Raw genomic sequence first — 72,089 nt, 5'->3', positions numbered from 1 at the left:
TGTAGCAAAATGTTCAGATGTGGCAAAAAAAAAAAAAAAAAAAAGAAAGTATTGGATACATGAGTGTTGGCTCTAATATTCTCTTTTGTAATGTTTTAAATATTCTTCACTTAAGTTTTAAAAATTTTAATTTCATGATTCATAATATATTCACACAGCTTAAAATTTAAAAAGATGCACTAAGATATACGGTAAAAATTTTGTCTTCCTTCTCTGGCCCCTGGTAACTCATTTCCTCTTCAATTTTTAAATAATGGCTTCGTTGAGCTATGGCTGAAATTAAAATTCACCTTCTAAAATTGAAATTGAGCGGTTTTTGGTATACTAACAGAGCGGAGCAACCATCACCCTAGATTATTCTAGAACATTCTCATTACCCCCAAAAGGAACCCGACACGTACCTATCAGCAGTTACTCCCCATTTACCCCCACCGCTCGAACCCCCAACCACTAATTTACTTTTTGTCTCTGTAGGTTCGCTTCTGGACATTTCATATAAATGGAATTATAGGCTACATGGTCTTTAATGAATAGTTTCTTTTACTTTGCAGCATGTGTTCAAGGATCATCTGTTGTAAGATATATCATGTATCGGCACTTCATTCCTTTTTAAAAAATGTTTATTTGTTTGTTTGTTTATATTGAGAGACTGAGAGAGAGAGAAACTCACAAATCATAAGATCGTGACCTGAACTGAAATACAGTCAGATGCTTAACCTACTGAGCCACCCAGGTGCCCCAGTACCTTACTCCTTTCTATAGATGAATAATATCCCAGTGTACAGATATACCATATTTTATTTATCCATTCATTAGTTGATAGACATTTGAGTTGTTTCCACTTTTTGGATACATGAACAATGTGGCTATGAACATTTATGTACATGTTTTTGTTTACGGACATATGTTTGCCTTAATATTTTAATCAGTATAGTTGACCCTTGAACACCATTGGGGTTAGGAACACTGCCCCCCCCCCCAAGGTTGAAAATCCATGTGTAACTTTTGATTCCCCCAAAACTTAATTACTAACAGCCTACTGTTTACCAATAACTAATGACTGATAACATAAACTGCTAGTTAACACACATTTTGTATCTTATATGTATCGTATACTATATTCTTACAGTAAAGTAAGCTAGAGAAAAGAAAATGTTATTATAGAAATCACGAGGAAGGGGAAAGACATCTACAGTATAGTACTGTATTTTTAAAAATCCACGTACAAGTAGAGCCATGCAGTTCAAACCCGTGTTGCCCAAAGGTCAACCACATACGGTTTTAGAAGTCACTGGGGCACCTGGGTGGCTCAGGTAGTTAAGTGTCCAACTTCGCTCAGGTCACGATCTCAAGTTCATGAGTTCTAGTCCCACGCTGGGCTCTGTGCTGACAGCTCAGAGCCTGGAGCCTGCTTCAAATTGTGTGTCTCACTCTCTCTCTCTGCCCCTCACCCGCTCTCTCTCTCTCTCTCTCTCTCTCTCTCTCTCTCAAAAATAAAAACATTTTTTAAAAATTTAAAAAAAAGAAATCAAACATTACCCTTGGGCTTATGAAGAAACACCAGTCTCCTGACACACTCCTTCTTTACCTCCAATTTCCATTCCCCAGAAACAATGATTTTCAACAGTCTATTTCTTCTGCTACTCCTTATTTCTTTTAAATTTTGTTTTTTTTAAATTTATCTTAAGTTTACTTATTTTGAGAGGGAGAGAGAGAGAGGGGAGAGAGCAAATCCCAAGCAGGCTCCACAGTGTCCGCGCAGAGCCCAATGCAGGCCTTGAACTTGCTACTCCCTATTTCTAAGATGCTATGTTCATGCTGGGTCTGGATGTCCACGTTCAGTCTTTGGGTTTTTTTGTTCGTTCGTTTGTTTTACATCTTACATGGGAGACGGAGATCTGACCCTCTCACTTCCCCCAGTGTGTAGACACGAGCTCCCCCACCATCCTCTAACACAGGCATAACACCTCTTAGTGAAATCAACATTCCGTGTTGACAGTGACGGCATAAATATTCACAGCTCAGTTATGTCGGGCACAATGTTTACATCTCCCTTTTGTTTCTACCCTTCTTCCGAGGGTCCTTTGTCCTCCTCTCTGGCCCTGCTGCCCAGCTGCCATCCAGAAGCTTCCCTCTGCCATCATCCCGGGATTCCCCTTCTTCCCCCTCTGGGTTGAAGCTCCTGTTTCTCTGCACCTTCCATTTCTCCATCTCCTTCCTTGTTTTGCTAAGCACATCCTCTAGTAGATTCCTGAGAAAGATGGCATGGGACATAAATTTCTCGAGACTTTCTTTTTTTTAATTTTTTTTAACGTTTATTTATTTTTGACAGAGAGAGAGAGAGAGAGAGAGAGAGAGAGAGAGAGAGCGCTTGAGCAGAGGAGGGGTAGAGAGAGAGGGAGACCCAGAATTCAAAGCAGGCGCCAGGTTCTGAGCTGTCAGCACAGAGCCCGACGCGGGGCTCGAACTCACAGACCGCGAGATCATGACCTGAGCTGAAGTGGGTCGCTCAACCAACTGAGCCACCCAAGCACCCCTCTCGAGATGTTTTATAGCTGGAAATATGTATAGTCTAGTCTCATTCTTGGAAGTCCACACTGGAAATCATTTTTTGTCAAAATTCTGGAGGGATTGTTTCAGTGTCTCATACTATCCTGATGTATGATCCCTTACGTGTCATTTTTTTTCTTCCTGGAAATACTTAGGATTTTTATTTTGTGCCAGGCATTCTGAAATGTTACGATATGCCTTACAGTGGATATGTTTTCATCCACTGTGTGCTAGGGATTCTGTGATCACTTAATCTGGAAAATTCAAATATTTCAGTTCTGGGGAGTTCTCTCTCTCTCTTTCTCTCTCATTTCCTCTGTTTTCTGTGTTCTCTTTCATTGGGATTGGATTTGATTGTTGGCTACCTGGCTTGACCTTCTAATTTTATTTTTCCTTCTGTTTTCTGTATCTTGGCTTGCTTGCTTAGTTAGTTAGTTAGTTAGGAGAGAGAGAGTGCGAGCAGGGGAGGGACAGAGAGAGGGGGAGACACAGAATCCGAAGCAGGCTCCAGGCTCTGAGCATCAGCACAGAGCCTGGTGCAGGGCTTGAACTCATGAACAGCGAGATCATGACCCGAGCCAAAGTTGGACGCTTAATCGACTGAGCCACCCAGGCGCCCCTGTCATTTGGCCTATTTCTACTGTCACGAAAGTATGTCAACTTTTTCTTCAAGATTTCCATTGAACATTTCCTTTCCTTCTTCTTTTTAATAGCCAAAGCCTCCTTCTTTTTCTCTGAATATTCCTTTTTAACATATAATAGCAATGGTGGGGGGGAGGTCAGGACAGAGTGAGGACGGTCTTACTGCTCCTCGTATAACCTGTCTACCAATCCTCGTGTTTCCCAGCTCCGTCTTGCACAACAACCTTCAAAAGTATGTGGTGCCTCAGAGTTTTGAGCTTTGCTGAGTCCATGGTGGGATTTGAGTTGTTTCTTCTTGGTGTCTCTCATTCCAGGCTCGGGGGCCAGCTGCTGTGTGTGTGCTTAAGCACTTTCTGCAATCCATCTATTCTATGGCCTCCAACATTCTGCTCACATCTCTTAGCGACTATTACCTCATTTGATATTGGGCTCTCCTACTAGACTGGAAAGCCCATGAAACCAAGGGCTGTGCATGTTTTGTTAGCTTCTAAACACTCTATCTGGCATTTCAACAATATTTGTTGAATAAAACGAATGCAGAGGACTCTGCTGACTGGAAGGAGATAGAAAGGAAAGGCAGAAAATGTACTTTGGCCACAAAGGAATGTCATGGGGGAGCTAAGTACTCCTGCTGTGATGAGTGCAAAGGTGTAGCTTCGGAAGGGGGGTGGGGTGCCAAGAAAGAGAAAAGGCTGCGGAATCCAGCAGAGACCAGATCGTGGTGGGTCTTTCAAGATGTGTTAGGGAGTTTGGTCTTCACTCTGAAAAGAATGGGGAACTATTTTAAAGTCTGTACTAGTTTCCTAGGGAAGCTGTAACAAAGTACCACAAATCGGGTGGTTTACCCATGGCTCTTCCAGTTTCTGGTGGTCTGTTGACAATTCTTTCTGATAGAGGCATCCCCCAGATCTCTGTGGTAGCACATTTCCCCTTTTTATAAGGAGACGGCCATCCCGGATTAAAACCTACCCTTCTGACCTCATCTTGATGTCATCTTCTACAAATACCCTATATCCAAATAAGGTCACATTCATAGGCACTTGGGGTTAGGACTTCAATATTTTTAGGGGAGGACACAATTCTTAACGGTGTCTTAACAGGAAGTGACACCTTATACCCTTACTACCGTCTCTTAGAAAAACCTCCCCACCTCCAACGAGAAAGAGTGGGCGTGGAGAGGATAAAGATCAGACCATTCCGGAGACCTGTGGCTTCAGGTGGGTGGAAGGCGAGGGCACGCAGTGGTGGGACAAAGACAGGTGGGCAGATGCAAGGGACGCTTGGTGGCTTGGTAAACAGAAAGGACAAGAAGGAACTGATTGAATACAGAGGAAGAAAGAGACTGAACAGATGATAAAAAGCAGTCAAGGATGACCCCATCTCTTAACTCCCACACTGTCTTTACTGGGCTGCTCATCTCACCCCTCTTCTAAAACTGATCTAAAGGACTTTACGTAGCGTTAATGTGTTCGCTGTTAATGTCCTGTCTTTAAGTGACATTTGATGCGTTAAGCATCTTCTCCACGAACGATTATTTACACGTAATTGCAAAACGAGCAATTCTATTTTGAAATCCCGCTGTCATTGCAAATATCTAAAGCTCAACTCCTTCTTCCTCTGACAAAGAAGCTCCCGGGCACCCCGTCCTTAGTTCAGCCAGGAGTGCATCACTGACCCAGGGCGGTCCAGAGTACTTTTTGACTCCTCCTTTTTCCTGTGGCCAAAGTTGCATTTATTTTTCCCTGATAGTCTTTCCCAATTTTGTGCTTTCTATGCCTCTTCTACCATATACCCTTACTACCATAGCCCTGGGCTTCGGGTCAACTTCCTGATTCACTACTTCCCACCTCACCGACCCTTAATACATCCTGCACATCACCACCATACTCCTCTTCATCAAGCTACACCTCCCTCCCCTCATTCTCCTGCTCATTAATCATCGGAGATCACCCACCACTTGCAGGATAATGTCTAAATGCTGCCTCGATCTATCTTTCAGGCCTCGTACTGACGGCATAAGCCCTCTGGTGCTCCTGAGCAGGTCTGTTAGCCATCTGACAAAACTGGAACATTTCTCATACGCCTATCAGATTCCTGCGCGCTCTCCCTGCCTGCTCCTTCACTCCCCATTTCTATAAATCTGAACCATTCTCCCGGTCCCACGAACGAGACTGGCTACGTCATTTGTGGGCCCCGGTACAAAACGAAAACGTGGGGCTCTGTGTTCAAAAATGATCAAGGATGTTTAGACGCGGACAGAACATTAAGCCAAGGGTGGAGCCCTTCTGAGCAGAGGGCCCTGTGTGACACGCGTCACAGGTCCACAAAGCAGTCCCTGCTCCTTGACCACCAATTTACCTTTTGTTCTCTTCCTAGCACCTACAGTACTTGTAAGTCATCCTTGACATTTACTGCACGCGACCTTTCTTGGTCCATTAAGCTCCGTGTCCATCTGCATGTCCGTATGTGTTTGTAACATCTTGATTCATTCATCAAGCTCTTAGGAGGAACATCCTCCGTGCCAGGCCCTTAGGAGACAACACCAGAAGACTCCTCTCACACACTCAAGGATTTCACAATGTGGAAGGTTACTAAATATCCCAACAATTAGAACGCCCTTTGATCAACACGGTGAGAGACAGATGCCAAAGGTACCGGTGACATGATGGGGGTGGCGCGGCGGGCAGGAAGGCATTTTAGAAGATGTGGAGCTGGGCCCCCAAGAGTCTATGGAAGCTGGCCAGGCGAAGCAGGAGAAAGAGAGTGATGAAGGGCATTTCAGAGGGACCGGCACATACATACAGTGTGGGACTGTTACGTGCCCCACCCGGCCGAAACGTCAGCTTCTGGAGTACGGGAATTGCACCCTCACCTAGCACCTAATCCAATTCATTGCTCATAGTACAAATGCAATAAATATTGGATGAGCTGAGAAGGCAAACTGATTCCATAAACAATGTGGGACTGAAAAGTTAAACTAAAGAACAAAAGGATAAATTTTCCATACATATCTAAAATTTACAAAGCATGAGAGGTCTTCCGGAGAATTTATATATATGCAGCTGCCATTTAAAGACTGATTTTACATCTGGCTAGTGCTAATTTTACTACCCCTTTCTGATAACAGTACAACAAAAGCTAATTATAGCTATTATTGCCAGGTAGAGTATAAACGGAAGAGGGCTGTTCACAGCTGCGAATTTTATTTTCATAAAATGTCAAGTGCAATAAAATGTTAGCCCTGCCATACTTTTAAGTATTGAAAAGTTAAATCTAGCAAACGATGCAGGCTCTGACCATTTCCAAGGTAGAGAATTTGCGTAACTTGAGTTTATAACAACTCCATAGATACTCACTGGCATTTTACAACCCATTTGCACTGAGTCATTAAAACAGATGCGGGCCGAAGTGAAGGTAGGCCACTTACCTTCGGCTTCCCATGCTGGAAATACAGTATTTCCTCAACTTTTGTGAACACATATGCTGCTGTTGCTGAGACAATATTTGATATCCTCCCAACCACCAAGAATACAAATACACGGACCGAGATTTTAAAATAAGCACATAGAAAACAATACAAGAAAAAGGGTGTGTGCATCAAGTCTTAAGATGCAAAGTCATGAGCCTTTTAACAATGCAAAGCTAAAAATAAAAATGAAAAAGCTACTAAGAAAAATATTTGGGGAACATGGTGTGCAGGAAAAGCAAAAGACCTGAAATTAGAAATCTTAGAGATAACTCCCGATTCCAGCATATGCACCAGATCTTGGGTAAGGAGTTTCCCCTTTACTCAGCTGAACTTATAGGTAAATTGGAGACACTCCCACCTATGTCACAGGGTTACCCTGAAGAATAAAGGAGATTATTCCTAGCACAGCTAACACAGTAGTCCTAGCTAGTGCCAAATTTTAGCTGAATCTGAGTTGCTTACTTGTGGTCTACATAAAATACCTAAACATTTCATTACGCCAAGTCCGATTCATTCATTCATTCATTCATTCATTCATTCATCCATTCAATCTTTTCTTTAAAATTCAACTGGAATTTATTGTGCATTTACTAGTGCCCTGTGCTGAGGGCCTTAACACCATCACCTTTAAGACTTCCAGCAACCCCATGATGTAAGTGGCATCTATTTCCATCCGAAGGTAAGGACACTGAGGCCCAGATGAAAAGTTGTTGTTTTTACTGTGTATCTGCAGCAGCAAAATGAAAATATTTCTGGTCAAGTTCTCCATTCCTTAAATAGGAATATGAATCAGCTGCTAATTCTTTGCAGAGTCGGCCAAAACATAGTCAGTGCAGCTTCAGTCGGTTCATATGACACAGCTTCCTTATTTCAATCACTCCTTTATTAAACAAGCATTTACTTCATGGGTCTCATGAAGAATTTATTGTGTAGAAGACACAAAAAAAACAAAGGTACAGAGGATCAGAGGAAACATACGCAGTAGAGAGGAAAACAATGAAATAGATTAGTCTGGTGGCAGAGAAATGGAATGGAGCGGGCAGTGACTGGAAGTAAGGAGAAGGGTAGGAGGCCATGGCCACTAGGTACTAGGTACCTAGGTACTAGGTACCTGGGTACTAGGTACTACCTCATACTAACGTATGAGGCGGGAACTGTCAGCCTGGGATCGTGGCAGTGAGCGACAGAAGCAAGAGGCACACAGACTATCTCTGAGACTACGTGTAGAGGATAAATGAGATGAATGAGTCAAGGATGACTGAGGTCAATCAGCTAAGGAACTGAGGGGAGAGTGACAATGTCCTGGATAGATATGTGACATTTCAGGGGGGCCAAGAAGGAAATCCATTGGATCACACTGACGTTAAGGCAACACTGAAAATGCTCAGGAGAACCCACTGGTGCAAAACGGAAGCCACGTCACTGAGGCTGGGGGGCTAGGTCAAGGCGGAAGACACAGATTTGCGCCTCATCAGCATGGAGGTCATCAAAACCATGCAACAAGGTGAGCTCTCTAGGAGGAAGCACGTAGGAGCAAATCAGCAGAAGTTCAAGGACTGACATCTAACATCAAGAGAGGGAGAGAGAAGAAAGGCCAAATTTTGATCAATTTTTGGCATGTAATGGAATATACTAATATTATATTAGATTTCAGATTATTTTAGATTGTATTAGACAATAAAGGACTACATTTTACTTTTGTTTTTCTGTCCCAATAAAGGTTAAGTGTCAACAAAGGACGAGGCATGCGCACTGCACTTTAAATTCTGTCCATTTTGAGAAGCTTCCTATTCAGGGAAAGGAAATGGCTCAAAATGAAGTCTCTTAGACCAAACAAGAAGATTAACAATCCATTTCCATTTCCAATAATGTGTAAGATCTGCTTCCATCGGCGAGACCCTGGAAGTGCCCAGAAAATCTCAAAACTTGTTTTTGCCTGCAGTGACCACAATGTCCAAGTTCATTCACCGTTTTCCTCAGTCAGCCTACTTTTGGCGGGACATTGAGTATACAGCGGTGGATTAGACAGACACATTCTCCGTTCCCATAGACTGCAGAGCCGAAATCCTGACAATTTGCATCCTTCCTTCTTGCTTCCAATCCAAAGTAAACAGGATTGGACCTCAGTGACATTTAATGAGTTCTACTTGCTTTTCCCATTGTCCTTTGGCTACGAACATTTTACAGATGAAGGCTGAGTGTTTGCTAACCAGCCGATGGAGGTCTTCTTTCAGATGGACTATTTTAGATGTGACTGTTCTACGTGCCCGAGTGGTCACACATTTTAACGGCAGTAGTTGAGTGGCCCTCTCCAGCGGGCTCTGTCTGCTGTCTACACAGTGAAGGTTTTGGCCTTCACAGGCCCCCTAGTCTTTTACAAACTCCAGCCAGAGGAATGAGAACATGGGAAGAAGGGGCCTCTGTCGTCTCATCTCCCTCCTCACTGTCCTTTCCTCTTCAAATCTGCAGAAATGAAGGGTAAGTGGAAGATGAACAAAAAATATGTATTTTTGTTTAATTAAGAATTTTAAAAAAGCCCCTGAATGAAGGAAGCATGAACTCTCCCAAACTGCTGGTGGGAGCACATTTACTGGAGCTACTGAGTTTATAGACTTTTCGTTTTGTTAAGTGTTCAGGACAGAAGACAAAACTTCAGAATAAGTGGGCCAATTCAGCCAACCCTAGCAGGTGGCTCTGCTGGGCGCACAGGGTTGTCTTCATCTCTAAGTCATTTCCCTGCCTGTGGTATGAGTCCCTGTCAAACACCCACAGGGACCATGCAGGTAGTTAAACTGGGTGACACGGGCTGAGTATAAGTGGCAGAAACTGACACGCACTGGAAAATGTACGTCTTGCCCAAAGGTAGTAGCACAAGGAATGCCAGTTGGATCGCACGGGAGAAACCAGAAGTCTAGATTTTTATGTGAGATCATCTAATTTTTAAAATATTGTCAAGGAGTTAAAAAAAAAAATTAAATGTCCTGTCACTAATTTGCAGTCTCTGGTCTACAGAGAGTTCGTTATGCTTGTAGAGAACACGGAAGGCATTTGCAGATTTACAAACATCATTAACCTTATCATGTGTAACCAGGGCAAAAGACTCAAGAACACTGAGATAACCTGACAGCAGAGGCACCCATTTATTTATAATCAAAAGACTTAGTAACGGTGGTAACATAGTGACTACCACTGTACATATGGGGTGAGTGGTTTGGCCGTTAAAAACGACACTGAAAGATGAGAACGAATCACGCAAAATGTTGACATGAGCTTGACCTATTATCCTCATTGTTGTTATCCTCATCAGCTGGAATGAGGGGAAAATCTTCGGTGTTACGTGTAAATACTGGGTGCCTGAGGTCAGTCCGAAGAAGGCTCGGCATCTGAGCAATTAACATACCGTGGCAAACTGCTTCTGAAAGTTGTTGCCGGGCATGGAACCATTCCATGGGTTCAAAGCCCATTTCACCAAAATTTGAGGCTCCAGTGCAACTTCATGCATCCACCCATTCATTCATTCATTCAACAAATACTTACTGAGCACTTACTATGAGCCAGGTACGATCAGAGGCACTGGAGATACAGTCGTGCATGAATCACACAAAAGCTCCTGACCTGCTGGAGTCCACATTCTAACTGTCTACATACATAGAACAAAGTATGTGATATATTAGCGATAAATCTTAGGAAGAAAAAATCAGGGAAAGGGAATAGTTGTGTGTGTCCTTCTGGGGAGAGAATTTTGAGGTGAAACGTGAGGGAAATGGGTGCTGACAGCGAGAAGGAGAAGTGGAGTAAGCCCTGCAGATTCCGGAGGAAGAAGATTCCAGACAGAAGCAACAGGGGCAAAAGCCTTGAGGGAAAGGGGCATCTGCCGTTTGCAAGGCCCACGTGATGAGGCATAGATGGAGGGGTAGAGTAGCCGCAGATGAGGTCAGAGGGGCCTGACTGCACAGGGTGTTGGCTTTCACAAGAAGTCGCATAAGAAGCCATCGTAGGGAAGGAAGTCTCCTGACTAAACCAAGGGAGAGAAAGCCGGGTACAGTAAGACCAGCGGGGGCTGCTGCAGTAATCCAGGAGAGACGGTGCTGGCTTGGACTAAGCCCTTAGCAGTGGAGATGGCAAGAAGTCATCAGATTCTGTGTATTATTTTGCCAGTAGAGCTGAAACAGGTTCCTGACAGATTCCGTGCAGCATATAAGAAAGTGAAGAGTCGAGGATGAATTCGAGGCCTTTAGCCTGAGCCATTGGGAAGATGACGTTTCCATTGATGTGGAAAGACTAGAGGAGAGTCGGCTTGGGGCTGGAGAACAGCACAAGCTCAGTTTTAGACCAGTCGTATATGAGGGACCCAGTTAGGAGATCTGCTCAGGCAGTGGGCTGTAGGGTCCAGAGGCCCACACTGAAGTCACTGGCATATAGACGGTATTTCAAGCTCTGAGACCAGATGAGATCACCTAGAGAACAAATACAGATAAGGGAGAGAAGAGGTCCACGCTCTGAGCTTTGAGGCACTCCAACACAAAAGGTTGGAAAAATGAAGAGGGACCAGCAAAGTATACTAAGAAGGAACACTCAGAGAGACAGGAAATGAATCAGGTGACCATAATGAGCTGGAGGCCTGGTAAAGATAAATCTCAAGTTAGGGAGTGGGATCGGTCTCTGAAAGGCTGCTGTTAGTTATACAAGATAAGGATAGAGGACTGACCACTGGGCACAGAAATACGGAGGCCATTAGTAATCACACAAGAAGAGTTTGGTGGAGGGGCGCCTGGGTGGCGCAGTCGGTTAAGCGTCCGACTTCAGCCAGGTCACGATCTCGCGGTCCGTGAGTTCGAGCCCCGCGTCAGGCTCTGGGCTGATGGCTCAGAGCCTGGAGCCTGTTTCTGATTCTGTGTCTCCCTCTCTCTCTGCCCCTCCCCCGTTCATGCTCTGTCTCTCTCTGTCCCAAAAATAAATAAAAAACATTGAAAAAAAAATTAAAAAAAAAAAAAAAAGAGTTTGGTGGAGAGGAGGGGCCAAAGTCCCATTGGAGTACTTTCCCAAAAGAATGGGAGAGAAGAAATTGGAGACAGAAACTATACACAAACTTCAAAAGCTTTACTGTGAAAGGAAGAAAAGAAAGGTTGTGGAAGCTGGCTCAAGGGGGGAAGTGGGCCCAAGTGTCTTTTTTTAAGATGGGAGAAGTTAACAGTAAGTTTCTATGATTCTAGGGATTACCCATCAAAGAGAGGGGGAGGGGAATAATGCAAGAGACAGAGGGACGGTCTGCTGGAGCAAATTTCTTGAATAGGTAAGAAAGGATGAGCTCTAGCAAACAAGTGAAGGGCTACACTCCTTCCAGAGCCCATCCACAAAGACAGGAGAGAAAGCAGAATAGATAGTCCCAGGCGCCGGGCGGTGGGCCTGCACAAATTGTTCTGACTGCCTTTACTTCCACAATGAATGAGTTTGGGGAAGGAGCTATGGAAGGGTTGTACAGAAAGGAGAGGGTACAAAAGGGCTGACTAGGAGTTCGGGAGCGGATGCTTTAGGGGCATATTGGTAAGCCGCCTGAGCAACATTCAAGGCTAGTGATGACACTTTAAAAATAGTTTTCTCTTAATGACTTAACGTTTCCTTTTGAAATCATTCCAGAATTACAAAAAAAGGTGCAAAAACAGTTCAAAGAAGTCCCATATGCCCGTCACCCAACTTCCTTAAATGTTCCCATCTCACATAACCACAGTACAGCTGGCAATATCGGGACGTTATCGTCGACCCGCCACTATTAAGCAAAGTACAGACCTTTTTCAAATTTAGCATATTGTCCTACTGTTCTTTTCCTGGAGTAGGACCCAATCCGTGATCCCATTTTCCATGCGGTTGTGGGGTCTCCTTAGTCTTCTGTAACCTGGGACACTTCTTTAGTCTGTCTGTCGTCACCTTGACACTTTGGAAAAAGCTAGTCATAGAATGCCACTCAGTTTGGGCTTGTCTGTTTCCTCACAATTTAAGTCAGGCATGTATTTTTGGCAGTAAATACCACATAAGTGACATGTCCTGTTTAGCGCATGATATCTCGGAGCCCCTGATGTCTGCCACGGTCCTCCACTGGAAAGTTTGTTTTTTTCTCTTTGTAGTTAATAATTAGGTGATCGCGAATTCATAACACAAGCATTCTGCATGGTTTTTCTCCTCACCCTATTCATCTCCACGGGGGCAGGTACTGAGTAGGTAGAGAACTGATTTAATAATGTGGTTTATCAAGTGAGCACCTTAGCTAAGGTTTAACCTAAAACAGTTGCCGATATCATCAAATACAAAGGTTAACTGCTTCAAAAGATTTTCCATGTAGACCAAGATAATCAATTATAGAAGAGGAAGTGTGATGGATTGTATGATTTCAAAGAAGAAAAATAGCCCTGATTTTCAAGTTTTGTGACACTGATTAATTTATACCCAGCTTTTGTGGAAAGACTTCCGCGTACTTCTGGAAAATACTTCTTAAATCAATTTTTGTCACTACGGACTTACATACATTTGCATTTGAAAGCAGCCTATTGAAATATAAGTTATTTGTAAGCAGAAAGAGGTTCTAGATTTTTATTCGTCCATCCAACAGATACTTATTGGGCCAATATCTGGTCCAAAACCTGAACAACTGGTGTGTGCTACAGGTGATAGGGAAAATCAAATATGTATCAAATAACTAATTACAACATTCTGAAAGACTCCATGAAAAGTCAGAGTTTTTAATATTCCAAAGCTCTGACAGTGTAGATGTGCCTAATTAAACATTTTTCTTACGATGGGATCTTGAACTACTCTGCGGTTTCAGCCATCTATATTCAAAGCCATGGAGGCCTGGGGTGAGGTGGAAAATGTAGAACACAAATCCCGAGATCTGGAATCTAAAGTCGCCTGAGTGTCAACTTGTGTGGCCAGCTCAAGCCAGTATAGCAAAGTAGCTAAGAGCACGTGTTCCGGAGTTTACCAAGGCTTGGCTTCCGAACCCGGGTCCTGCGTGTATGGTCTTTGTGAGTTTGGATACGCTTCTTAATTCCTCTAAGCCTGTTTCTTCATCAAAACAAGAAAAGTAAAGTAAACAGCACTCACGTCCCAGCATAGTTACAAGGCATTCGTGAGAAGATGCATGGGCACAAGAAGCGCCAGTCTTCATAATTTCGATTATGGCTGCTCTTATTATTAGTCACCTTTTGTGCTTCATTTTACATCTTACTTTCTTTAAATGCTTATTTAGAGAGAGAGTGAGTGAGAGCAGGGGAGGAGCAGAAAGAGAGAGAGAATCCGAAGTAGGCTCCCCGCTCCGTGTGGAGCACGACGCGGGGCTCGATCGCAACAACCGTGAGAACCCGCCCTGCGCCGAAATCAAGAGTCGGATGCTTAACCGACTGAGCCACCCAGGTGCCTCTCATTGTACATTTTAACTGTAACTGTAAAATAAGGGCAGTCGGCTAGACCGGAACGTCTCTAGCATCTGGAAATAAACGTCTGGAAAAATTACCCGACTTCCGCAGTTGTCTTTAACGACTGCTATTACACAAGCAAACATAAAACTTGGTATAAACTGTTAATGCAATTAGATCCTAGCTATGGATCCAAAATTAGCTTAAAAATTAAATTCAAAGCAATAACAACAAAATCGAATTACATCTGTTAATGAGGAGAGTGGTGACTTCCTGGAATTAAGTCACCCTCTGCCCTGTGAGTGGGTGCCGATCCCCATGGGCACAGGGCACAGGTTATTCTGTGCTCACCGCCCACACCATCTACTGTGTTCTTCCGGGAGATCAATTCTCTACTTCACTTGCTTTGAACTACTGCAGCCTTCAGTGACATCATTTGGCCTTCACTTTGCACAAACTCATGACTTATTTGGATCTGGTTCTTTGCTCACTAGCCCTTGGAAATTAAAGGAGTAACTTGGCATCAATTCGAGATTCATTTCTTAATGCGGACCTCGTTTTGCCAAAGATTTGCCCAGCTCCAAATCTTTCAGTGACTCTCTGTTTCAAAATCCTGACATCTAAGTCCCTCTCAGACGTACGTTGGCAGTCATCCCTAACCAGCTTCTTCCCTTGTCAAACTAGGACACCTGCTGCCATAGACTGAAATGTCTATTTCCCCTCAGATCTCATATGTACAAACCTAGTCCCCAGAGGGATGATATTGGGAGGTGGGGGCTTTGGAAGGTGATTGGGTCACGAACGTGGAACCCTCATGAAAGAGATTAGTGCTCTTGTAAAAAAAAAAAAAAAAGGTCCCGGAGAGCTCCCTTGCCCCCATTTTCCTGGCTAGGGCGTGGGTTTTCTCGTTTCAGGGACAGGAAGCAGGGTATTTTGTTTCAGTTCTCTGCCTGCTGCTGACCAGAGACCTCTTGCCTACACCACACGTACGTGCTACCATCCAGTGCCTGGCCCCTAAAAGCCCATGTCCTAATCGGATACCTCGGTGGATTGTCACAGCTTCACCTCAAGCTTGGTTCACTGCCACTGACTTCTTTTTATTTCCAACGCCAGGATTTCTCTTTCTGTTCATCTCACCTACATATTTTATCTGACGTTTCTATGTATTTGGGTAGGAGGTCGTCCACCTCAGCACTGGCGGCCATGTAAACTGAAATTCCTAGCATCGATTTCTAACCAATTAAACTACACATCCTCATAAAATAACTTTATGACTGTTCATAGAAAATATATAAAGATATACACATATATACATGTGTAAATACATATGTACTTCATAACTTTATGTCTGCTCATATAAGTATAGATATATAAATGCATATGTACATGTATACATATGTATTTGTATTTATACATATATATTTTTTTGAAGAAGAGCACAAGTTCCATTTTAGTATAAGTTAGCAACAAAATCACTGTTAGATGCAATTATAATAATAATGGTCATGGTGTGACATTTCCTTTATACGATTAGGTTCTGAGTTGCCACTGAGAAAAATAATAGTTGACATTTAGTGAGCATTTTCAATACTCCAGGCACCATTTAAAGCACTTCAAGGATCTTCTCATTTAATTTTCACAGCTCTTTATGGGGCAGGTGCCATTACTGTCCCAATTTGACAGATGTAGATATTAAGGCTTAAAGCGTTGAGTAATTTGACCAAAGTCATACAACTAGGAAATGGTGGGACCAGCAATCGAACCATGTCTGTTTGGCTTTAGGGTCCCAATAGATCATCACATTACATCTCATCTTAAATGGCTGAGGTAGACAAACTGAGTAGAGTAGGTATCCGTAATACACAGAGATCCCTTAAAAATCACTGGGGGTAAAGATAAACACCATGATGTAAAAACAGGCAAGAGACTAGGATAAGTCCTTTATAATAGATAATATTCAGTAATAAACAGAGGGAAAAGATGTTCAAGCTCATTAATAATCAAATACAAATTAAAATAAGATGCTATTTTCTACCTATAAGAATAATGAAGATTAAAAAAATGACGAATTCCCAGGACCAGTTAGCTCCCATGAAGGAAAATAAACACTTGCACACAGCTGGTGGGAATTAAATCAGGACTCCAGAAGACAAATAGGGAATATTTTGTGAAAAAGCTTTTAAATGTTTATGCCATATGGAAAAAAATTCTTCCATTTTTGAAAGAAACAATAAGGTTATAAAATAACAATGAAACTATTTTTAAATTAAAATACAGATATATATACATATATATGTTTATATGTATATACAATGCTTTTAATTATATATATTATAGCAAAATATTAACGATAACTATCTCTATATGAAAAGGATTACAGGAAATTTTTCTTTTTTTTTGTTTATTTGTATAATTGATTTTCTTATAGTAAACACGTTGCTAGTTTCATCACCCCTAGATTAGTATTTCTTAACAATACCTGGGCAGGTTGAAAAAGCAAGGTTCTGAACCTGTAAAATCAAAGGCTGGACTGGGAAGAATGAAGTGGGTCTATAAATCTGGTCCCATAGGATGTGAAGATAAAATAAATGAAAAAATTGAGTCACCAAGTAATGCAATGTAATCTCTTTACTTAAATATTATATATTATAAATTAGTAAATATGAGATTGTATATATTGTTTATATATTATGTATTAATTGTATTATATAATAAATATAACGGTTTGGGGAAAAGACAGAGAGAACACATTTACTTTCTGTACATTTCTATTATTTTTTCCCAACAAGCATTAATTACTTTGATATTAAAACACTCAATTAGTGGCTCCTGGGTGGCTGAGTCGATTAAGGTTATGATCTCAGGGTTTGTGAGACTGGACCCCGCTAGGAGCCCTGTGCTGACAGCACAGAGTCTGCTTGGGATTCTCTCTCTCCATCTCTCACTTCCCCTCCTCCACACACCCCTCCCCTGCTCACACACGCTCTCTCTCAAATAAACGTTAAAAAATAAATAACACAAAAATACAAAAGTTGAGGGAGGAGCTGATCAAAATTCATAAAGTGCACACATTTTTGTTCATTAAGTTACGGAAATACCAAACTCAGTGTTAACATCCACCAAGCTTAACGGATATTATTTAATAGCAAACAAATTACCCCTAGTTACAAGTCTAGTACTTGAAAATCAAATAGACTTACAGACATTTTTACTCCAAGATTGGTCTATGTGGGAAATGTCAAGATATTCAATAATTACTTCGCTACGCTTAACGGTTATTGATCAATTGTTCACGAATGGAAACTGGTAATAGAACCAGAGGGCATGAGTATGTAAAGACCCTTAAAGGTGAGGAAACAGGCTTCACAGAAGTTCACCACCTGAGACAACACGGTCCCTGAGTGCCACCAAGTTTAGCTGTAGAAACTTTTTAGGTTGAAAACACACACAGCAATCCCAACAACTCTCTTGGATCTTCCTTTGGAGACTTAGGCTAGAGCTGTCCTGAAGTGACTCAGTAATGATACAACTCATACAAACTTCACGGTCACACTCTCAGGAAACGTGCCCACTGTCTAACAACAAATGGCATACAACTGCCATAAAAGTCGTTCACGGTCTCAGGAGACAGGATCTTGAGCTTACCTCTCATCAGGGCTGTGCGCCCTCCCGGGTGCCAGCTTCCTGTGCTTCACCCTGACCCCATCAGAAGTCCTGTCCCTTGGACTTCAGAGAGGCGCTATGCGGTACCAGGAAGAAAGGTGCCTGTCAGCTGGACGTGGTGACCTCGTGCTCTCCTGGGAGGGCCACAGCCCAGGTTGCCCAAAGCACTCCTGGGGAATGGGACCACTCTTCTCCCCGTGCCCGTGGCCACCCTTCTCCTCCCTGCTGGTGGGCAGTGTGTGCAGGAAGGCGTGGAGGACTCCCTCCCATCCTCTGCCTCTCGGTGGTGCTGACAGGCCTGGGTTCTCGGACACAGCAGATGCTCTCTGGCCTCTTGTCTGTGAGTCACCAGGGGCTCTCCCGAGGCAGGTGGCTGAACCATCACCGTGCTTCTCCAGCCATGGGGCCGGAGCAGGCTGAACCTGGCCCCCGGTTCCCCTGGTGCCTGAGGCCCAGGGTAGCCTCGCTTCCCGTTCCCAGCCACCCCCTTGGATCACCACTGCTGGTGGAGCATCTGGGGAGCCGGGGTGGGGGTGGGGAAGGTCTTGTTGGAAAGGTAACACACCCCTTCCCTCTTGGGGTCAGGTGCCTCCTTGTCCCATTGTGTGCTAGGTGGACTGGCCTGGCGAGCCAGCCAGGTTGCAAGCCGGGGACTGAGCGATGGTGGAGGGCTTGGCCCTCCGGTGCTTGGCCCTCCGGTGCTTGGCCCTCTGGTGCTTGGCCATCCGGTGCTTGGCCCTCCGGTGCTTGGCCATCTGAGGGCTACCATTGTGCCCATACATGGGTGCCATGGTTCCCTTACCTGTTCTTACTAGAAAGGTGCTGATTTGTGCGGATGTTTTAAGAGGGCAGAGGTCATTTGGGGGAGGTCTAGAGGTCAAGCAGGAGAGAAGATCCTTGCTTCCATTTCAGCCAGAGCCCCTCCCTTCTGTGATTCCTGTATTCTCCAGCCAGCTCATGTCAATAACTCATACGGAAAATTCTGGCTTCTTAAAATCCACCCCTCCACGACTAAGGGATGTTCTTGCAGCATTTGATGCTCTAATACTTCTACACCTTATGGAAAACATTTCTTTCTCAAAATGACTCTCTCCTCTTGAAAATAAGGATGAATGAGATGAATGTATTAATAAACACTCTGGGCCAGGTCTAGTTCTCAGGTGTGGGTCTGAAAAGCACACTGCTCTAATTCATCACAGCTTATTTTACAGCAGATTAGCAAAACCGGCCCTTCCGGTTCCTAGCTAATCTCTACTGAGCAAGAAACGGTGGCAAGGCAGATTTGTTATATTAATGGATCCACTTTCAGTCACCGTGGCCAATTGCTTCGGCTCCTCAAGGACCCCATTAGTGCCACCTTCCTCTTACCTTTACTGGGGACACACCAAGTGTCTCACGACTATGCACTGAGAATAACCAGAGTGAGTGTGCAGGAGGAGATGCCTTTTCACCTCCCAAGTAGGATCACTTGGGTAAAGTGATACACCAAGTTACAAACCCACTGGAAGCAATCCTTTTTAATGCCATGAGTCTGGGTTTGGGAGATGGGGTGGGGCTGGGTGGGGGAGCAGGGAAGAGGGAATGCTCTGGTTTTCTTAGCTCCTGCTGAAAGGAGTGGTGACTACAGGCATCTCCTTATGGGTCTGCTTCTGGGTAGGTTGGTTAGTGAAGGGGTGTGTGGGGCTCCTGAGCACAAGGAAGGGACCTCACCAGCAGTGACATATAGGAGTTCCATGGCTCAGAGCAAGGGACCATCCAGTGAGAAGGGACCATCTAGTGAGAAGGGACCATCCAATGAGAAGCAGGATGGCAAGGGACCATCCAATGAGAAGGTACCATCCAATGAGAAGGTACCGTCCAAGGAGAAGCAGGATGGCAAGGGACCATCCAATGAGAAGGTACCATCCAATGAGAAGGTACCATCCAATGAGAAGGTACCGTCCAAGGAGAAGCAGGATGGCAAGGGACCATCCAATGAGAAGGTACCATCCAGTGAGAAGCAGGATGGCAAGGAACCGTCCAATGAGAAGCAGGAGCACAAAGGCTCATCTTATTTGGTCGTCTGCACGCAAACCTCTTGTAGTTACAGAACCTTTTCTTTAAAGCAAATCGTAAGCAGAGCCATATTAATATGTCAAACAGATGAAAGCGTAGGTGTTCTGCTCGTAAAGGTGTCCCATCCATCTTTACTCGTGGATGGAAGAGTAAAGAACTATAGTCTGTCTTCCCCATGACTCCTGATAGGAGCTGGACACCATATCTCCTTCCGTTGGAGGATATCACATCACCTGGAAAACCTGGCAGAAGAAATAAAAGCAACGTTCTCCATGCCACCGAGGCAGGTCACTACGTGGGACAGGGTGAGGAGACAAGCAGTGTCCTGGAACTTCCCCTTTTCAACCCGGATAAAGTCTCTTTATCACCAAAACATGAGGGTGGGGGATCGAGATTGTTGTAAATCCCATGGGACTGTCAAGAACACGCTAATCTCACTGTGCGATTCAGAAACAGTCGGCCGCCCTTCTACTTGTCCAGCTGTCGTGTAAGAAATGCAAGTTCCTTGTCAACACAGACAGCACGACGCACCATCACCTGTCCAGGCAACCTGTGTCCTTCCCTACCCGAGTCCCCACATGCAATTTTAGCCTCGTTACACGGAAGAATAAAACATACGCTTAGTCAGGGTTGTGAGCATAAAGCAGAATGATAGGTTTGAAGCGCAAATCCATTGTATTTACTGTTTAAGGTCATAAACTGCTACTGGTCTTAGAATGAAGAGTGTCATCACAAAGCATTTCTGCTCGCCTGTGGTTCGAAATGCTACATGTCATTTTGGAGGACTGAGAGAGCACGCAGCTCATATACCTTATGCCTGTGGCACATGTTTGTTATAAATTTAGGATTGAATCCCAGCTGGTTCCAAGGACGCAGCACATTAGAAAAAACCTGGGAAGGGTTATGTGCTCTTGGAATACGTTTCCCTCCAGCCATTCAAAGGGGAGTCACACTGCAGCCCCTCTCGCCTTTTCCACCTTTGTTAGGCTCCCCAGCTGGCCCGGAGGATGTTGACAACAAGGTGACTTTCACCCTTGGGTTACTGGTTGAGATTCATCATGGATTCAGTCCAGTTCAATCAATCCTGACAGCAGCTCGCGGACCCAACTCACGCGAAGGATGAATCAAGGTCTCCCTACTTACGTCACCTACTTGGACTCTTTTGGGTACAAGCTGTCCCACATCCTCTGAGCTGTCCCTCCTCGGCAGCCCGGAGGGGCATAAGGATCGGAAACCTGTCTACAGCACGCATTTGTTTCACAATCTGAGATCGGGAGGCTAGGTTTTCTGTCATGACGGAGACATTAGCAAACTAAGTGCGATATTTCATGGACAAATAAATGCCCAGGATTCACCCCCCAATGCTCTGAATACTTTGGTTTACGTCAACTATCATCACATAAAGCAGGGACAACGGGGATAGGACACCTGTACCATTTGTCTTCTAACAATTAGCATCCAGGGAGCACTCATCTGTACCCAGCACAAAACTAAGTCCTTGACGCTGATTATTGCTTTAAATCCTCCCAATACCCTGAGTTTGGTACCATTTTACCCCAATTTCACAGGTGAGGAAACTACTGCGGCTTAGAGAGGTTAAGCAATTCAGGAGCTGGTCCAAAGGCGGAGAGCTAAGAAGGGGCAGGCAGGGATTTGAACCCAGCTGAGCTATGTTATGCAGCCTTTGACTGAAACTTGACGCAGACACTAGAATTTTCAATTAACATGATTAACTGTGGGGTAAAATAAAACAAAATCAACACTTAGAACAGTGCCTTCCAGGGGCGCCTGGGTGGCGCAGTCGGTTAAGCGTCCGACTTCAGCCAGGTCACGATCTCGCGGTCCGTGAGTTCGAGCCCCGCGTCGGGCTCTGGGCTGATCTGGAGCCTGTTTCCGATTCTGTGTCTCCCTCTCTCTCTGCCCCTCCCCCGTTCATGCTCTGTCTCTCGCTGTCCCAAAAAAATAAAAATAAACGTTGAAAAAAAAAAAAAAAAGAACAGTGCCTTCCACATAGTAAGTAACGCGCATGGACATTTCACCATTCACAGCACTAAAGGCAATGTTGCTTAGTCAACCTAACATTAAGGAAACAAATATTATTTACCTTTCTTTGGGGAAGGACACAGTCACACAATATACACAGATATCTAATATCCGCTGGGTACAGATGAACAGTCTAAAACCATCACTGAAGCAAAGGAAGTACAAAATCATTTCCAAGTATTCAGGGTGGTGTGAATAAATAACACTATTCTACCCGAACAACATAACACAAAAAAAGATTTAAAAATGTAAAGACCTCAAGTAGTTGTAATTATAGATAAATAAAATCATTGAGGGGCACCTGGGTGGCTCGGTCAGTTGAGCGGCCAACTCTTGATTTCAGCTCAGATCACAATCTTAGGGGTTCCGTTCGGGAGTTCCAGCCCAGGATCCGGGGCTCACAGCTTAGAGCCTGCTGGGATCCTCTGTCTTCCTCTCTCTGCCCCTCCCTTACCCTCCCCTCTCTTAAAAATAAGTAAATGTTAAAAAGAAAAATAAGATAAAGGCTTTGAAAATGATTTAAATTTTCATTTCAATGTACAAAATTATAAAGCTTCAAACGAAGCATTGTTAAGTTTTCATAAAGTTTAAAGTTCAGCACCTACAAAAGACCTTATGCATAGTAGGTTTCCAATAAATCGCTATCCTTTCATTATGTCTAGGGTTTTTAAAACCTCTATGATGCAGGTTGCATGATATTTTCTTATTAATGATTTTTAAATCATTTCCTTAGTAATGATTTTCTGGGGGCGAAATCTCAGGATCAATCTCTACTTCAAACAAAGATAAGGAAATAACTGTCATCCTGAAAGACAAAAAGAAAGAACTAAATAACTGGCCAAAAATAGTTAAAATAATTAAGAACAGAAGTGAAATGTTTAGATATGAGAGGTAAAAAGAAAAGCAGCTTCAAAATATCTTTATTAACATTTAAGAAAATATAAAACTGTATGCAGTAGCATGGAAACACAAGAAATATATGTATACATTTAAGCCACCATGACGGGTGACTAGAATAAAGACATTTTGCAGTACTGGCTACATAATTAAACAGGTAAATTCAGACCAAGAAAATACCTCTTTCTCAAAAGCATTTTGAGAAATGCCCTGGGTTACCATGGGGACTCAATAGCTTAACCAATGTGCACTCAAAAATAACTCTTCATTTTCTAAAAGAACTTCTAAAAACTACTGAGCATAAAAATACAAATTACTCCAGTTATTTCCATAGGGCAAACGGTAGATTAAATCTGCACTGACCAAAATGGTTAGTAAACCTCTGTTCTGTTTAAAAGGAAAATAAATAAACGAGAGAGCTATTGGGAAAATGGTAAAGATTTCTAGCAACAATCGCTACACCTTTCCAGCAGACCACGCAGCCCTTTCACCAATAGCAAATCTGAGATTCCCCAAGTGTTCCCCACCATTAGGAAAATCAAGAGCATTACCTGTGGGGTGCCTAGGGTTTCTTTTGCATAAGCTTTTATCTCAGTTTAGCAACATAAAAAAAAAAAAGGCACAAAACACAGGATGTATATAACCTTGGCTCACCATTACTCTGGCCTCCTTAATACAATCTGCTAAAAGAGAGAAGTGTTGTGGTTCAGTTTTTTCTCATCACGTGTTTCTGTCTAATTGCAAAGCTAATGGGACAAGTAAACAGGCTGGCTGTACTGTACAACAGGTAAAATAAATCCTTCAAATCAACGACGGAGCTACCGTATTTAAAGAGACATGATTTTTTTGAAAGGGGAAAAAATGGAGGTAGTAACATTTTCAAAAATAGTAAAAAAAAAAAATTGATAAAAATAAAATAATCCAAATTGAATGTGATTTGTACTTTCTAAATCCAGCCTGTATTTGTACATCATTTCCACATTTAAAGCCCTGGGTTCTACCTGGTACTTGCTAGAAGGAATCTGCAGGGAATGAAGCCTGGTGCCTGATTCCATATATGACAAAGCATTTTTAAAAAAACTATTGATAAGCACATTGCCTTGATTTTGACCATGCAACACGAAGCATAAATTTTAAAGGCCAAGCATTGGTCAGTAAAACTGAATCTCAGTAGTTGGCACGGTTCAAACAACTTTTAAGAGCATAGGAACCTGACTCAATTTAAATACTGGAACACACATTTATATGAGAAACACATTTTTAGGCCTAAAAATATAAACATTTTTCACACTTACACACTATGCACAACAAATACTACTTGAGACAAAATTGAGCAATCAGATCTGCCTAATGCTGCCAATTTTCTTGTCTTTCTGAGAGGCTTATCAATCCGCGGAGCAAAATCTATAGGCAAAAACGGAATAAATTCATGGTCTGTGGCCGCGGCCTCATTGGGACACATTAATCTTACAAGGAAAAGAAACCACATGCTAATACTGTAAAGAAAAACAAGGTGCCTATTTCCCAGAGTCTGATGAAATACTTTTTTCCTTTTCCACTTTTTTCATGGACTATGCTTGCTTCTAAGGAGAAGAAGGAAGACTTGGTTAGGGAGTAAATCTTAAAGGATCCCCAAAGCTAGACAGATTTATAACGAAGTCTCTCACCTTCCAACATCTGTTACTGAAGTTCCTACACTCGTACTTAAGAAAAAAAATTAGACTGCGAGGAAGTTCCATCTGCATTGCTTTCTGAGTTGGGATTTACACACCTACCTGATGAGTTTTCCCTCATACTCTTTCTCCCTCAAATCTTCAAAGAAACATGCACATACATGCAAACACAGACGATGTACCGAGCCCTGCACGTACAGGATCGTCAACACCGAGAGAGAGGAGACAAGCCATACTATGATCAAAACAAATGACTGTAACCGTGAGAAACGGGTGGGTTTCTTTTAAAGCCCGCTTGGACCCTTAATGCCCCTCTTCCTACTCCAGGAACTTTATAGGCTCAGAAAGGCAAAACAGTTTGCATTCAAGTAAGAGAAAGAAAACAGAATGTTCGCTTTTCGGGGGCACTACAAAATCAGCCACGGGACCCCGCTGCACCCAAGTGCAGCATTAAGGAACGCCAGCCCAGACCCTAGATACATCGTGTAATCAAGGAGAGTAAATAAATAATAGTGGTCAATGTCATTAAAAGGAGAAAAGTAATAACGATTGTCACCACGGGCTTCCGTACAGCAGCGACACACGGAGCGGGCTTCTCCTCCAGCCCCCACCGCCCGCAACCTCCCGGCAGCAGGACACCGCGGCGGAGAGAGAGGCCCGTGGGCGCCGCGCGCGCCGAGCCGTGGGGCGGGGCCGGTTCCGCGGGGCTCGGCGGGCACGCGCCCCGCCCGGCCCCGCCCTCCTCTCCAGCGCCGGCGAGTCCCGCGGGCTGGGCGGGTTTATCGGCCTCCGGTTGCTAGGGCCCGTGCCCTTGGCCTCAGGCCAGGCCTTGCGGCGGGGGTGGGGGTCGAGGGTAGTTAATCTAGGTGCTTTCCCGGCGGACTGCTTCTCGCGGGAGACTCGCAACCTGCCTTGACCTTTACCTCGCTGCCTCAATTCCGAGGAAAAGATGAAAGAGCAAAAGCCGGTCGTTTTGAGAAGCAGCTGATTGCCTTGAAGGATAGTGTAGGGGTCCAGCGCATCTTCTCCAATAATACGGAAGGAAAATTACCGGCATCAAGGGGGACGTACTAACAGGGACCATACCTTGAGCGCTTGTGTGCAAAGTTATCTTTGGGGGATAAAACGGCCCATTTATGCAGCTCCGGAGCATTCCCTTCCCAACTGTCAATGGAATCCTGATGTGCCAGGCACTTTGATGTTGCCTTGAGAACTTAGCGCATGTTTTGAGCTTCTGGCATTATTTCTAAATTGTACCAATTGGAACAGAGATCCTGGAAAATCTGATTATATTGAAGACCATCTTAGTTTTGGGTTAAAGAGTATGACCCAACTAGTCGTGGTTGAAACTTAAAACAAGTCCTTTTGCAGAACGAAAACAAGTTACCTGTGAACTGTAAACAGATATGTCGAGTCTTAAGAGGCTATCATGGAGGGATTGCCTTAATCTTTTTGACCAAATCTTTTCCCAAATATGTAAAGCAATAACAGTTTGAAGGTAGAGGTGAAAAAATGAGTGTTATTTTTACTTTTCGGGAAAATCAGTATCTACTAGATGATATGGCATGGGCAGATTGAACATTTTGCTAATATGAGAAATTTTAGAATGATCCTGATTGGTAACAGTGTATATATTTTAAAATTGTGTTAGTCATAAACCTAAATTTTATCTAGATTCTTTCTAGAAGTTTTAAAGAATTTTTTTTTCCTTATCCTCTTTTGCTTTTATAGGAATTCTGCTTGGACTCAGCACAGTATTAGCAAAGAATGATTTTCACTAAAACGTAGATTCTAATGAATTACTTTTCAGCAACAATTCAAACATATTGAAAACCTTTTCAATTCCCGATTAACCAATAGCTGTGAAAAACAGTGTTCATTGTTAGTTACAATGCAAAACCACCCACAACTACTTCGAAGACCTTTACCTCCAAAACTCCCTAAGCTGCCTTTACCTAAGAAGAGAGTCTATGCAGGTATGTGTATTCATCAGATATGTTATTAAGTTTATTTATTTTTCGTAGAAATTTCTCAGGCTGCACGGTTCAGAATCACAATAGTAAAAAAGACACTCACTAGTAACCAGTAACTTCCAAATGTTTGTTGTGAGAGGATAACATCCAATTCAATTCTACAGTTACAGTTGACCTTCATTATTTGTGGACTCTATGGGTGCAAAGTTACCTAACTGCTACAATTATTTCTAACGCCCAAACCAGTACCTTGTGCTGTATGTTATCTTTTTAACTCAACGATATGTCAATGAAGAAGACTTCAGAGCAGTAGAGACAGCTCTTTTTCCTTTTATCATAGGTGAAACTGTATGCAGGAGAGTAGTATATATGGTAACTCTCAGTCATTAATGGATGGATATGAGGCAGGCAGTGAAAACATACATGTTCCCAGCTGACGTCCAATAAGGAAAATGCTCTGCCTTCTTGTTTCAGCTCTCGTACTGTAAACAACTGCCCTTTTCTCACTCTGTTTTCAGTCTTTTTCCTCTGCCATGTTTTTAAAATTTTTGTGCCTTTTGTTGGTGCTTTTGCCATCACCCCCAGGAATAGTGTTCAAGTGCTGTCGGGTGTTCCTGAGCACAAGAAGGCTGCGATGTGCCTTTACAGAGAAAAGCATGCGTTAGTCAAGCTTCCTTCAGGCATGAGTTGCAGTGTTGCTGGCTGTTTGTTCAATGTTAACGCATCAACAATATATGTTAAGTGTCTTTAAATAGAAACACGGGTAAAACAAGATTATGTATTGATTGGTTGCTGATAATGTTGAGACCAGAAGTTTAGAGGAACCTAACCCTATATTTTCCTTAGAAGCAATGGCTCAGTATTGGATAATTCAGTGTTGACTGAGATTTTATACAACAGAACGGCCACCAATAACAAGAACTGACTGTACTTCTTAGCACAGCGCTAGGAATTGGGGATGTAATAATGAGCAAAAGAGACCTTGTCCATCTTCTTCATTGGTTGCCCTCTGTTTGGATCAAATAATCACATAAGTAATTGTCAAATTACACTGCAGTAAAGTGAAGATGAGTCCCTCGGATAACCAGAACTTTATATAATACCCTTAATCCTCTATTTCTGTATGTGGTATCTTTTGACTCTGTACAGCAATGATAAAAGCATATTTCCACTTCTTTCCCCTTTTCAGTCTCCTCAGTCACCTGATTTTAGTCCATTGTGTTCATTATTTTATAATGTATTTCATTATTTTCATGTCAACATTTATACTGTTAACATATGCCTAGTCCATCAGTTGATTTCCAATGCTAAATTATTACCTTTGATTCCTGGCTATTAAAGATGTAGAAATCAACATGCCCATACTACCTCCAATTTCCTATCCCACTTTCCCTTCAGCTTTTGTTATATCATTTCTACATGGTCATTTCTAGAATGTTCTATGTTTCTACATTTACAACCTGTTGTGTAACAATAATGCCCACAGTTATGTGGATTTACTGCTCACTACCAGTTCTTTTGTTGTAGTTTTTTCATTCATCTCTTGGTTGAAGTCTATCCTCTAGTACACAGTTCTTGCTATTGACATTTTGGGCTGGAAAATTCTTTTTGGGGGGAGGGGGCTCTCTTGCTTTTTTGGCACCTTGGAGGTTCTATGACCTTGACTGTTAATAATCCTATGTTTCCAAAGGCTCTTGGTGGAGTACTTTGCATATAGTAGGTGTTCAAAATATTTGTTGTTGAAATCCATTAATACTTAAAATGACTGAAGTACAGTTTATAAACATGAACAAACACTGAAATAAAACCCTGAAATGAATATCTATAATTTGCATAAGATGCTAGATGCCATAGGGAGTTAATGACGTGAGTGATCTGGTCCCTGCCCTTCAGGACATTTTAAGACCTTTAATCAAGTTCTGGAGATGAGATACACATAAAATAAGAACCTTAACAGTATAAAGCAGCATAGAATTTTGTCCAATTAATGGTATAGGCAATAGTAGTTCATACATGTGAGTGAGCACTGGGGCAGGAATGGGGCTTGAACGAAGACTTAAGGAATTAGGAAAAGTGGAGTGAAATATGTTTTACAGAGGAGACTTGTGTACTTTTTTGATGGCAGCGAAGAGTCTCTTGGAAAAGTAGAAATTTAATATACTAGAAAAAAAAAACCATGGAGAAATGTGTCAAGAAATAGAGAAGCATGGAATTGAGAAAACAGATACCATCTCCATTGGGAAGATATCCCTAAACACCACTTCCCCTTTCACCTAGTCAGGGTACCTTCCTTTATGCTCCCATAGTATTCCATGTTTACCCCTACCAAGCATTTGTCCTTCTCTAGTTTAACTGTTTACCTGCCTAGTGTCTACACTTAATGGGGAGATGTTTGATGGCAGTAAGGTTTGTGCTGTGTGACTGTCCCCTCAGCACTGTGGGTACAGCTGGCACGTGATACATGTTAAATGTTTAGTGAATTAATGAGAACGGCAAGTATGGGCTACGTTAATCAGGAAAAATGGATTGAGTAAGGTTTTTAGGTAGACTTGGAAAGAAGAAAATGATTTCAACTGGCTAGTGGGAGGTATTCCACGCAGTGTGGTCAACGTAGGAAATGAAATTACAAATGAGCAGTATGGGCTTTGGGATTGTCAGTAATAAATTAGAGTATCTGGGGGTTTCTCCTGGAAACTGACGAATCGTTACACAGCAAGATTAGGTGAAGTGGGTCCAGTTTGCGTAGATTTTTTTTTTAATGTTCATTTATTTATTTTTGAGAGGGAGAGAGAGAGAGGGAAAGCCCACGTTTAGGGAACAGGGAAAGAGAGGGAGAGAGAGACTCCCAAGCAGGCTCCATGCTTAGTTCAGAGCCCAACATGGGGCTGGATCTCACAACTTTGAGATCATGTCCTGAGCCAAATTCAAGAGTCAGAGGCTTAACCGACTGAGCCACCCAGGTGCCCTGGTTTTTTAAAAATGTTTACAGTTCACATAGATAAGTTATTCACCAAACTAAGAAGTCTGAATTATCACTGCTAAGATTCAGATAATTTGATGAAAACTTTATAAGGCTGCATCAGACAATCAAGGGTGAAGTTAAATTGATGTAGACTAGGATGATGGCAGTGAAAGTTAGAAGAGAAAATCTGGTTTTTTAAAAATGTCACTTAACTAAGAGAGAAGGAGGTTAAAATGCAATAGCCTGTGTGAAAGCACATTATAAGCTATAAAGTCACTGTGTGGTTGTAAGATGTTACAGTACTTGTCATACTTTTCACTTGGTCTGAACTTACTGGCTTGCAGCAACCTGGAACAGTGCCGAATGCCCTAGAATGGGAATCCAAGGATCTGAATTCTGGTCTTAGCTTCAACACTAATATGATGTGTGGCTTTAGGAAGTCAATGGGTCTTACCTTTCTATTCTGAAACAGCAGAACTTAATTAGGTCACTGGTTTTCGATCCTAATCTCCACTGTAAACCAAATGAAGAGGGGACATGAATCCATGAGAACAATAGCTCACTTCTTCTGTGATTCTCATGGTAGAAAAGGAAAGGGGAGTGGGATGGGGGACGAAAGGGGTAGGGAATTAGAAACTTTAGAGTTGACATATCTAATTTGAATATAGCCTGGGGTGATTAATTGCATGTGTTAAATGTGAGGAATTAGAAGTATGGCAGACGGAAAAATAACCCCACAAAAGATATCAGCATCCTAACTTCTCGAACCTGTAAGGTTATCTTCTATGGCAAAAAAAAAAAAAAAAGAAAAAAGAAAGAAAGAAAAGAAAATGTTATATGGGGTTCCAAATATGATCAAGTTAAGGCTCTTGTGATGAAAGATTATTTTGGATTATTCGGGTGGGCCCAAAATGCAGTCACATGTATCCTTATAAGACAGAAGCAGAGATTACACACACACACACACACACACACACACAGGCAGAGAGAAGACTAGGATACGAAGATGGATCAAAGAGAGATTTGAAGGTGCTGGCCTTGAAGATAGGAGTGATGTGGCCACAAGCCATGGAGTGCTGGCAGCCACCAGAAGCTGCAAGAAGCAAGGAATGGATTCTCTACAGGGGAGTCCAGACAGAACAGGGCCCTGCTGATACCTTGATTTTTGGCTCAGTTATATAACTTTGGACTTCTGGCCTCCAGAGCTGTGAGAGAATAAATTTGTTGTTTTATGCCATGAAGTTTGTGGTTATTTGTTACAGCAGCTAGAGGAAACTAATACAGGAGGAATCTAGGATTCCAGTGTGTGTGTGTGTGTGTGTGTGTGTGTGTGTGACTAAATAACAGATGTATCTCTATGAGATAAAGGAGGACAGAAAGTGCTGATGACTTTGGTGTAGACATGACAAGTTTGAGGTGCTTAGGGCTTCCAGACCCAGATTTAGGATTATTACTGTAGATGGAAAATTAGTTACAATTGGGGGAGGGATAATGATAGAATCTTTGGAAGTACTAAGTGGTAAGTTGAGAAAGAGAAAGGTTTGCGTAGAGAAGATAAATGGGCAGGGGTAGGAATGAAAAAATGGCTCTCATGAGAGCCAAGGAAAGAGTGATTTCATGGAGGATAGGGTGGATTAAAGTATCGAATGCCAAGAGGAGGTCACATAAAGGTAAACAATAATGTATACCCATCAGGTTTAGCAACAAGATGTCAACGATCACTTTGTGATAACAGCTTTGGTAGTAGAGGTGGAAAATTCCAGGTCATAACGGTTTGAAACGTAAATAGGAGGAAACTTTCAGTGTCAGCCTCAAAATGTAAAGAGATTGAAAGTGATCACTCATATCCTCATAAGGGGGAAAAGTAAATAAACTGATAATCGGTGACTTTCTTAGATCCATCAGAAAATTCGAGTCACAGAGCAAACCAGCATCCTGAAATCTGGAGAGACAGGCAGCTATAGAGAATCTCAGCTGAGATTGGTTTATTGGGATCAGAAGATACTTAAGCCAGTAAGTGGTAGGAACAGTTAAATGCTAATTTTGACAAATTGCTGGAGGTTGAGTGTGGACTAGCTTAAGAGTTAAAAACTCCTAGGGTCTGGTCTTAGGGGAGCCTCCACACTGCCATGGGTTTTAACTCCAGGAGCCCCACAAGATTCTCATGAAGAGCAGAGAAAAATTTGTTCATCTTTTCCCCAGTATGAGGGAGAAAGTAACCACTGAAACACTCCCAGAGCATGCTTCTGCCCTCTAAAGAAAACTACATCACCAGACCCTTATCTGACCTGGGGTAAGGTCAAATTAGATAACCCTCTCCCCCTGTAGCTTTTCTGTGTCATGTAAGGGGAAGAAAAAGCTAAGGGTTGTGAAAGCCACAACCCAGGGATTCAGGCCCACTAAAACCCCGAGATTTTTATATAATAAATATATATATGAGGGGCGCCTGGGTGGCTCAGTCTGTTAAGTGTCTGACTTTGGCTCGGGTCATGCGCTCACAGTTAGTGAGTTCGAGCCTCATGTCGGGCTCTGTGCTGACAGCTCAGAGCCTGCAGCCTGCTTTGGATTCTGTGTCTCCCTCTCTTTCTCTGCCCCTCCCCCACTATCACTCTGTCTCTCTCAAAAATAAATAAACATTAAAATAAATAAAAATAAATGGGGCGCCTGGGTGGCTCAGTCAGTTAAGCGTCCAACTTTGGCTCAGGTCATGCTCTTGCCGTTTGTGAGTTTGAGCTCCACATCGGGCTCTGTGCTGACAGCTCAGAGCCTGGAGCCTGCTTTGGATTCTTTGTCTCCCCCTCTCTCTGACCCTCCTTTGCTTGAGTTCTGTCTTTCTCTGTCTCTCAATAATGAATAAGCATTTAAAAAATAATAATAATAAATAAATAAATAAATAAAAATAAATACATGAGATTTTTTATAATAAGAATATACAATAATTCCTTTCCCTAATACCTTATCACCACATCAGTAGGGTTCTAACATAAAAAGAGGGGATTACAACTGAAAGAGCTTTAAGATGCAGACTTTATTTAAGAAGGCATCTGTAGGGAAGCACAGAGACAAAAAAGGAGGAAAAAAGAAAAACAAGAAAGCTAGAAGAAGCTTAAATGTCTGACACCAACAGCTACAGTCACCTCCATTCCCATTCCTCAGTGCATCGTGCTCAGCTTTTGGCAAAAGAATTACAACTCATGCTTAAAGATTAGAAAAGAACACAGTCTGAAGAGAAAAAGGAAGCATTTAGAACCATACTCAGATAGGACACAGTAACTGAAATTATCAGACAGCAAATTGAAAATAACTGATTGATATATTAAGAACCTTGATGGAAAAAGTAGACAGCATGCAAGAACAGAATAATGTAAGCAGGGATATGGAAACTACGGAAAAATCAAGGGAAATGCTAGAAGTAAAAATTACCGCAATGGAAATAAACAGTGCCTTTAATGGGCTCATCAGTAGCCTGGACACGACTGAGAAAAGGATCTGTGAGTTTGACAATAGGCCAGGTGAAAATTCTCAAACTCAAATGCGAGGAGTAAAAAGAATAAACAACAAAACAGAATACCAAAAAACCTGTGGGAAAATAACAAAAGACAGGACATACGGGTAATGGAAATACGAGAGGAGACAAAACAGCCATGAGAGCAGAAGCAATGTTTGAAGTAATAGTGGCTGAGAATTTGCCAAAATTAATGACAGACCAAACCACAAATCCGGGAAGCTCAGGGAGCATCTACCAGGATACATATATTTTAAAAATGCACTTAGTCATATCTTATTTAAACTGCAGAACACTAAAGACAGAGGGAAACTCTTGAAAGGAGGTGGGGCAGGGGGAGAGGGGAGAAATCCCTACAGAGAAAAAAGATTCAGAATCAAACTGGATTTCTTGTCAGAAACCATGCAAGCAAGAAAAGAATAAAATGAAAAAGTTAAAAGTGTTGAAAGAAAAAAAAACTCCACCAAAGTAGAATCTGTATTCAAGTGAAATTATCCTTCAAAAACGAAGGAGAGGGGCACCTGGGTGACTTGGTTGAACGCTGACTCTTGATTTCAGTTCAGGTCACGATCCCACTGGGACCGTGGGACCCAGCCCTGCATGGGGGCTCCATGCTCAGCATGAAGTGTGCTTGATATTCTCTCTCTCTCTCTCTCTCTCTCTCTCTCTCTCTCTCTCCCTCCCTCCCCCTCTGCTCCTCTTCCCACCTCATGCTCTCTCTCTCTCTCTTAAAAAAAAAAAAAATGAAGGAGAAATATAGACTTCCTCAGACAAAAACTGTGGGTATTTGTGGCCAGTAGAACTTTTTAGAAGTTCTTTTGTGTTAAAAGAAGAAAAATGATATTGGTCCAAAACTCAGATCTACCTAAAGAAAGGAGGAGTATCAGAGAAGGAAAACTGGAGTGAAATAAAAATTTATTTTTCTTATTCTTCCTTGATCTAATAACTATTTGAATGAATAATAGCCACAGTGTATTAGGTGATTACAGCATAAGGATAAATGAAATGAAAAGCAGCAACACTATAAAGAATGGGAGAGAGGTCTTGGGAATTCTCTGTTAAAAGACACCCACAATACCTGTTAAGTGGCATCCTATTATTTGAAAGCAGACTTAAGGTATGGAAGTGTTGAATTACTACATTGCACACCTGAAACTATTATAACACTGTAGGTTAAATGACTGGAATTAAAGTTAAAAAAAAAGAAAAGAAAAGAAAGTAGACTTCGATTATTGATAAAAGAAACTTTTTATTATGAATTAAATATCCTTTCTAAATGCCGCACATCAGACTTGAGTTGTCTTGGTTTTTTGCATAGCAAGATAGTTGTAATTTACAGTTTTGATTCCAATCAATAAAGTACATGCCAATTAAAAAAAAAGAAAATAGACTTAGGTTAACTGTAAATGTATACTATAAACTTCAGGGAAACCACTTAACATTTTTTGTAAAAGAAGCATAATTGATATGCTAAGGAGAGAAGCTGAGAAACTGAAGGAGAGAAACTGAATGCTTGTAAAATGCTCAACTAAAACCAGAAAAAGAAAAAAAGGAAGGGAATATTAAAAAAAAAAAAAGCAGCAGTGCAGTATACATATTTTGCATATAACAAAACAAACTATTATAGAGAGAGAGGCAAACCAGAGGAGACTCTTAAATACAGAGAACGAACTGAGGGTTGATGGGGGGATGGGGCAGTAGGGAAGATGGGTGATGGGCACTGAGGAGGGCACTTGCTGGGATGAGCACTGGGTGTTGTATGTGAGCGATGAATCACGGGAATCTACTCCCAAAACCAAAAGCACGCTGTATACCCTGTATGTTACCCAACTTGACAATAAATTATATAAATAAATAAATACATACATAAATACATCAAATAAATAAATAAATAAATAAATAAATAAATAAAAATAAAACAGTTACAGCAGATAAAAAACAAGACCCAACTATATGTTGTCTACGAGAGACTTACTTTTTAATAAATTATTTGTTTATTTTGAGAGAGAGAGAGTGCATGCAAGTGGGTGAGGGGCAGAGAGAGAGAGAGAGAGAGAGAGAGAGAGAGAATTCGAAGCAGGCTCCATGCTCTCAGTGCAGAGTCTGACTTGGGGCTCAGACTCACGAACCATGAGATCATGAACTGAGTCAAAACCAAGAGTCGGACACTTAACCAAATGAGCCACCCAGGCACCCCTATAAGAAACTTACTTGAAATATAAAAACACAGAGAGGTTAAAAGTAAAGGTGTAGAGAAAGACATACCACACTAACACTAATCAAAAAAATATATAGTAGCTATATTAATTTCAGACAGAGCAGATTTCAGAACAAGAAAAGTTATTAGGGGAAAATAGGAGCAATATTTACTTATAAAGGAGTCAATTCTTTAAGAAGACAACAGTCTTTAACTGACAGGCACCTAAAAGAGAGAGAGGCAAAATATTTCAGGCAAAAACTGCTAGAGTTGTTAGGAGAAATAGATAAATCCATTGTTACAGTTGGAGAGTTCCACACCCCTTATCAGTAATTAACAGATCTAGCAGGCAGAAAATTAGTAAGGATATAGTTGAACCAAATAGTACCAACAATTGACAGGATCTAATTGACATTTATAGAGCACTTCATCCAACCACAGCAGAAAATATTCTTCTCCCTCACATAAGACACTCATCAAGCTAGACCACATTCTGGGCCATAAAACACACTTAAAAAAAACACACACACACAGATATTATACAGTGTTTGTTCTCAGAACACAATGGAATTAAACTAAAAATCAGTAACAGAAAGATATGTGGAAATCCAAAAATATTTGGAGATTAAACAACACACTTAAATAGCACATGGGTCAGAGAAGTCACAGAGATATTTTACAATGTTTTTTAACTAAATGGAAATAAAATTACAGCCTATCAAAATATGCAGTGTAAAACAATAGGGCTTAAAAGGTATCTAGAACCTTGAATGCATATTTTAGAAAAAGAAGATTAATCTAAAACAAATACTTTAAACTTTTACTTTAGGAAACTAGAAAAAGGAGAAGAATATAAACCTAGTGCAAGCAGAAGAAAATAAATAATAATTAGAGCAGAAATTAAGTTGAAAAAAGAAAATCAGTTGAGAAAATCAACAAAACCAAAAGCTAGTTCTATGGAAAGATTAATAAAATTGATAAAACTCTAACAAGGCTATCTAAGAAAAAAGAGAGAAGAAATAAATTACTGCTATCAGAGATGAAAGAGGGTTCATTGCTTCTGAGTCTATGGACATTAAAAAAAAAAAGATAAAGAAATATTATGAACAACTCTAGGTCCATACATTTGGTAACAGATAAAAGGGACAGATTCTTTCGAAGACATAAACTACCAAAACTCACACAAAGTAAAATATGTAATCTGCTATAAATAATGTTTATATTTATAAATAATTTATTACTTTATAGGCTTGTATAGGCCTAGTTTAAGAAATTGAATCAGTAATTAATAACTTCGCAAAATAGAAAGCACCAGGCCCAGATAGAGTCACTGGTGAATTCTACCAAACATTTAAAGAGTAAATTATATCCATTCTCTACAAACTATTCCAGAAGATAGACGCAGACAGAACACTTCCTAAATCATTCTGTGAGAGTAGTATACCCTAATACCAACACCGGACAAAGAACTTACAAGAAAACTACATATAAATATCACCCATGAACATAAGTGCCAAAATCCTCCACAAAATTTTAGCAAATTGAATTCAACAATGTATAAAAATAATTACACATCATGACCAAGTGGAATTTATTCTAGATATGCAAGACTGGTTCAACACTCAAAAATCAGTTAATGTCATCCATCATATAAATAGCCTAAAGAAGAAAAATCACATGATCACATCAGTAGATATAGAAAATCCATCTGTCAAAATCCAGCATGGCTTCATGAAGTAATTCTCAGCAAACTAAGAATAGATGAGAACTTTCTCAACTTGATAAAGAAGATCTACCCCAAATCCCACAGCTAACAACATCTTTAATGGTGAGAAACTAGATGCTTTCCCCCTAAAATGACAAAGGATGTCCCCTCTCACCACTGCTATTCAGCAATTGTACTAAAAAATCCTAGCTAATGCAATAGGACAAGAAAATGAAATAAAAGCCGTACAAGTTGAGAAGAAAGAAATAAAACTATCTTTATTCTATGTAGAAAATCCCAAAGAATCAACAAAAGAACTCTTGGAAATAAAAAACAGTTATAGCAATGTTACAAGATACCAGATTAATATACCCAAATCAATTGCTTTCCTATATACCAGCAACAGTTAGAATGTGAAATTCAAAACACTACAACTTACTTTAGTATCAAAACACACTACAATTGGGGCCCCTGGGTGGCTCAGTTGGTTAAGCATCCGACTCCGGCTCAGGTCATGATCTCACAGTCCGTGAGTTTGAGCCCCGCGTCGGGCTCTATGCTGGCAGCTCAGAGTCTGGAGCCTGCTTCAGATTCTGTGTCTTCCTCTCTCTCTGCCTCTCCCCTGCTCATGCTCTGTCTCTCTCTGTCTCAAAAATAAATAAAAACACTAAAAAAAATTTTTTTAAACACACTAGAATTAATTTAGGCATAAAGCTAATAATGTATTATAGGATTTATATGCATAAAACTACCAAATTGTGATAAAAGAAATAAAAAACATATAAATAAATGGAAAGGTATTTCATCTTCATGAATAGGAAGATTCAATATTGTTAAACTTGATCTACAGATTCAAAGAAATCTCAGCCAAAATACCAGCAAGTTGTTTAGTGTGTATTGACAAAATTATTCTAAAGTTTATATGTAAAGGAAAAACACAATACCAAATACAATACTGAAGAAGAGGAAGGAAGTAAAATTGTCACCACTCAATTTCAAGACTTGAAAGTAATACAGTGTTGTATTGGCAAAATAAAGGACAAATAGATCAATGGATGAAAACAGAGAGCCAAGAAATAGATATACACAAATATAGTCAACTGATCTTCGACAAAAGAACAAAGAACAAAGGTATAGTCTTTTCAGTGAATGGTCCTGGAACAAATTAACTAGGTACCAACACGCAAAAAAAAAAAAAAAAAAAAAAATTAATCTAGACCAGACCTTATACCTTTCACAAAAATAAACACAAAATAAGCATAGACCTAAATGTACAAATGCAAAACACTAAAACGTCTAGAATATAACACAGGAGAAAGTCTAGGTGACCATGGATTTGGCAATGACTTTTTAGATATGACACCAAAGGAACAGCCCATGAAATTGAAGATTTATCAGGTTTATATTTCCATCTGTTTCTTTTGGAACATTCCTTTATGCATTAAATAGAAATAAAACAATACAATAATAAAAACGAACAACCCATGAAAGAAAAAATTGGTAAGTTGAACTTCATTAAAATTAAAAACTTCTACTCTGTGAAAGACATTGTTAAAAGAATAAGAAGACAAGCCACACACTGGCAGAAAATATTTACAAAACACATATCTGATAAAGGACTTTCTATCCCAAATCAATGATCTCTTAAATAATAAGAAAAGAACCTAATTAAAAAGTGGTCTAGGGGCACCTGGGTGGCTCAGTCGGTTGAGTGACTCTTGATCTCAGCTCAGGTCATGATCCTGGGTTCTTGGGATGGAGCCCCACTGAGTGTGAAGCCTGCTTGGGATTCTTTCTTCCTCTGCCCCTGTCCCCTGCTTGTGTGCACACACACACTGTCTCTCTAAAATAATAATAATAATAAATAATAACAATAATAATAATAACAAAAGTGAGCTAAATATCTGAAATGTCACTTCACTGAAGATATCCAGAAAGCAAATAAGCATAGGAAAAAAATGCTTAACACTAAATGTTAAAATTTTTTTTTTTTTAAAAAAAGGAGGGGGGCGCCTGGGTGGCTCGGTCGGTTGAGTGTCCAACTAAGGCTCAGGTCATGATCTCGCAGTTCTTGGGTTCGAGCCCTGTGTCAGGCTCTGTGATGACAGCTCAGAGCCTGGAGTCTGCTTCAGATTCTGTGTCTCCCTCTCTCTCTGCCCTTAACCCGCTAGTGTTCTGTCTCTCTCTGTCTCTCAAAAATGAATAAAAATGTTTAAAAAAAGTTTTTTAAGAAAAAATGCTTAACGCCAAAAAAAGAAAGAAATTTAAGAAAAAAAGATAAAAAATGCTTAATATTTGCATTTGTCATTAGAGATTGCAAATTAAACCAACAATGAGATACCACTGCATACCTCTTAGAATAGTTAAAATACACAACACTGACACCACCAAATTCTGGAGAAGAGCAAAACAAACCCCTCTTATTTATTCAAGGCTACGTACTGCAGGATTCCAACCACTGTAGTATTTTGGAAAAGGCAAAACAATAACACGGTAAAAAGTAAAAAATCAGGGGTTGCCAGAAATTTGTTCAGAGAGAGAAGTGTTGAATAGGTGAAGCACAGGGGAATTTTAAGGTGGTAAAATTATTTTTTATGATACTGTAATAGCGGATGCATGGCATTACACATTTTTCCAAATCTATGGAAATGTACAACACAGAGAATGAACCCTAATGTCAAGTATGGACTTGAATTAATTGTATGTCAACATTGGTTCATCAACTATAATAAATGTACTCACCAATCAGGATGTTAATAATAGATAAAATTGGAGGGGGGAATATATAGGAATTGTATTCTTGCTCAAGTATTTTCATATCTAAAATTGTTCTAAAAAGAAAGACTATTAATTAAAAGTTACAGACTAAATAAAGTGAAACAACAAACAGAACAGAGAGAAGACATCAAACTGAGGGTCAGTTACTTCACACTCCGGAAGGATAAATATGGTGAGACTGGTGGTTGGAAGGAGTTCTGGAGTTTGTTGAGGATTTTGCTTGCGTTGTTATGTTTTGTTTTAATATGGGAGAGAGGGAAAAAAGTTGAATGATGGTGTGACCATTTTTCTTGAATGAGCTAGTTTTTATTAGTTCCATACAAGCAGGAAGCAAACGTTCTTATTCTCCCTCTAGTGCCCTTCAAACTCACCCGGGACACACAGCTTTCCTCCAAGGCTTTTCTAGTCAACTTCACCTCTTAGCCTTGTTTCCTTTTCAGATATTAAACGAATATTTCAATCTGAATCATTACTTTTATCTGGCCTGCCCCTTCCCCCAGCTCAGACTAGGTCTGCAAATTTTTAGACACGCCAGAGGAGACAGGGGCGTGACAAGGTCTTCCACCTGGTTCTTTACTTCTTTCCCCCAACTTATGGTTTCTGCTCCTCCATAAGTGGGGCTAGGGATGGAGAAGAGTTAAGGAGTTAAAAACTAAGCATCAGTCTCTGTACCTACCCCTGAAATGCCAGGAGATACAGGTCAAGGAGTTTCAAGGATTCTCTTGCCTTGCTCCAATTGGAACCCAGGACTGGGTGGGCTGATCCCTTTTTGTTACTCTGTAAGTATTAGTGGGGGAGGTGAGTAGAGGAATGATATGTTATTTTCTCCTCCTGGCATACATTCCTGCTCTCTAAATGGTTCTCTGAGAATTCTGGTCACATTGTTTGAGGTTGGGGAAAAATCATCCTCTTCCACCCACCATGAGAAGGGGAAGATTGAGGAAACACATAGCACTCCAATAACTCTATCCAGGAGAATTCCTCTCTCTAAACTCAGGTCAGACTCCAGCCATCTCTTATACGTAGACAGCAGATGGATGAGACCTGTATTCGTTTTGGCATCTCTTTGCAAGCCTTGCCTTAAAGAATCTATTATCTCTTCTTTAGAAGGTAGAAGTCTTCATCATTTAGTACTCAACTGAGACAAAGGAAAAGAGTCATTTGACATTCTGTCCCATAGGAAAAAGAAAGTATATTTGGTGTGGTGAGGTACCGAAGAACACAGGCATTGTATGTTTTCTGGACCTAGGAGAGAAAAGAACATTTACCTTTTAACCTAACTGAACTTGTAGTATTTTGTACCCAGCATCAGGATGTTATCGTTTCAAAAGACACATTGGTCTGACATTTGGCGTTGAAAAGAATTGTGAATCTTTGCTCAAGGAAGTTTCAATGAGGAAGAGATAACGAGAAATGATAAATAACAAAACTTCATCAAAATAATTTTTACCCATTTTATTTCCAGTTTTAGTAGCAACTGGTCAAAAAATTACCTTTATACCCTTTCTTCTATCAATTCTGTTCTTCCAAGAGTCTCTCCCTACCCTTTCTAAATCTAATACAATTTAGTCTTTTCTCATTTCCATTTGATTACTCAAACTTTACCCCAGTCAGTTAAACAAAAGTCCTCATAGCTGAGCAGGTATATGCAGAAATTTTTAGAAGGCGAAAGAGGGGTGAGTATGAACTTTCAGACATTAAATTTTGTCCCTGGTACCTTGATAAATATAAACTAATTGTGCCTTTTTTTTTTTCTGGTTTAGCCAAGACTGGTAAAGCTAAGCCAAAATGTGTGACGTTCACTCCAGAAGAAACCACTTCAACTGAAAGAAAGAAAACTAGTTTTCCTGATGTTTCAAGAGATCGATCACACACCCCTATCAGTATCCAAAATCTCTCTCTTGATCATCATGTACAAGAAAGAGTGACGACTATTTCAATACCAAGAAAACATTTTAACAGGGTCTATTGGCACATTCCAGACACTGCTACTGGTTGCATATTTTTTCCAAGCTGTCATTCAGCCTCAAGTCGAGTTTTTGGGAAAGAAACAAGCCAAACGGAAACTTCAAGAAAATCAAAACGAGAAGTGTCAAAAAGAAAAAATATTTATGTTGATAACATGTTCAAAGACATTCTGATTCTCTCCTCAGAGTTCTCCAGACCTGCAAGTGCACCTTCCCCAGTTATTACTCCCAAACCCAAGGAAGTTCTCTCTGAATATCCACCTTTATCAAAGAAGAAAACCTTTATTTTTAAGCAGGCTCTGATAGATTTAAGTGAAACAGGGCCAAGCCCTCCACCAAGAAGTGTGCCTGTTAAAGCAGAAAGACAGTGGTCTGAACGTTTAAAACAAAATACTGCGGTGGTACTAACTATTAGTAATTTTCCAGGTCCCATCGCCCTACCAACACCAATTTTGCCAAGAAAACCTCGAAGACAGTCTTTGTTAGGTAAATCCATGTTCAAAATGATACATGTTCAAAATGGGCATTTGGATTATTTACATTTTCTCCTATCACAAATAATGCATGCTTTGTAATAATGGGGTCAAGTGGACCAAAGGGGAGAGAAGGCACGCGAGCAAAGGCTGCTTTCCCCTTGGGTTTGCAGGTTGGGATGGCGGGATCACTTTCTGCCTATGCATACATTCAATATACGATCCAGAAAGAGGTAACAGAAGTATTGACCTTGAGGGTCTGCCAAGGTCAAACTGGGTGCTCTACCCAGATGGCGGTAGTGGGAACCAGATGAGGAAGCCCAAAGGATCAGAAAAGTCAACATAAAAGAGGAGTGGGAATGAACAGTCATTCATAAGGCGATCAAGATGAACTCTAGAAGCAGAATGCCAGTGTGGACGGAGCCCTTCACGGGCACGGTTCCGTGGACAATCCAAATTCATTAAAAGATGAACAATTATAATGAAATCATAACACCCTGAACATGAGTGTTCACAAGTATCCAAAAAGTTGTTTCATTTTTTTTCTTTTTTCTAGAAACTCAAGTAACAGAATCCGACAATGTGGAAAGCACGTCGAGGCAAAGCATGTCAAACCTGACGGAAGGTAAACGCTAGGTATATTTCATTCTTTAAAAAAAACCGTATATAAGTTTATCTCTCTACAGAAGTATTCATGATTTTGTGTTGGTGTATGTGTGTGGGGTTCACACATATGTCTCACCTCATTTTCAGCTCTTTAAGCCATTTGCTCAGCAACTATGTTTGACGTATTGACTATAAGTCAAAGTTTGTACTGATGCTGGGAACATAAAAGCTGGAGCATTCTTAATCTGGGTAGGTGAAATAAACATGCAACAATGAAAGGTAACTACTTTCCATGTGCCAGGCACTGTTCTAAGTGCTTTAACTTTAGTTACCTAGAAAAAACAAATGAAAAATCATCTTTCTTTTTCTAATGTTTATTTTTGAGAGAGAGGGAGAGAGAGACACAAAGCGTGAGCAGGGGAGGGGCGGAGAGAGAGAGAGAGAGACATACAGAATCTGAAACACGCTCCAGGCTCTGAGCTGTCAGCACAGAGGCGCCACGGTGCTTGAACTCATGAACCGTGAGATCATGACCTGAGCCGAAGTCGGATGCTTAACCGACAGAGCCACCCAGGAGCCCCCGTATCCGCTGATTTCTAAGCTGTGCATGTGCAGGACAATACTCTAAGAAACACAGCAAAAAACATCAGCAGAGAAGCTACGAGAAGTGAGCATGCATGGGAGACAGTTATTGAAGTTAAAGCTCTGCCAAGATGCAGGGGCCTTGTAAACACATGGGGCTTTTAGTTGAAGACCCAGAGGACCCATGCCTTAGAAATAAGGATGATGTTTTAGAAAAAAGTACAAAACTGAAATAGATTATCCCTAGCAAAGCTCAAAACCAGTCCCTAATGAATCAAAGTGATACTTTTTCCACTTTTCTTTCAATCAAAGAAAATTTAACACTTGTTGGAGAGACATGGCGTTATCCGGACCCTTTAAAATTTTCATCCACAATATCCAGCATTAAATTAAAAAATCACAAGTCAGGGGCGCCTGGGTGGCGCAGTCGGTTAAGCGTCCGACTTCAGCCAGGTCACGATCTCGCGGTCCGGGAGTTCGAGCCCCGCATCAGGCTCTGGGCTGATGGCTCGGAGCCTGGAGCCTGTTTCCGATTCTGTGTCTCCCTCTCTCTCTGCCCCTCCCCCGTTCATGCTCTGTCTCTCTCTGTCCCCAAAAAAATAAATAAACGTTGGAAAAAAAAAATTAAAAAAAAAATCACAAGTCATCCTATAAAAACAGGATAAAACGTCTGAAGATCTGTAGAAAGAAAAAAGGCAATAGAAACAGACATATAGAATCAGATACCAAAGTTTTCAAAGAGGGATTTTAAAAATAAATGTGATGACTATGTTTAAGAAAGGAAAGAATGAGTTAGAGAATTTAACCAGAGAACTAGAAGTTTTGTTTTTAAAAACAGGAGTCAAATAAAATTCTAGAGCAGAGAAAATAACCAAGGAATGATTCAGTTAATGATTAAACACAGAAGGCTCCACCGATAGGACTTTCTCTTTTTCCCAGGTCATCAGCCGAAACAAATCATGCTGCCATTTCTGATTTGTTGACTTTGTCCCACTCTGGCGGTCCCCTCTTTGAAAGTTTCCAGAGCCTTCAGGGATCCATCAGGGCATTTCTATTTTTTTCTCCACCTGAATTCCCACTTCCATTCCAAAACCAATGCTTGGGCCTAGTCCATGGGGATGGGTGGGCTGGGAGCAGCACACAGACCTAGGTCTTAACTCGCTCTCCTTTCCTTCTTGATCCACTCTCTCTCCCAAGACAACGACTCTCTCCATCATATCATACATCTCTCTTGATGCTGCAGTTACCTTTCACATCTACTGACCTGAGATGGGCACACAGGGCCTATTTTGCAGCTAGACACTGAACATTGCTTTCTTTGGTCTAGGATGCATGATTTCCTTTCACTGAAGCCATGGCCTAAGGCTTTCCGAGATTGTAAAATATGTTGCTGCAAATAATACAGCAAGAATGGCCGTGAATGTAAAATATATGTTCCGAGGTCACAAAATATTTTCCTGCTGCATTTGGGTTTATACTTGAATAGGCCGTTTCTGAAGGTGAAACCCACAAGGGTCATGAAGAAGTAAATTTAGATGCTCTCTGTTTGACTAACTTCTAAGTTGTTTGGATTTTTTTTTCCTTTTCTTGTGTGGGGTCTCCAAACGCAGACAAGAAAGCCGAATTATATAAGGCCCTTGAAAGAAAGCGAGGGTGTCCCTTGCGAGGTGATCTCTATCTGACTTACGATTATGTGATGTCCTTTATTAGTTTTGTGAAGCAAGAAGTTGCTTATGTAATTCATAGTAACATTTTTGAAAATATTTGTACACATAACACAAAAAGACTGAGATTGATAGAATCTAAGTTATCTGGAGAGAAATCTATGAGCATATGGTTTTCCTTTGGAAAGACAAAGGTGCCAGCTAATATTTGAAACACAGACACACATACACAGACACACATGCACACACACACACACACACACACACACACCAAAGCCCAGTTTAGCAAATAGAACCAGTGGGACTAGGTTAGTAAAGGCTCAGAGCACTCTCTCCCAGAGGATGTACACAGCTAACCTATTTAACATGATTCACTGTGACCGTAATATAAATACCTTTTAACTTTCATTCTAAGTGCTAACGCATTTAAGTCTCATTTTTTTTCTCCTGTTTATTTAGGCATCATTAACATTAAACCTATAAAAAGAGAGGAATCACATGTGATATGGGGTGAAGGTTTTAAGACTATTAATGCAACACGATATGAAACAATAATAGCCATGACCAACCTAGCCATAATTAACTGTCAAATACGTGGAAGAAATGCACTTAATCTTAAGGTACGCTACATCTTTTTAATGGCAATTTCTTTTTAAATCAGCAATTATTCTTGCTCTAGGTTTCTTAACTTTGGTTAGTTTCCATGGTATTGAAGGGAGCCTTCCTGTTACAATAGAGATTTTCCAGGAACGCATTCAAATTTATCTCTAAACCTATGTCCTAGTTTGCCTTCATTCCAGTTTTGTAAAATGTTAAGATCCAAAGAAATTATAGTGTATTTTCATTATCTGGCGTGAGTAAAAAAAAGTGAGATTCGGAATTATCATATTTTGAAGTTATGGGCAATCTTTGGCCCTTGTGCCACATCTAGCAACAGGCTAAATTTTCACTGAACACAAGCCTGGTGTGATGAACAGCGATAATAATAGTTGCCATTTATTAAGGACCCACTCTGTGCAAAGCAAATGTTACTCTTAAAGCTTACAATTCAGCCGAATAGGTATTATAATCTGCAGTTTACAGTTAGGAGCACTGAAGCCCAGTGAAAATAACTCGTGAAAGACCATCCAGCCAGCAAGCAGCAGAGCCTTAGGTTTGAAGTCAGAGCTCTTTGACCTCAAGATCTAGGTGTCATTTAACAATGTATTTCGAAATAAGTTCCAACTCATAGAAAACTTGCAAAAATAGGAAAAGCGACAAGAGAGTTTCTTGGGGAAGGTAGGGCATTCAAAAAGGCCTATGGATACTGGGGAATTTGGAAAGCTATGTGCATGGCCAGGGCAGGACGCATTCTAGAGAAGATCCCATGCAATCACTACCTTTTAATGGCCTGGCTAAGCATTGAAAGGGTGCCCTTGCGTAGAGCCAATCTGAAAAGACTGGAAGAAATATTATTCTCTCTCTACTCCTGTCCTGTTGTACAAGGAAATCTCTGTCAAAACACTAACTGAACACTAGCCAACAGAGCAGAGATTTCAAACACAACACATGAAAAATTATAGACTTCACGAAAACAATTAAGAAAAATCACTAAACCAACAGCTACAGCCCACAGCAAGTAAAATTAAAAAAAAAAAAACATGAAAAGGGGGAGTAATATGACTTTTAGAGTTACCACATTATAATATGCAACTGTTCAGTTTTCAACAAAAAATATGGAATATGTGAAGAAACAAGAAATGTGGCCAGTCAGAGCAGAAATTAATAGAAACTGTTCCTGAGGAAGCACAGACATTTGACTTACTGGGGGGGGGGGAACCTTTAAATCAACTGTCTTAAGTATTCTGAAGTAGCTAAAAACAAAACAAACAAACAAAGAACAGAAGAATGATATGTGAGCAGAGGTTTATCGATAAAGAGATAGAAATTACAAAGAAGAACCAAAAAGTAGTTATGGAACTGAAAAATACAATAAAAAAAAAACCTTACTGGAAGCTTTGAATTGTAGGTTTGAGCAGGCACAAGAAAGAGTCAGAGAACTGGAAGATAGGTCAATTGAAATAATCAAATATGATGAACAGAAAGAAGAAGAAGAGGAAGAAGAAAGAGAAGGAGGAGAAAGAAGAAAGAAAAATGAACAGAGGCTAAGGGACCAGTCAGACACCACCAAGTGTACCAAGTAATGGAAGTCCTAGAAAAAGAAGAGAAAGAAATGGGCAGAAAGAACATTTGAAGACATAATGGCCAAAACCTCCCCAAATTGATTAAAGGTACAAATCTGTAGATCTCAGAAGCTTGACAAATTCCAAAAGGATAAACACAGACAGTTTCACATTGAAACACATTGTAATCCGTCAAAAGCTAGAGAAAATCTTGAGAACAGCAAGGGAGGAATGATTTGTCATGCATAAGGGATTGTCAAACTTAATAGCCAATTTGTCATCAGAAACCATGGAAGTCAGAAAGGAATGGGATGACATTTTTAAAGTGAAGAAAGAAAAGCAATCTCTCAACCAAGAATCCTATATCCAGCAAAACTATCTTTCAAAAACCAGATGACAAATTAAGATGTTCCAAGATTAACAAAAGCTGAGGGAGTTTGTTATTAGTACACCTGTCCTATATGAAATGCTGAAGAGAATTCTTTAGTCTGCAACGAAAAGTTATTAGACAGGAACTCAAAACCTTAAAAAGAAATAAAATCTGGTAAAGGTAACTACATAGGTACATATAAAACCCAGCATTGTTCTATTTTTGATTTTCAACACTTCTTTTTATTTCCTATGTTATTTAAAAGACAAATGCATAAAACAATAATTATCAATATATGTTAATGGACACACAATGTAGAAAGATGTCATTTTTGATGACACAACAAGGACAGGGGTAGATGTGTATAGGAACAAAGATTTTTTTGTGCTATTGAAGTTAACGTGGTATCAGTCCAAACTAGATTGTTATAAATTTAAGATGCCAGCTATAATCTCCATGGTAACAACTATTAAGAAACTGTCTTAAAAATATACCACAAAAGAGAACAAGACAAGAATCAATATGGCAGATTGCAAAATAATTAAACACCAGTGAGGCAGTAATCAAATAACAACAATAAAAAACATTCTGGAAAAGGCAAAACTATGGAGATAGTAAAACTATCAGTGGTTGCCAGGGATGTTGGAGGAGGGAGGGAAGGTTGAATAGGAGGAGTACAAGGGATTTTCAGGGCTGTAAAATTATTTTATATGATACTGTGCTAATGGATTCATTTCGTTATACATTTGTCAAGACCCACAGACTATTCAACAAGAGGTTTGAACTCTAATGTAAATTACGGACTTGGGTTGATAATGATGTGTGCAATGTTGGTTCATTGATTATAACAAATACATCATACTGGTGTGTGAAACGTTGATGTTGGGGAAGACCAGGTGAATGTGTGTGGAAAGGGTATGTGGAGAAGAAAAATCTCAAATCAACAACCTAACTCTACACCTTGAAGAACCTGAGCAAAGGAGAAAACTACACCCTAAACTAGCAGCAAGAAGGAAGTAAGAAAGATTACAACAGAAATTAATGAAATAGTAGACAGAAAAGCAGTAGAGAGATGGGGCGCCTGGGTGGCTCAGTTGGTTGAGCGTCCAACTTCAGCTCAGGTCCTGATCTCATGGTTTGTGGGTTCGAGCCCCATATCAGGCTCTGTGCTGACAGCTCAGAGCGTGCAGCCTGCTTCAGATTCCATCTCGGGCTCTCTCTGCCCCTCCCCCACTTGTGCTCTGTCTTTCTGTCTCTAAAATAAATAAACATTAAAAAGAAAAGAAAAGCAGTAGAGAGAATCAACAAAAAATATAGTTCTTTAAAAAGATCAATAAAATCAACAAATCTTTAGCTAAATGAAGAAAAAAAGAAAATACAAATAACTAAAACCAAAAATGAAAATGGAGACATTACTACTGACTTTACAGAAATAAAAGAGATTATAATAGAATACTATGAACAACTGTATGCCAACAAATTAAATATCTTAGATGAAAGGAAACATTTTTTAGAAAAACACAAATTACCAAAACTGACTCAACAACAAATAGAAATCTAAGTAAACCTATACTGAGTAAAGAGATTGAGTAAATAATCAAGACCTCCCAACAAAGAAAAGTCCAGGACCAGATGGCTTCATGGATGAATTCTGCTAAACGTTTAAAGAAAAATGAATACCTATACCTCTCAAACTCTTCCAGAAAATGAAAGAGGAGAGAACACCTCTAATAGTATTCTGAACCCAGTTCCACCATGGTGGGGGGGAGCAGTTGCCCCACACCACTACGCAATTCTCAGATACCAGCTGGGTGTCCTACAATTCAACTCAATTCTCACACTACCTAGAGATAACACCAGATTCCACAGGTAAAGTGCTCACTCCCACAAGATTGCCATTCAACTCAGGATGCCAATCACATGCCCCGGCTGTCACTTACACTTCTAACCAATTGGCTACAAATTAGAGGTTCCCACGACCCTCTCCTTGGGTTCAATTAATTTGCTAGAGTGGCTCACAGAAATCAGGAATCCCATTTACTTGCTAGATAACTGGTTTATTACAAAGGATATTAAATGATATGAATCAACAGTCAGATAAAGAGATACACAGGGCTAAGTATGGAAAAAGTATATGGAACTTCCATATCCTCTCCAGGCACCACTCTCCCCAAATCTCCATGTATTTACCAACCAGGATGCTCTCCAAACCCTGTCATTTTGGTTTTCTGGAGGCTTTATTACACAGGCATAATTGATTAAGCCATTGACCTTTGGTGATTGAACTCAATCTTCCTCCCCTCTTCCCTCTCTGGAGGAAGGCAGTTGACGAGGCCAAAAATGCCAACCCTCTAATCACATGGTTGGTTCCCCTGGCAACCAGCCTCCATCCTTCAGGGCTTTCCACAAGCCTCCTCATTAACAGAAACCCAGTTGTAGAAAGGGGCTTGTCATGAATAACAAGACACCCATTTCATCTTTATGGCTCTGATGTGGTTTCAGGAATGGAGGACAAGGAATTAAATACAGCAGAAGATGTTCCCATTGCTCTTATGACTCTAGAAATTTCAAAGATGTGGGAAGCTGTGAGCCAGGAACTTTGGAATGAAGACCAAATACACATATGAGAGATATATTTTGGTCATCTGAGTGAACAAATATATATTCTTTTAAACTAGAATATTAGAATCTCTAACATATTCTATGCTGTCAATATAACCCAGATACCAAGGGAACAAAAGACACCACAAGAAAACCACAGACCAACACCCCTTATGAATATAGATAAAAATCCTCAGCAGAGCACCTGGCTGGCTCAGTCACTTAAGTGTCCAACTCTTGATTTCGGCTCAGGTCATGATCTCGTGGTTCTTGAGATCAAGCCTTGTCGGGCTACTCACGGACAGCACAGAGCCTGCTTGAGATTCTCTCTCTCCCTCTCTCTCTCTGCCCCTCTCCCGCAAAATACTAGCAAAGTATTCTCCTGGGTGAAATACTAGCAAAGTGATTAAAAAAAAATTAAAAGGATTATACATAATAACCAAGTGACATTTATTCTTGAAATAAAAGGGTGATTCAACATAAGAAAATCAATCAATATACATTCCTGCATAAGGGGAGAAAATACATAATCATCTCAATTGATGCAGAAAAGGCATTTGACAAAACTTGGTTCTTTAAAAAGAGGAATAAAATTTCTAAATCCATAATATGATTGGTTAAGGAAAAAGGAAATAAAATTCTAAATATCAAAATCAAAATAGAAAAGGGGAAATCACCGCATGTCTCACAGACTTTAAAATAGAAAATAATAAAACACTACGAACATTTTCCCAGTGAGTGCCACGGCTATGATGAAATGGAAAACTTCACTGGAAAACACAACTTGCTGAAACAGGCGTAATAAGAAATAGAACACCAGTACAGTTTCGTATCTGTAAAAAAATCTAATTAAAATTTTAATTAAGGGCCTTCACACAAAGAAAGTTCCAGGCCCATAGGACGTCCCCAGTGAGTCTACCAAACATGTAAGGGAGATACAACCTGTTGACACCACGTTATTTTATGATGCCTATATAACTCTCATACCAAAGCCACACAAGGACATTGTAAGAAAGAAAAATTATGGGCCACTGTTTTTCATAAATGTATGTGCAAAATTTCTCAAGAAAATATTAGGAATTCAAATCCTGCAATGTGAAAAGTTTTAAAACAAAGGACAATGTATCATGACTAAATGAAGCTTTTGCAAGAAACTCAAAGTTGTCTTGATATTTGAAAATCAATGTTATTCTCAACAATATCATCTCAATAGATGCAAAAACTTGACAACATTCAACACCCACTGAGGATGAAGGAAAACAAATATACCTCTAAGTAAACTGGAGTTGAAAGAAACCTTTCATAATTGTAAAGATCGTTCTAGCTGGTGCCGGGGCTGCCCTGGTGGGGTGGCTGGAGCTGAAGTGGGTATGGGCCCGGCGGGGGGTGGGAGGGCGCGGGGGGGGGGGGTCTCAGGGTTCTCCGTGCAGAGGACATATTGGCAGGACAGCTGAAGCTTAAGTGTGTGCAAGTCAGGCTGTCCTGGGACGCTCTGCACAGGGTCACCCTTGTGGGGTGGCTGGAGCCGATACAGGGTGCAAGCTGGGGGTTCCCTGGGGTGGTTTTCACGGGAGAGGCCCTGGTGGGATGCTGGGGCCAAAGCAGGCATGAGCCAGAAAGTCCCAAAGCCCTCTGCACTAGGGGTGCCCTGACAAGCCATCTGGAGCTGACGTGGGGGCAGGCCTGGACTATTCTGGAGTGCTTTGCCCCCTTGTCACCTTGGCTTGATGGCTGAACCTGTAGCACTGACTGGGAGTGTCCCGCTGTGTACCATCCTGGGGCCATCTTGGAGGGGTGACTAGGGCTGGTGTGGGCTAGGGGTCTGGGGCCACCAGCGGGGCCTGCTCCCCTCTGCGCTACGGAGGTGGAGGGGGAGCATCAACCGTGGCGCTTACCAGCCCCACAAACCCAGAGAGAGTTCCAGAGCTCCAGCGGCTCTCCCGCGGTTTGCCAGGGTCCTCGTGCTGGTTCCTTTTTGTTCCAGTTGCTCGCTTAAACCCAGGCTTTTCCTCTGTGCCTCAGAGCAGATGAATCTGCTCCTGGTCCCTCAGTACTATCCCACTGCAGTGCGTGGAGGGCGCGGGTTGCCTTCCTCGTAGTATTTCCATCTCCTTTGACGTTCTCTACATGGTGTCTCTATCTTTTGTTGTGCAGAAGCTGTTCAGTCAGCCCTCGGTTCTTCTTCAGGAGGAATTGCTCTCTGAGTAGGTGTATGTAGATTGGGTGTGTGCATGGAGGAGGTGAGTTCAGGGACTTTCTACACTGCCACCTTGGACCAGAAGCTTCAAAAGCTCTTTATTTTAACCTGAGCTTCAATCTTATAGAGCTTTCCTGTTAACCTTTTCTCCTAAGGCTGTAGCCTTTCGGCCCTTTCATACCAGGTCGGAGGCCCCCCTCGACTTTGGTAAGCCCTGAACTCCAGTTTTTATCTTTCTAGCCCTAATTAGGCTGGCTATGATTCTACTCAGCCTCTTGACCACAGCTTTTGATGAAGCAAATGACTTCGGGAGAAAAGTAGTGTTGAGCGTCGTGTTTACCTCCCTGATATTCTCTCCTCTCTGGAAGTTTGGTTTATGAAATCCTAGCTACCCTTGGTAATTCCCCAAGCCTTTATTGTGTTGTGTTTGTTTACCCTGTCGGTTTCAGTGGGAAGGTTGTTTTGAAATAAGATTGTCAACCATTAGAAGTAAAAATATCAGATTATCTGGTTTTGAAGTGAATTACTTTGTTTTTTTTTTTAAATCTTATTTTTAAAATTTTTTTTATAGTTTATTTATTTTTGAGAGGGACAGAGACAGCATGAGTGGGGGAGGGACAGAGAAAGAGGGAGAGAGAGAGAATATCAAGCAGGCTCTGCACTGTCAGCACAGAGCCGGATATGGGGCTCAAACTCATGAACTGTGAGATTTGGACCTGAGCCCAGATGAAGAGCCAGGCACTTCACCAACTGAGCCACTCAGGTGTCCCCGGAGCGAATTACTTCATAATTTTTTTTTTTTTTTTTAGTTTTTATTTATTTTTGAGACAGAGAGAGACAGAGCATGAACGGGGGAGGGGAAGAGAGAGAGGGAGACACAGAACTGGAAGCAGGCTCCAGCCTCCGAGCCATCAGCCCAGAGCCCGACGCGGGGCTCGAACTCACGGACCGCGAGATCGTGACCTGAGCTGAAGTCAGACGCTTAACCGACTGAGCCACCCAGGTGTCCCCGGAGCGAATTACTTTAAATGAGAGGTTGGCAAGCTTTTTCTGTAAAGGGCTGGATCGTAAAACGTTAGGCTTTGAGGGTTGCATGGTCTCTGTCACAAGTATTCAACTCTGTTCGATAGTTCAAAAGCAGCTATATGCAATGCTTAAACTTATGGGCACGGCTATGTTCCAGTAAAACTTTATTTAGAAAAAAACAGTTGGCAAAGTGCGATTTGCTCATCCTTGCTTCAAATGGAGAGAGAATGTAGCTTTTAAAGAGTTGGGTGAAGCTAGTCAAGAAAAAAAAAATATTTCCACGGCTATAAATATTATTTAAAAAATATTTGACTCCAGAGTAGAATCCAGAGTTCTGTGGGGGCGACACAGACGAATCAAACGTCATAATTCCTTATTTATTTCAGGGCCTTATTAAAAGAAGTAGATCTTATATGAACAAAATTTACACAAAACAAGTGTAATGAATAGTATGATACAGACTCAGGGTCTAAGCACTTAAAGGTCACTAGAGCAGTTCGGGAGATGGGGAAAGGCTCCACATTCTCAGCGCTATTTAGCTCTTCGAGACCCTTCCATGATAACCACAGCAAACAGGTTTGGGAGGTCACTATTTATCACAGGTTGGTTAGGGAAGGCCTTTCTGGTCAGCTGCCTTGTGAGCTGACGGCTGACTATACGCAGGCCACTGATGAAGTGAGAAGACAGCTCATGGAAGGAAACGGGGCGGGTTGGGGGGGGGGGGAAGCACTTTCCAAGGCAGAAGGAAATGTAAAGGCGCTAATTGTTGGCACAGTAAGTGGAGTGATTGGAGACTACAACAGACACGTTTCTACTACATAAGTGTACCCGCCAGTTTGGCAGAGAGGAGTTTCTAATGACAGGAAAAAAAGAACGCCTCCTTTTTGTCTATATACACGTTTACCAATAGTAATACTTTAATACAAGGTCAGTCTTGGGGCGCCCGGGGTGGCTCAGTCAGTTAAGCGTCCGACACTTGATTTTGGCAGGTCGTGGTCTCACAGTTGTGAGATCAAGCCCCTCCATGGGCCCTGTGCTGGGAATGGAGCCTGCCTGAGCTTCTCTCGCTTTCTCTCTCTGCCCCTCCCCAGCTCGTGCTTTCTCGGTAAAACAATAAAAACGTAAACAAACAAACAAGTAAAATCTCAGTTCTGAAACCAGCACTTTCAACTTCAAGATTCTTTAGCCGTGAACCTTTTCATTCTTATACGCTACCTGGCGTAGCCTGATGCACTATGGCGACGTCTCCCTTCTCTACGAGCTGAGTAATGGAGTCCCTTGGTTCAGTCAGGTGACCATTAGTGAGTCTACGATCCTTAAGAAACAAATGTTTCCACTCTCCTGGAGCATTAAAGATATAGGGGGGCAGCAGGCGTGTCTTAGTCAGTTCCGGCTGCTTTGACAAAATGCCACAGACTGAACGACTTCAACAACGAATGTTCATTTCTCACAGTTCCGGCGGCTGGGAAGTCCAGCATTGAGGGGTCAGCTGACTCGCTTCCTGGTTCGAGGTCTCTTGCTCACAGCAGACTTCTTCCTGTATCCTCACATGGAAGAAAGAGAGAGCTCTGGTCCCCTCCTGTTCTTATAAGGGCACTAACCCCATTATAAGGGCTCCACCCTTAGGACCTCCTAGAACCCTAATTACCTCACACAGGCCTCATCTCTACATGGCATCACACTGAGGGTTGGGGCCTTCACGTGTGAATATGGCGGGAACACAAACATTTAGTTCATAACGGGACATAGTTTTCTTCATTCCGAGTTGGCATATTTCAGTAAGAAATTTTAGCTGTTAGATTAACAGCGAGACTAGAGAGAAATAGAAGTAGAAACATGACAAAATAAGATAAAAGATATAATTGAATGTAAAATATATTTACTAACTTTTCAGCATGTAGTGGACACTCAAGCAATGTTTGCTTGTTATTAATGAAAATAATTCCTGTCACATATATAACACTATACTTCCTACACACATGAATACTTAGAGGTGTTTCTATTTCGTTTCTATCCTTCACATAATTAAGAAATTACTATTATGACAGACTAACATACATGAATGGAAGGTGAATACAGGCTCGTTTGTGTGTTGTGAAAAACACCATCACTCAGATTATGTGCTCGTTTTTTTGCTTGTTTTACTTTAGTATAAAATATTTTGTGCCTTGTTAATGATTCACCTCTAATCTCTTGTCATTTTCTTTTAGGGTTTTTTTATTATGACTTGTCCAGACTTAACACCGTTGGCTTCCCAACTGATATATCTTAACTTATCCTTTAATGAGATCAGTTATTTTCCCACAGAAGTGAGTCCATTTTTATCATTGGTATATATTGCAATAATTTCTTTTAATTTTAATTTTGATTTTGATATTACTGTCTTTTCAAGAATAATGTCTTATTAATAATAATTATAACCAAAAAATAGCCACTTATGATACCCTGGAAAAGAGTGAAAAAAGAGATAAATAATACAGCCAGTTAATGTTCTTTTGCTGATTCTACTATGGTAGTTCAAAGGGCTTACAAAATGTAACAGAGACTTGTACACTTTATCATGCCACTCATATTTGTTTCTCTTTTCTGTTCCTCAGATATTTTGTCTTAAAAATTTACAACTACTATTCCTGAGAAATAATCCTATCAAAGAAATCCCTTCTGAAATCCAACAGCTTAAGTTCCTTAGAGTTTTCAGCATCGCCTTTAATTTGATCACTACCCTTCCACCTGGGTAAGGTCGGTAGCCTGAGATTATAAACGCAGAAAAGAATTTACTATTTAGAAAGCGATCAATTTCCTGTTTGAAAGCAGCTGGCAACTTTTTAGCCATCGAATAATTCGCATTCTGTTCTGATTCACTGATTTGCTTCTTGTTATTGTGTTAAAAGGAATCCTACCAGCTACATAGATGTCAACTCTCACGGGGGCTAGAGCGCTCATCTAGAGATCCATTATCTGAGTATAGATTAAAAGAATATATATCATATAAAGAGGCTCAAGTGAGAAACTTGCACCTATCCCTCGACAGCCTTTTTTGGAAAGGACACTGTATGTGGCATTAGGAAATCTAGACTTTTAACTTCAAAATTGATAATGACCTGTTTTGTCTGGAGAAAGTCACTTAAGCTTCCTGGTCTCAATTTCCTAATCTGTAGACTAAGAAATTAGCTAGTATAATACCGAAGATTCTGTAATAGGAATGTTGATATTTGGGTATGAGAGAGATGGGTTTCCTCCCCCCTCCCCCTCCCCCACATATGGACAGGGAATTATTTAACCCCTAATGAAAATTTTAAGCCAAAACCGTAACCAAACGCAAAACAAGATACTTCTTCGAGTTAGAGTTTAACAAATTGAACGTGGGTAAAGGGCAAAGGGACAGGGGCTCTTAAATAGTTGAACAACATTTTGTAAAGATTCTCACAGCAATTAAGGAACCGCATCAAAATTCATTTATAAGCTTGTTCACCTAGCATTGTTTGTAACTAACAATCTGACAAATTCTATATTCATAAACTGTATCACTATTCAGTCATTTAAAAGAACAAAAAGCATATAGAAGTTATACCATTTCTGTATAAAAATGTGTGTATACGCATCATACATTACACATATATAAAAACATAAACACTAAGAAAGTAAGAATACTGCCTTGTGTATTTTTATTTCTGTTTAAATCATCTATATTTTTCAACAGTAACATAAATTGTATTTTCTCTGCCTTGATACTAGAAGCAGCTATTTCTCTAGGGAAACCCTGTTTCTTTTTTATTGAAAGATGGTGTTTAAACACTGAGATCTGAGTGCTGGATGTGCCATCGCTATGGTGATGACATTGCTTCTAGACAGTCCTGGTGAACAGAGCTAAGTAATATATGTGTGTACACTAATCTGTGTGTACATATATACATATATATATATATATATACACACACACATAACCCTGCATATGTATACACACACACATATACACACACACACACAAACTACATATATATATGTACATATAAAGACACATATATGTATGTGTATGTACCTATATATGCATCTAAATATAAACTTACATTTGATAATCTATAATTAGAATTACAAGCTTTAATAACCATAACTGTCATTTAGACAAAATGTAGCGGCGCCTGGGTGGCTCAGTCGGTTGGGCGTCTGACTTTGGCTCAGGTCATAGTCTCACCTTTTCGCCTGAGTTCGAGCCCCGCATCAGGCTCTGTGCTCACAGCTCAGAGCCTGGAGCCTATTTCAGATTCTGTGTTCCCCTCTCTCTCTGTCCCTCTCCTGCTCACACTCTGTCTCTCAAAAATAAATAAACATTAAAAAAAAATTTTAAGTAAGCAAAATGTAAAAATTCTTTTTTTTAATGTTAGTTTAGAGACAGAGAGGGAGAGGAAGATGGAGGGGGGCACACGTAGGGGAGGAGCAGACAGAGAGGGAGACACAGAATCTGAGCTGTCAGCACAGAGCCTGGTGCGGGGCTTGAACTCACTATCCATGAGATCATGACCTGAGCCCAAGTCCTACCCTTAACTGACTGGGCCACCCAAGCGCCCAGGAATATAAAAATTCCTAAAGCAACTACAACTTGTTCGTAAGTAGAGGGTCAACATTATTCACTATTTAGAGATTAAGCAAATTAGTTTGGACTATTGGTTAACCATTGGTTATAGTCAAAAAGTTTTAAGGAGCTATTTCTCAATAATACTAGTGTTTTTGAAATAAAGCCGTATATTTTTTATTAGATTAACAGGTTCTGTATGTGTATTAGGGGAAGATTGACAGCACAGCACAAATTCCCTGAGGCCCAATTTTTTGTTGCTACAATTTTGCGTTGAGCTGCTTAGGGCATCTGTTGTAAAGCAAAAGCAGAGAGGAAAGTCTCGGCTCTGGAGGCACAAAGAACGGGGTTCTCATCCTAGCTATGCCCTTGCCGTTAGGCCCCCTACAGTTAGAGTTATGCCCTTGATCATACAACGTAAAGGTGTCATCAACTCTCTCAGGTTAAGTGTTTGAAGTCTTGTAACCACGGAAAGCCCTTTGATGGGTCTATTTAGTTTTCTTGTAAAATAAAGATGATAAATCATTTCAAAAACCCAAAAGGTGTCTTCTTTTCCCCAAAGCCTTGAGATAGCATTTGTTCATGAAATACGTTTTCATTGTTTGTTTAAGGGGTAATGACATCACCAGAATGTCTCCTTTCCTTTCCTTTTTTTTTTTTTTTTTTGCCTCTTTCTTTCTTGGTTCTTGTCTTCTCCATCCCAAAACCTACCTGGAGGGTCCTCACAGCCTCCGAAAAAGAACCGACTCCACTAACACCCTGATTTCCGACCGCTGGCCTCCCGGACTGTGAGAGTGTAAATGTCCCTTGCTCCACCCCACCTGGCTGTGGTCATTTGTTATGTCAGCCCTAGGAAACTAAGACAACAACCGAGGAAATAATATATCCGAACGTGCTAGAAATTTCTCAGGTGGCTTTTTCTGCGTGGAGCTTTATCCACTCCAAACATTTCAAGGCAGCCTTAAAGGATAAATGGTTTATTTGAGGAACTTGGATTGTAATTACACTGCCTATAATGAAAAGAAGTCCATAAATTATAAGATCTTAGAAAAATACAGTTTCTCTAATACTTTTACCTCTTTACTCAAATATTTAATTCTTCATTCATGCCCAGTAATGACAAACATGTAGTCATTTTTAATTTCATTTTCTTTTTTCTATTTAAGGTTATTTTCTTTGGCCCATCTTGAGGAACTTGATATCTCCTACAATAGTGTTGCTTCTATCCCAAACAAAATCCAGAAACTCAGGTATTTGGGAAGTAGTAAGTACACACAGTCGTATGCCCTATAAGGGTATATTTGGTAATGACTGTGTTGGAGAAAATTGAATACTTTCATATATTGAATGGTCATAAAACATAATATGTGAAAGCATAAAGTTTACAAAAACAGAATTTGAATGATTGCCATTTTTAAGACATAACATTTTAAGACATAACATTTTCAGTGATTGTTTAAAAGCTGTCCTGATGGCTACGTAATAGAATGATGAGAGAACCTTGTTCATTTTTCTGTGTGTGAACCTGTGTTCTTATCTGTCTTAACTTATTTTGGGTAAGGATATACACATACATCGTGTAATCTTAATAATACCAAGCTCTGATTCTTTCTCACACTGATTTTTAAAAAGTCTCTGAAGTTCATCTATGTCCTTCTAGGTCAGTGCCATCCTATTTTACTTACGACTTTAGAATAATTTTTAACAATTAATAGGGAGACTATTTTTCAATAATAATCTTTTAACTGTTCTCTTTAGGGGGTGTCTGGGTGGCTCCGTCGGTTAAGTGTCTGACTCTTGATTTCAGCTCGGGTCACGATCTTGCAATTCATGGGATTGAGCCCCGAGTTGGGCTCTGCACGTATAGGGCAGAACCTGATTGGGATTCTTTTCTCCCTCTCTCTCTCTCTGCCTCTCCCCCCTACTCTCTCTCTCTCTCTCTCTCTCAGGATAAATAAACATTTTTTAAAAAACCTATTCTCTTTATATCATGAGCTTTAAGATCATTTAATATAATTCCAAGCCCCTCCACCCCCAAAAAATATAAACACAAAATTGAAATTTCGATTGGAATTGTCTTGAGTTTACATATAAATTCTGAAGAATTTATATTTCTGATGTTACTAAATCTTTTCATCCTAAAACACAGCATAATGTTTCATTTGTTTAGATTTTGTTTTATGTCCTTTATAAGAATTTATGACCGGGGCACCTGGGTGGCTCAGTCGGTTAAGCATCTGACTTCAGGTTGGGTCATGATCTCACAGTTTGTGGGTTTGAGCCCCACGTCAGGCTCTGTGTTGACCGCTCAGAGCCTGGACCCTGCTTCAGATTCTGTGTCTCCCTCTCTCTGCCCCTCCCCTGCTCTCTCTCAAAAATAAATAAACATTAAAAAAATTAAAAAAAAAAGAATTTATGGCTCATTTCACATAAGTCCCTTATCTTTATTACTAACTTCCTCTAAGTATTCTATAATTGTGTTGCTATTATGAATGTAACATTTTCTCTAATTTTTATTTCTAGCTGACTATTGCCAGTACAGAATAGAGAAAAGCTATGTCCTTCCTTACATGAATTTAAAATCAAGTTATATAACTCAATTTATCTTCATTCTGGTTCAGTTTTACTGGATTTTCTTTGGCTTTCTAGGAGGATAGTCTTATCCTCAGTAAAGTGAGATAATTTTGTCTCTGCTTTTCTAATATTTGTACCAATCATTATATCCCATGTAACAATCTTTATATTTTAATAGGAGTATTTAACCTGTTCGCATATGTTAGGGCTTATATATTTAAATTTTTGCCTTCCATTTTACTTTGTATTTACTATTTACTTCTTCCTTCTCCTATTTGCCTTCTTTCTGTGTGTGTATGTGTGTGTGATTTTTTTCAAGACGCTATTCTTTTTTTCTCCCTTATTAGTTTTGAAACCCTACTGTACTTTCCCAGTCTATTAATGGCTATCTTTTTCCCCCCAAACACACACAAACATTTTTCTTTACTATTTTAATACTATTTTTTAAAAATGTGTATCTATTTATTTTTGAAAGAGAGAAGGAGAGAGCAAGCAGGGGAGGGGCAAAGAGGGAGACAGAATCCCAAGCAGGCTCTGTGCTGTCAGCGCGGAGCTGGATGTGGGGCTCGAACCCACCAACCGTGAGATCATGGCCTGAGCTGAAATCAAGAGTCAGATGCTCAACTGGCTGAGCCACCCAGGCGCCCCCATCATGTTTTAGTATTGTCAGGAGTCAGAACTGAAGAGTTTGTGTGGACAAGAAACGAGGCTGCACATGAGCACATGAGACAGACTCCAGAGCTCCCAGCCCTTCGCTTCAAAAGTCGTCATTTCAACCTCTTCACTCCCAGCACACTTGACAAGTTGGACCAGCCTTTGATGTGTGTTTATGTGACCCTCATAAACAGATACTTTTCTGCCTGTCTCCAGCACTAATTAGAAAGGAGATGAGTGGCTGTAAAACACACCATGAAGACAAGTAGTATAAATGAGAAAATCAGTAAGGTTGGTTCTCTTTGAACAAAGAAATCAGGGCTATCAGAAGCAATGGACACAGTAAAAACCAGGGGGACTCGGGTGATGAAAAGTCCGTGTGCAACATAGCACATGATACGTATGATTGTGTTAATTCCACCGTTTTGATGAGGTTTGGATGAAAAAATAGGTACTGGTGTTCAATTGCTCAACAAATATATATCCTTTCTTTGTATCATTATGCTATAGTATTTCTTTTTCTGTAATGACATGTTGCAAAGACCCAAAACATATGCTTTAACTCTTGCTATTTACACAAACGCACTTATTGGCATAACATACTGTTTCAATTGCTTTTTAATTCTCTGATTCTAAAGAAGTTCTTAAACACTTGTATGTTATTGCTAAGTTTGATGCTAATTTTCCGGAACATTGGGACGGAATTTTATTTCAGTATTATGAGTTGCATAAACACCTTTTAAATTTGGTTTCCTTTATTTACAGATTACTTGAAAATCTGAATGTTAATGGGACTGATCTGACTACTTTTCCACCTGCGCTTTTGAAGCTTAACCTGAAAAAACTCCAGTTTGAGAACACTTTCACGCATCCTACTTTTTGGAAAGAGAATTCTTTAAATAGCCCCCCGTGTCTGACTCATCTTACTTCCTTGTTCTTCTTAAAAAGTAATCTAGACAAATATTACAATGAGATCCCAGTGGAAATTCAAGAGCTGCTAAAATGGTGAGCAAATGCTGAAGCCCTTTTAGGAAGAATACACCTTTAAGCCTTTAAAATGGTAGTCAATAGAGGCCAGGTGAGAGTTTTACCGTCAACACACACACACCACACCACACCCTCGGGCATACATAAAATTCTTCGAATTTCTCCTTCTGGTTCTTCAGGCATGTGATGTCGTCTGAATTCAGCCCGTTTGCTAAAATCCTCAAGTCACTACTTAATTCCAGTGGGAGTTACACGTTGCTGAGGGGTAGCTGGCAATGTCTCTACAGTCCGTAGTCGTAGGTCCTGTGAATTACTAAGGACACAGAAGTGGGTTCTTCCAAAAAAGGCTTCTTTAGTCCCAGGCACACTATGCAGGGAAATGCTTTATACTCTAGCTTCCTAGAGACCAGACGTATTTCGAGCAACTTCTCCTCAGTGATCCGTGGCCAGTGTGAGAATCATTGCCTAATCTCAGGACTAGGGTTTTTAAACCCCATCCACTGGCCATCCACTCAGCTTATCTCTTATTTCCTTCAGATGGTATAAATCTGTTGTTACGCTCATCAGTGCGTATATTACTGATTTAACAAACATTTGTTGTATGCCTAAGTGAAATTTCCCAGGAGTAGATAAATTACCAATATAGACTCCATAAAAGGCAGGAAGCCTGAACAGACTAGTAATCATCAAAGACATTGAAGAAGGTGATTCTAAACTACCAGTAAAAAGGGACCAGGACCCAAAGTTTTCCATTTTAATGCATCGAGATGTCAGTGTTCATGAGATTTGAATGCACATGAAAAATTAAGAAATATCTCAAAAGATACAAAGTTTTACAAAGAAACAAAACCAAACTAGCGAGTGGTAACAGACGTGGTACAAAACGATTTGAATTCACCACAAGGTAGGGAAGCTGAACCTGACATTCCTCAAATCTGTACCCAAGAGTGGGCTACGTGTCCCCGGGCAGTAAATACCTTTTTTCTAGCTAACCAAGCGTTTCTGAGAGAAACATCCTCAATTTAGACTTTGAAGACTCCGAAAAAATTAAGTTAAATTGAACATTATCTCACAGTTGAAAGAAATGTCCAAATACGTGTGGAAATGAGCCATCAACAGTTAAAGTCAGCGAAATCAGTCAACAGGTACAAGCCTCCAAGGATCCAAGAATATGAACTTTACAGAATATGAAATACCTATTTTCAGTGTTTACAGTAATAAAACATATTAATTTTAAAATGGTTAAGAAATAAAAGACCATCGAATATGAGTGGGCACATATGAAAAAGAAAATTTTATTTTCATTTATTAAAAAAAATTTTTAATGTTTATTTTTGAGAGAGAGAGAGAGAGAGAGAGACAGAGTGTGAGTGGGCAAGGGGTAGAGAGAGAGGGAGACACAGAATCTGAAGCAGGCTCCAGGCTCTGAGCTGTTAACACAGCGCCCAACGTGGGGCTCAAACCCATGAACAGAACCGTGAGATCATGACCTGAGCCGAAGTCAACTGCTCAACTGACTGAGCCACCCAGGGGCCCCTATTTATTTATTTTTTAATGTTTATTTATTTTTGGGAGAGAGAGAGTCAGAGTGTGAGCAGGAGAGGGGCAGAGAGAGAGGGAGACACAGAATCTGAAGCAGGCTCCAGGCTCCGAGCTGTCAGCACAGAGCCCAATGCGAGGCTTGAACTCACGACCCATGAGATCATGACCTGAGCTGAAGTCGGATGCTTAACTGGCTGAGCCACCCAGGCACCCCTGAAAAAGAAATTTTAAATGAAATGAAATTCTAGAAACTAAAAGTGGAACAGTTGAAATTAACTCGGTGCATGGGTTAAATAAATAGACAACTATACAGACACGCAGAGGGATCTGAAGAGATTATTGTGTCTATGCAGACAGGAGGTAAAGAGATATTAATACACACTCTAACACAGACGTAGAGTCCCAGAGAATTCTGTGTATTTTCAGAAGTAATGAAAGATGTGACCTCGGACGCTGAAAGCTCTATACGAGGGCAGTAACACACCTTATAGACACCAAAGACGAAGGCAAAGACTCAAAATCAGCGAGGGGGGAAAAAGGCACTTAGAATAAGAAGTCAACTGCTAGCAACAGCGGGACAATGACCGAAAACATGCTACTTTGCCCAGCACAACGAACTTGCAAGAACAAGGGAGAAAGAATGTCATTTCAGAGAAAATAAAACAGAGAATTGACTTCCTCTAGATTTTCACTAAAGGAACTTGCAAAGGGTGTGCATCAGGAGGAAAATGACTCCAGAAGCAAGCTCTGAGATGTAAGGAGGAATGGAGGGAAAGAGATTGGAGATATGTGGATAAACAAACATGGTCTCTAGAATCCATGAAATAATAACAACAATGTCTATGGTGTGGTGTTGAAAAGAAGCTATAACTAAAACCAGATATCAAAAACAATTAGAGATGTAATATTTAAGTGATACTTACCTAGGAATATATCAAGAAACGTAACGTACCTAGGAATATATCAAGTGAAATATGTACAAAGCACTTACAGAGAGAAAACATCAAATGACAGAAAAATAAAGAAGTTTGAATCAAATGAGAAAGATATATATTCAGGTATAATAAGATCCAACACGAAAAATACATCCGTTCTCCCCAAATAGAATGGTATGTTCAATGTAGTTCTGGCCAAAACTCCAACAGAATCTCCGAGAAACTTGATAAGCTGACTATAAAATGTGTATGGAAAAGCAGAGACTCCAAAATAGCCAAGACAAGCCTGAAAAAGACTAACATTAAGGGCCTTGTTGGTTTATATCTGGTCAGATATGAACAATTATTATAAAGTCAGAGAGAGTAATACAGCTGGTGTTACGTGCAACGAAAGACAAATTAACCAATGGAAGAGAATACATAGTCCAATTATGTCCTCGTGCGTGTGCAAAAGCTTGATGTCGGGCAAAATAGCACTGTGGATCAGTAGGGAAAGGAGAGATTTTTCAATAAGTGATACTGAGATATTTGGTCACCTACCAGGGGAAAAAAATGTATCATTAGATTCCTGCTATGTGTATGTCACTATCCTGTGCAAAATCAGTTCCAGTTGGATTAATGATGTAAATGCGAAAAACAAAACTTTAAAGCCTTCGCAAGCAAGTATAGGAGACTAATATGTATAACTTCACGATGGGAAAACATGCTTTGAGCAAAACAAAAAATATAAACAGTAAAGCCAAGTTTCATAAATTTGACAGAAGTGTAATCTGTCCATGTAACATGACACCTATAAAACTAAGAGGCAAGCCATCAAGAAGATATTGCAAATGCGTACAGCTGTTGAAACCTATATGTATGTCTCCCACAAATCCATAAGAAAAGATATAACCAATAAAAAGTGTATAAGTGATAGGAATATGCGATTCAGGGGTGATGATACATTGATAGCTGACAAGCATGAAGAATGTTAAATCTTATTGGTAATCAAGGAACTGTGATATCACATAGCAACAATAGGTTTTTTATGTACCCGTTTAATCAAGATGAAGGAGATTGACACTAAATGTTGGCTTTGGATGCCGCAAACTGGATTACCATGTACCATTCGTGGCACTGTAAGTTGGTCAAAGCTTTGTGGAAGGCATTTTGACAGTATCCTGCTTACCCCTTGAAAGAGAAATTTAAGTCTCCAGAATTCGTCTTATAGAAATAGTAACATGTGAACACAAGTCAGCCATAGGGATGGCAATTGCAGTCTAAATGTGCATCAATAAAAAAGTGGTAAAATAAAATTACGGTGTATCCATGTTTTGGAATATTATGATGCTATTCATAATATGAAGCAAAACAAAATGTATTGCCATAAAAATTTGTCCAAGACATTCTGTTAACTCTTTTGAGATTTTATACGTATGTAAAATTTAACGTGTATCCATGTTTATATGAATTTTTTTTATTTTTTAAATTTAAAATTGGTAAATCACACCGATGTCTACACCACCAAGAAAGTATGAGTGGCCCCTGATGATTCTCATCCACACCAAACTTTGTACTGGCAGACTTTTCCATTGTGCCCATCTGATGATTATGAAATGGTATCTGTAGTCTCTGATGGCTGATGAGGTTGAGAAGCTACATTTCTCAATGTGCTCTCGACATTCAAGTCTCTTCTGTGAACAGTCTGTTCATGCAAATGGAATAAGCGGTTGATGTCTTTATTATTTTTTTTAACGGATTTGTGAGCATCTAAAAATACATGCAGACACTAGTCCTATACTAGGTTATGGTAGTCCCTTTATTTTTAAAATAATATATTTATTTTGAATTCTAAAAATAATACGTAGTTCTTACAGAAAATTTGAAAATTATGGAAAAACTTTATAAGGACATTTAAAATGTCCTGTGATCACATTGACCAAGAATAAGTACTGTTTTCTCTCTGTGTCTATCCTTAGAGTGTTTCCTTGCTATGCGTCTATACTTTTTTGTTTTAGAAAACTAGGATTGTTTTGTATTCACATATCTATTTTTTAGCACTTAATTTTTACTTGTGTATGTTTTAGCTCTTTAATTAGATGCTAAGATCAATAACGATAAAGGCCCCATTTTAAACTACTTTGATCTTGCACAGCATCGGGCAAGATGTCTTTTCCTTAGTAGATATTTACTAAGTATTGACGTTTCCTCATTCGCAGCCTGTCTACATGTGAATGGTGTCACGGTCCCAAGTTTGGCGAAGGTTTTCGAGTCATCCGATCCTGTGACATTTTTGGAGCAACACAGCTTCCTGTTTTGTACCATGTCTGTTCTTCCTACTGCTACAGAAAAGTAAAGGAAAGCAGTTTTATTTTAAAGAATGATCCCAGTAACAGAAGAGCTCTAAATTCTGAGTTGATAAGTCATACAATGATTTAGGAGTCCCACTTTAAAAGCCATTAAAGTTTGTGTATATGGTAATTCCTGTCTTTGAGAGTACAGGTTCTGTCTTCTGTGACGCCTCTTTGTAAACCCAGCTCCTTAAGGAACTTTGTGATTGTGAGGGAATTGTTGCAGAATAATTACTTTAGGAAGATTAGTGAAAGGTCTTTGGATTTCAGTGAAGATCTAGAAAATTATTGCATGTTGGGCGTAAAATGAGAACTGACAGAATCCTTCACAAAAAAAAAAACTATTTATCTTTCAACTGGCTTTTTTGGGCATCCATTCCAAGTGATAAGATAGCATTTCAAAGTCAACCAGTGGCATTTGTGCCTCCTATGGGTTCAAAGCCACGTACCCAAGTTCTCTTTGTGAATGCTGTTCGTGAATTTTTGTGGAAATCTGCCCAGTGCCAACCATCTCCATTGTGGATTGTTTTCGGTAATAAAAGATTTATTCCAGTCCTATATTTAGTTGTCTGAATTCGTTACCCAGGCTTTTAGAACACTGGTACAATCTGTCAATTATCCTGACCTTCATCTCATAAAGCCGGATTCCATAGGCCAGTGCTAGCACTCACCAGGCCTTCAAAGATAGCCTGGCAATTGGGGCGCCTGGGTGGCTCAGTTGGTTAAGCATCTGGCTTCAGCTCAGGTCATGATCTCATGGTTCATGGGTTCGAGCCCCACGTCGGGCTCTGTGCTGACAGCTTGGAGCCTGGAGCCTGCTTCGGATTCTGTGTCTCCCTCTCTCTCTCTCTCTGCCCCTTCCCTGCTCTCGCTCTCTCTCTCAAAAATGAATAAACATTGGGGCGCCTGGGTGGCGCAGTCGGTTAAGCGTCCGACTTCAGCCAGGTCACGATCTCACGGTCCGTGAGTTCGAGCCCCGCGTCAGGCTCTGGGCTGATGGCTCAGAGCCTGGAGCCTGTTTCTGATTCTGTGTCTCCCTCTCTCTCTGCCCCTCCCCCGTTCATGCTCTGTCTCTCTCTGTCCCAAAAATAAATAAACGTTGAAAAAAAAATGAATAAACATTAAAAAAAAAAAAATTAAAAGAAAAACCCAAAGATAGCCTGGCAAGAAAATAAGGTAAAACTTACAAAATTACATTGCAAAGCAACATATGCATACAGTACAACTTGCTTCTTTAAGAATTAGTGTTTGGTAACAGGAAGGTAAGAGCATTTTGATATAACAATTGAATTTCAGAATGGCACAAAATTGTTTCATATGCGTCATATTTTTATGTGTATTGAAGTCCGAAATGTCATTGCTAACGATGAAACTTGATGAAATCACATGATTGAAATTTATACAGGAATCTTATCTCTAGAGAATGTCAGAAAACTCACATTATGTCAGGTGTGTGTGTTTCATTTAGTAACAACAAGGGGGTACAGGAGTGATTCAGTCAGCTGAGTGACCGACCTCCTGAGGTTGTGATCTCCCGGTTTGTGAGTTCAAGCCCCCCATTGGGCTCTCTGCTGTCAGCACACAGCCCACTTCAGATCCTCTGTCTCCCTCTCCCGCTCCCCGCTCTCTCTCATACGTGCTCTCTGTCTCTCAAAAATGCATAAACGACAACAACAAATGACAATAACAAAAATGTGCGCTAAATATTTAAATAGCTGTAACAAAATTAAGTACACATATATTTTCATCACAGTTATAAGAAGTTATTGCTCAAGAATACTCGCATTTGGGTGCAAATATATATAATAGTGATCACTTGGAAACATTTTAAGTTTTTATCAGTAGAGAGTTGGTTAAATATGGTAAATCCAACAAGGTAATATCATTCAGCCACTTAAAAAATTAGATAGCTCTGTTTTTCCTGACATGGAAAGATAATTATCAAGTATTCTTGACAAAATATTTATTAGGTAATATAATCACATAATTTAAAATTCAAAAGATACCAAAGAGTAGATCTTAAAAATTCTTTAACGCCAATGCCCTGCCGTCTCAGAGGCAATCAGTGATACCAAGCTTTTTGTATTCTTCCAGGATGTTTTATTGTATATGTAAGCTAGTAAGTAAATATATTTCTTCCCTACTATTTATACAATATTAACAGATATATACTCCTTTTTGGACCTTTCCTCTTAACTATGCCGTAGAGGTGATTCTGTATCAGTACATTATTACCTTCTATTATTTTTTACGATTGCCTATTATTCCATGGAGAAATGTATATAGTTTTCTTTACCAGTTCAGTACAAATGAACTCTCGACTTTTTATAACCTCTTGTTATGAAAAAAAAAAAAAAGTTGCAAAGAATAACATTGTCATTTGCACGTGTTTAAATCTGTTTGCGAGATAAATCCCTAAAGGCGAAGTTGCTAGGTCAAAAGGTATGTGCATTTATATGTAATTGGGGGCATATGGAATATATTTATTTTGTTCACTTTCGAATATGTAATACTAATATATTGTACCCATTTGGAACAAGATTTGGGTCAGAGCGAAAAGTAAGTCTTTCCAATCAACTTCCTTCGGATTCCAATTCTCCTCAGAGGCAAACATTGCTACCAGCTTCTTGTCTTTGCCTCCAGGGAAATTCTAAGCATGTATAAGCACGCAGCTGGATGTAGAAGAAACTTCCTTATTCCAGTAGCTTTTTAAAAGAATTTTTGGGGGTCATATTCTATAGCAGCAATATTGACTTCGTCTGTAAGCTTCTTGGAAATGCAGAATCCCAGATCCACCCCAATCCTACTAGATTAGAATCTCTGGGGACGGTTTCCAGGAATCTTCATAATCACTCTCTCTCCAGATGATTCTAAGGGTCACTAACATGGACATTCTCTGGTCTCCAGAGGTCAGAAGGCTCACCCCAAGATGTCAGAGAAATAAAGATGCAGGTTTGGGCATAATGCACTTTATTGTCTTCTCATCTCAGCCATACACTGTCATCCCCGAGATCTCATTCTACAAAAATTATTTAGGAATGTTATCCCAGGACTAGTTTAACATTCAAAAATTGATCAGTGTAAGCCACTGGACCTCCAGACCTCCATGAGCACCAGAGTGCAGAGAACAGAGACAAGCGAATGTTTCTCTTTCTAGATGTTCATTATCCTGGTGCAAAACATCTCACTAAGTAGGTCCTTTCCCCCCTTTCTTTTCCTTCACTTGCCCTGACTTTCATTTTTTCTTCTCACTCTCCCTCCCTCCTTTCATTGCTTTCTTTGGACCTCTATTTTTTCCTGTTTTTCGTCCTGAGGTAGGGAGTGCTTAATTAAATTTAAACACAAAGGAGGACTAAGGATCATGGAAACAGTCTGTCTGTAAAATACTCAAGGTAATCCCAGGGTCCCTGGGTGGTGCAGTGGGTTAAATGGTTAAATGTCTGACTCTTGATCTCATCTCAGTTCATGGTCTCGTGGTTCATGGTCTCGTGGTTCATGCATTCGAGCCCCATGCACTGATGGCGTGGAGCCTGCTTGGGATTGTCTCTCCTTCTCTCTGCCCCTCCCCAGCTCGTGCGCTCTTTCTCTCTCTCTCTCAAAATAAATAAATAAACGTAAAAAAAAAATTCTCAAGGTAATCCCAAAGTCATCCTGTAACAACAAGTATGTGTGTGAGCACACATCTGGGTACATGTACAAGGGGGTGGGAGAAACTGGATGATAAACAAAGGATTCATGGTGCCCTCTGGGAAATGGAACCTGGGGCTGGGATTACGGTCTTTCTCTTTCTATTATGTGATTGTTTCCACTTCTGAGTGTTTGAATTTCAGGTTAATTATGAATTACTCTAATAAACATAAAAATGTTTTAATGGGATTTTAATGGGATCATGTAATGCCGACATTTTCTTTCTGTCTTTCTTCCCTGAGTCATATATTGCAAACATTTTTCTAGGTTGTTCATACCCAATATTGGTAAGTTGCCATGGAAACGCCCCAACTTGCTTATCTAATACTCTCTTGTTGAATAAACTATCTCTGGTGTTTATCTGTTGTAAACAACAATAGATTTCATAAATGTAATAAAACCAAAGATAAATAGTTGCCAAAATCTATTTTTGTTTTTGTTTGATTGTAACAAAAATTTCCAACATTTAAATTGCTAGATGAACATTGTGCAGAGATTTAAAGCTTTTTATTCTTATGATTAAATTGTTATCCTCATTATCAGTTTAGCTTTTCACCAGCAGTCTGTGAGCTGCCCTTTTCCCCAAACCCACAATATCGTTGATTTTAGTTAATTAATTAACTTAGATAGAAAGTACATACATATGATTATTTCACTTTCTTTTATTACTAATAAAGTTAATTTGGGTTCCATGTTAAATAATCATGATTCTGTCATCTTTTGTAATTTTTTCCTTTACATCTTTTTTCTGATGCTTCTATTGATATGTTCATCTTACTGGTTTGTAATGGTTTACATATGTTGAGAATGTTACCTTCTGTCATTTATGATGAAAGGGGTTTTCTTCCCCCCATTTATGACCAGCCTTTTATTTTTATTCAAAGTGGGGGTTTTTTTGACAAGCAGATTTTATTTCATTTATGTATTTACTTTTTGACATAAAGATTTTAAATTTTAGGTTGCAAAATCATGGATGAAACTGGAGTTACGACATAACGTCAGTGAATAGTGAAATAAGCCAGACCCGGAAAGAAAAATACAGCCTGATCTCCCATATATGTGGAATCTATAGAAGTCAAGGTCAGAGTAGAGAGTAAAATAGTGGTTACCAGGAGCCGGGGTTTAGGGATAATGGGCAGATACTGGTCAAAATCAATTTATTCCCTTATGTTTTTGTCTTTTATTGCTAAGCTTAGCAAATCCTTCTTTCTTTCCAGTTACATAGAGATCCATCTGTGGTTTATTTTACCTTTTAATCTCGATTCATTTCAAAATTACTTTAGTATGGAACATGAGGGGTGGCTCCAAATTTAAATCTTTCTAGAATGCTGAAAAATTAGGTCCCCATCCAATAGCAACTAAGGCTTCACCCTACCAACTTGAAATGTCACTTTTACTATGCATTAAATTCCTACATAATTAGGTCTGGTTTTGTTTTGTTTTTTTTTTCCTACTCTAGTCCACTAACTTGTTCTCTGTGATGCCAACACCATACGGTTTTAATTCTTTTAACTGAAACTGCATCTTAATGAATATATCTGGTTTCTCAAGTTCCAACTCATTGCTGTTTTTTGCTCAATACATTTTAGTTACCCTTATACCTTTATTTTTCTACAATAATTATTAAAATCTTTAAAATTG

The 72,089-nt window shown here is 40.2% G+C and overlaps 1 protein-coding gene across 1 annotated transcript; it reads left to right on the top strand.

Annotated features, from left to right (window-relative positions):
• The first annotated feature begins 32,763 nt into the window (after positions 1–32,763).
• Positions 32,764–66,849, top strand: LRRC63 (leucine rich repeat containing 63). Its single transcript, XM_047074831.1, has 10 exons — positions 32,764–32,827; positions 41,285–41,974; positions 42,518–42,586; positions 45,273–45,433; positions 54,623–54,719; positions 55,378–55,478; positions 55,767–55,903; positions 58,906–58,989; positions 61,733–61,972; positions 66,630–66,849. The coding sequence occupies exons 1-10, from the start codon at positions 32,764–32,766 to the stop codon at positions 66,847–66,849; spliced, it is 1,863 nt and encodes a 620-aa protein (XP_046930787.1).
• Positions 66,850–72,089: the final 5,240 nt, after the last annotated feature.

Source organism: Lynx rufus, unplaced genomic scaffold, assembly GCF_022079265.1.
Source record: "Lynx rufus isolate CCGP_SWC_20201006 ecotype Redwood Valley unplaced genomic scaffold, mLynRuf1.p SCAF_1, whole genome shotgun sequence".
NCBI lineage: Eukaryota > Metazoa > Chordata > Mammalia > Carnivora > Felidae > Lynx > Lynx rufus.
This window is presented reverse-complemented; position numbering and strand designations above follow the sequence as displayed.

Excerpts from the sequence above, each read along its gene's own strand:
- LRRC63 (XM_047074831.1), top strand. The coding sequence starts at position 32,764 with ATGGAAATAAACAGTGCCTTTAATGGGCTCATCAGTAGCCTGGACACG. Across the intron at positions 41,975-42,517 it reads TCGAAGACAGTCTTTGTTAG|AAACTCAAGTAACAGAATCC; the intron begins GTAAATCCATGT and ends TCTTTTTTCTAG. Across the intron at positions 58,990-61,732 it reads AACAAAATCCAGAAACTCAG|ATTACTTGAAAATCTGAATG; the intron begins GTATTTGGGAAG and ends CTTTATTTACAG.